Genomic DNA, 70,203 nt, shown 5'->3' with positions numbered 1-70,203 from the left:
TGTGACTCTAGGCGAAGACCCGGTCTTCTGAAAGAGTTTTCTCCCCTCCTCATTTCCATCTCTCTTCCATCACGGCCCCATTTCCTAGCTGGGAGACTGAGGCCCAGAGGAGACAGGATACCCACCCACCCATACCTACACACACCCCTCCACCTCATAGCCACGTGCAAAAGTCCCGAGGTGACCAAGTCAGAGAAGAGAGCAGACACCCGTGGAATGAATGGGTCGGGCAGGAGCTGGGAAGGGAGCCCCAGGGAGCAGAAAACCAGTTTGAGATCCTCTCTCTGCCCCAGCTGGCCTCACCACCAGCCTATGCCAACAGTAGGCTGCGTCTCTGGCTAACTGCTTGGAATTATGGCTGAGAGTAAGGCCTGAAATCTCACATTAGCAGTGCCTACCCTCCCATTGGTACATGTCACACAGCATCTTCTATCTCTTTTAATCCAAAAAATAACTCTAGAAGTTAGATATCATCGTCTCCATTGTCAGATGAATAAACCACGTCTGGGGAGAATGGAGGGGAGGGGCTGACATTTATCCAACACCCATCATGTGCTGAGCACTCTCGCGTTTACTTCTCATCCCCATTTCACAGATGAGCAAACTGAGGCTCGGCGAGACCAAGAGACCCAGCCGAGGTCACAACTCAACAGGAAGGGAATGTGGCTAGGATTCCAACCACCTGCTTTTAAGCCCATTTGAGTTCATCCCTTCAGGGTCTATGAAGCCCTCTCCCTGGGGTCATCCTTCTAAATGCCACGCCCCTTGGAAGTCACTGGGAAAGCCGGCTGGGCACAAAAAGACTTGGAGTTTCGATCGTGGCTTTGCCACTTAGTAGATGTGTGAGCCCAGGCAGATTATGTCAGCTCTCTGAGCCTCAGTTTCCTCATTTCTAAAAGCGGACTAATCACAGCACCCACTGCCGGGTTGCATGGTCATTGTGGGTGTCAGAGCCTCATAAAGTGCAGCCCCCAGTGATGGGACCGCGGACACAAGCTCCAGGAGGGCAGGCACCTCTTCTGTTCCAGTCACCACTGAGTCCCCAGTGCCTAGGACAGGGCCTGGCACATAGTATCTATCCACGATATAGTTGCTGAATGAATGAACAAACGAATGAACGAACGCAGGTATATAAGAAAGGAATCACAAACAGCTAAGTCATTCTCCTCAGGGAAGACAGATCTCCACAGCTGAACCTCTACCCAGCTAGCTAACTTCCTCCCTCCCATCCTTTAACATAATTTATTGAGCACCTACTGCGTGCTGGGCTCTCTGACCTATGATGTTCCATGTCCCCCCATGAGGGCGGCAGCTATCATGAGTCCACTTTGCAGATGAGGAAACTGAGGCTCAGAGAGGCCAGGACACTTGCCCAAACCCAAGTCTGAATCTGAGCAGGCAGGTTCTCCTGATGCCCCCGCCTTGCTGATTCATCTGTTCAATCACTCATTCCTTCCTTCCTTTACCATTTACTCTGTCCACAGGTATTCCTCAGCCCCTCCTCTCTGCCAAGGGACACAGGGACAGGAGTGAATCAGGCAAACCAGTCCCTGTCTGAGGTCAGTTGGCCCCTTGCCCACCGGGGTCCCCCCTGAGCCTGTGGAGCCCACTGGGGACACACGTTGGAAGTAGCCCCCCCCCCATATATACCCCTGACGAGCTGTCCCAGAAGGTGGTCAGCCCTCCAGGTCATCCGGGTGGAAGCCAGGCCACTCCACCCTCAGGGAAAAACAGACGTCCAGTGAGACTGAGGACGCTTTGTGCGGCGGCAGGCAAGGGCGGGGGCAGGAGGGGTGGCCGTTACTCACCACCCGAAGAAAAATAAGTGTGTTCCCGTTTGGTCAATGGCCCTCCTGTCTGCCCCGCCACACCACCACCTCCTTCCGTAGCCTTTCCCACCCTCTGACCTCACCTGGAGCAGACCTGTGGGGGCCTCCTATGCCCCTGGCGTGCTGCCTGTGACCATCCCTCACAATTGAGGAAACATGCTCAGAGACGTGGGGTGACTTGCTTGAGGTCACACAGCCTGCAGTGGGCAGAAAGGGGAAGCCGATGACCAGGAAGGGGCTCAGAGGTGGGAAGGAAGTCAGAGTCACAGTGAAAGTGAGGGCCTGGCCTCCCTTCCTCATTCCTGCTCGGCCAGTGTGACAGCTCAGGGAGACCCAAGGGCACCCAAGGCAGGGGGAGTCCAGGCCGGGGCAGCAGTGGAAGCCAGAATAACCCAAATCTCCCCAACTGGCAGAGCTCTGACCTCCAGCAAATCCCAGGTGGCAGCCCCAGGAACACCGCAGCAAGTGGCCAAGCTGGGATGTGAACAGAGGTGGGTCAGACTCCAAGAGGGGAGAGTCCAGTGGCCTTCCAGGAAGGAAGCTGAGCCACCCACTGGGTTTTCAGGGACCCAAGGCGTCCAGAGTCACTGGGATCTGGCTTTCAGGTCCAGCTCTTCCATAAGCCAGCGGGGCATCCCTAGGCAAATTACTTCTCTCTCTGAGCCTCTCTGAGCAAATTACTTCTTTCCTCTGCTGTAAAATGGGACTCAGTATTCCTGCCTTGCCCACCGCCAGTGCGGGTGATGCCGTGACACCATCAAGGTGACTGTCAGGCAATAGACACTGGTTACACATTGAACAGTCCGTGTTGCTCTGGAGACTGTCCACAACCACCCCACGAAGCAGGCACTAACATTATCCCATTTTACAGATGAGGAAACTGAGGCCCAAGAAGTAAGGGAACTTACTGAGAGCTGGGATCTGAACCAGGTAGCCAGGCTCTGGCCCTGTTTTTAAGCATTACATTAGGAAAGCAGGAAACTCTGACGGTCCTGGCGCTCAGTCAATGCCCGTAAATAGTTTGTAGCTGAAAAGGCAGCTTGCCCAAATGCAAGTCTAGCTCTGCCCCTGCTACCTTCCACCTGCTTTCCTGGCACAGAGGGGTTCCCAGAGAGATGAGCTGGAGGAAAATGCACCCTGGCACAGGCTGGGGGACAGGATGAGGAAGAAGATAATGCTCAGAGCCCCATCTGTGTGCCTTGGACTGTCCTTGCAAAGAGGGGGTTGACAGCCTCATTTGACAGATGAGGAAACTAAGGCTCAGAAAGATGAGGTGACTTGCCCGAGCTGCCCTGGTGAGAAGGCAGCAGGCCTTGGATTTAAACCCAGGCGTGTCTGAACAATTCAGGTTCTTATCTCTAAACTGCACACTATCTTCCCATGGCCCCAGATCCAGACAAATGGGGACAGGCCACTTTAGGAAGTTAAGGGCATGGATTTTTAGAATCAGATAAATGGAGTTCAGATCCCAGCTCCGGCCCTTCCCAGCTGGGCAAGTGACTTCACCACCTTGACCTCAGTTCCTCCCTCTCAAAAATGGGTATAATCCTAGCTTTGTATCCAAATGTACTGAGTGTTGGGCTCAGTGCCTGGCACACAGTAAGTGCTCAATAAATGTTCGCAACCATCGTAATGACCACTAATGCAGCCCACGCTTGGCTAAAGCCAGAAAGAACCTTGCACCCAGAGTTCAGAGCGGCAGCTGCGGGGCCCAGGACCATAAGCATCTCAAGAGATCTGAATTAATCTTTAACAGGTGAATTCTGCCCCAACTTGGTGACACAGAGCATTCCAGAGGGCTTGCTAGCATGAAATGTGCCCTTGGCTCCCCAGATCGTGTGTGTGACAAGAAGAGGAGCTAGTGCCTGGGTCCCCATGAATTGGGGAGGGGCCTGGAGTGTCTTTCCCGGAGTCAAATGGGAGAAACTGAGGCAGACAGCAGGCCGCGGGCCTGGGAGGGGTAGAGTCGCCTGCTCCATGTGGCCCCCTCCCTCCTGGGAACACACGAAGGACCTCAAAGGACTCTGGCCCTCTCAGAACGATGTTTTCAGTCACTCAACCGTGCAACAGTGATTTACTGAGCACCACGTGCCGGGTGCAGTGAGGCCAAGGCTTGCGTGGCTCTCTTCCTCCTACACCTTCCAGCCGCCCCTGACAGTCCCTCCCTACCTGGGGCCTCACACCTCTGGCCTGGATGACTTCCCCTGCCTGGGGACCGGCCTCCCTGCCTGGCCCCCACTCTGCGGACCTTTCAAGACCACACATCTGGCATGTCCTTCCCAGCCTGGACTTGTAGGGTTGCTGGGTCTGACCCAGTCCCTGCCTGTCTGATCCCGTCCTTCCTGTTCATGTCACACAGTCCAGACAAACAGGACGATGTCTCAGCTCTCCAAACCCTAGTTTTTTTTTTTGGTTTTTTTTTTTTTTTTTTTCTTTTTGCGGTATGCGGGCCTCTCACTGTTGTGGCCTCTCCCGTTGCGGAGCACAGGCTCCGGACGCGCAGGCCCAGCGGCCATGGCTCACGGGCCCAGCCGCTCCGCGGCATATGGGATCCTCCCAGACCGGGGCACGAACCCGTATCCCCTGCATCGGCAGGCGGACTCTTAACCACTGCGCCACCAGGGAGGCCCTCCAAACCCTAGTTTTACCACCTGGTGACAGGTAGAAGTCAGGTCTTTACCTAAAAACCCTTTGTCCAACATCTGCATGTAGTCCTCCAGGTGAGCCTCAAGTGCCACCTTGATCAAGCCGTCCCGGGTACTGGATTGTCACAGTGCCACCCCCAGAGCGCTCTCCTGGCCCCCATTCACGGGCAGCACACCCTTCCCGGCATCCAGCACAGTGCTCCCTTGCTGGGCGCCCTCAGGTCTGGTGTGGGTGCTCCTGCTGGAAGCCACAGCTGGCGTGAGCGGCAACCCCAGGGTCAGGGAGGCAGCCGTGGGACAGGGGCAGCCCTTCCTCCCATCTCACCGGCTCTCCTGGACAACTCAGTTCACGCCCCTCGGGCTGGGGCTAGGCTGGGTCTGAGGTGCCTCAGTGCCCAGGCCAGGGCTGGCACAGGATGGCTTTCCCGGAGGGTTCGGTGGACAAAGGAAATGGCTGAGGCCCAGCTCACACCTGAGGAGGTGGGAGGGGTGTCCACAGCCCCGGCCCGGATGTAAGGCATCTGGTCTGGATTTAGCTTGGGGAATCCCAGGCATCTCCACTGGCGCTCTCTTGCATGCTTTTTCCTCGGGTGCCCATTCCCTAGACCTCGGAAAACTCCACTTCAGAATGACCCCACCCTGCCTTCACAAATGTGAGCCTGACTGGCCCATGACCGCCATTTGCCATTTGTCTTGGGAGCCCCTCCCTGCTCCGATTGATCAATGAAGGTGGGGAAAGGGGCCCCCAGCCTTTCTGGTTCCCTCTGTTACTCAAACAGAATGATGCTGAGAAATGCAGAAATGGCCAATCACCTTTCTCACCCCCTTCCATTAGGAAGACGTTGGGGCAACGACAGCAGGAGCATAGTAACAGCTGGGGCTCCAGGCACGGCGTGGGGCCCCTCACAGGTCTGCTGTCCTCACCCCAGCCCCGGGGGTCACCCTCAGCCGACCCCCATTTTCCAGATGAGCTCTCTGTCCCTCAGGCAGCTGAGGGAGCAGCCCAGGGTCACACAGTAGAGGGGTGGCAGAGAGAGGGTTCGGGCCCACGCAAGCCCCACTTTTAACCTCACAGATGACCTGGGCCGACCCTCGTACCTGACCTCTCTTCACCCCGCTGAAGGCCACCTCTTCACCCCGCTGTCCCCGCCCAGAGATAAAGTGGCAAAGCTTAAACCCTCCAGTGGGTCTTAGCGTCCCAGACCAAAGCTCACACACGACATCAGGCCCCCACCCCCGCTCCCAGCAGAAGCCCTTGTTGCAGACACTCAGCAGCCATAAGCCCCCCCCCTTCCTGGGCAACTTCCAAGACACCCCCTGGGCACCAGGCAGGGAGGACATTGGAGCCAGACAGCCCTGGGTTTAAATTCCACTTGGCTACATCCCCGACCTGAGAGCCTCAGTTTCCTCATCTGCAAAATGGGGAAGACAGATGGAGAAACCCGCTGGGGCTGAGCCAGGCAGGGGTGCCTGTGGCTGGAACGGCCAGCCATGCGGGGAGGGTGGGAGGTCTCTCCCTGTCTTCAGAGACCTCCCAGGAGTCTCCAGGGCAGAGCTGGAGGGGAGGTTAAAGATTTTCCTGGCTCTTACTGGGAAAGAGCCATCTCTCTGGGACTCAGTAACTAAGAAGTGGCCTTTGGAAGTTCCAGGCTCCCACTTCCCTACCAGAGGTGGGGGACAAACCTCAGGACCCCAACTCCCTCTTCCAAGCCCTCCAAAAAGGAGATGACTCCTGGATGGGCTGCAGGGCCTTCTGTGTTTGCTTCCTGGGCTTGGATATTGGGGGACCTGGGCCTGCATCCACGGAGCCCACGTTGGCGCCTTCTTCGCAGGTAACAAACCCGAAGCCCAGAGAGGTGGTGCCCGGCCCAAGGGCCCCCCGCGGGTCCCGCGCCTCCCGCGCTCCAGGCCACCACTCCGCAGCTTCCAAGATGTGCCCGCGGGCGCGCGAGGTCCTCGGCTGGGCCGTCCCTCCCGGGGTCCCCGCCCCGAAGTTCCAGGCCCCACTCACCTCCGGGAGGGCTCGGCGCCGGCGGCCGGGAGCGCGGCGCTTCCTGAATCTCGGCAGCCGGCCCCACTCCCGCCCGCCCGCCGCCGCCCGCCGCCGCCCGCCGCCGCCGCGTCCCTCCTCCCCGGGCTCAGGTTCCACCTCGCGCGCCGCCCGCGGACTGCACCCCGCCCACCCTGCCCGCCCTGCAGCTGTGGCACCGAGCCTACCCCGCACCCGGGATCGGCTCCCCTGCGGGGGCAGAGGCGGGCCCTCAGTTTTCTCACCTGGAAAGTGGGCGTCATGATCCCTGGTAGAGGGGCAGGCGCTCCGTGGAGGCGGCTCTGGCTGGAATCCTGAGATCATGGGCTCCTGACCTCGCCAGCCTGGGACTCCTTCCTCATCTGTTAATGGGCATCTCGCTGATTCCTCCCCGCTTTCGCTCGTTCATTCATTCAGCAGACAATTCAGAGCCAGGTCTGCGGCAGGTCCCGGGCCTCAGGGAGCTCCACGTCCAGGAGGGGAGACACCTGTGTTACAGACAGTGCAGGTCCAGGACTGAATCAATGTGAGCTCCTCTTAACTTCACCTCTACCCAGCGCCTAGCACGGAGCCTGGCACTGAGTAGGAGATCAACGAGTGCTTTTTTTTTTTTATCAGATGGCGAAGGTAAGCCCCACCACCCAGACACACCTTCTACCCCAGACACTTGAATACCTCCATGGGACGGGCAGCTCACTTCTGCCGGGACTGGTTGGAAGCCTCGAGCCAGATTCCCTGAGCCCAAGCCCTAGCTCTGTGACTCACTAACTGAAGAGCTGGTCCCTTCTCTGTGCTTCAGTGTCCCCTCTGTAGAGCGCGGTGTAGATATGTCCCCACCTCACATCACAGTGAAGATGCTGGGAGCACCAGGTCTGTGCAGAGCCCAAGGAGCATTCTTAGCCCTTTTTATCGTTATTGTTTTTACTACACTGAGCTAACTCTCCCACTGGGAAGACAGTGGGGTACGTCCTTCCTCCTGAGCTTGCAAGTAGACATAGTTCCCATGGGGTGTCGGTTCGGCAGCTAGAAAGTGGAATTTGAGAATCGCTGGAGACAGAGAACCTTAATGGAAGTGATGTGTTCAAACCACCAGTTTGAGGATTTCCCTGGTGGTCCAGCGGTTAGGACCCCGTGCTTCCACTGCAGGGGGCATGGGTTCGGTCCCTGGTCGAGGAACTAAAATCCTGCATGCCTTATGGTCAAAACGAACAGACAAAAAATTAAAATAAAATTCAAACCACCAGTGTGAAACATTTACCAAAAAGAAACCTTAATAATGAACTGAGCAAGGGGTGGGGTGGGGGGGGGTGTCATGTAAACCTTCCTCCCACCAGGCTATGAGGTAGGGATTGCTGTGCCCATTTTACAGATGGGAAACTGAGGCTTGGAAGGTAGTGTGGCCTCTCCAAAGCTCCCTCCATGAGGGGATGGGGAAGAGAAACTTTTTACTCTGGGTTTCCAGGATCTTAAACAGAGCAGACAGGCAGCTATCTGGCAGTGAGGAATGTAAACAGGGGGCCCCTCATACTTCCCTGATGGAAAGCCCATCTGTTGGGGGCCTTCTGGGCTGGGGCTGGGGCTGGGGCTGGGCCAGGTGGGGAAGCAGAGGAGTCATGGGCATAACTAGTCTGGAGCCCATTTCTGCAGAAAGACCCTTCTCAAATGAAAAGAAAATGACATGGATAACTCAGGTTAGTAGGAAGGTGATGGAGGGGACGAGAGAAGATAGGGTCGGGGAGGGTGTCTACTCTTCTCCAAAGTTAGGGGGAAGAGGTATGCGCCCTCAGCATCCTTATGGTTAACCCAGCTCCCTCCTGAACCCAATTTCATGGACGGGGCAACTGAGGCCCCATGCAAAAAAGTGACTCATCTTGGGTCAAGAAGCTAGATCTTGGCCCCTATGCCAGCCGTGGGTTCAAACTCTGTTTTGCCACTGATGAGGTGGGAGCCGTGAGCAAGAGCGTCTCCCTCTCAGTGCCTCAGTCTTCTCATCTGAAAAATGGGTATCAGTTCCTATAAGGCAAGGATCCCGTCTGTCTCATTTGCAGCTGCAGGACCAGCCCCTTGGCACTTAGTAGGTGCTTTTAAAATACTGTTAATGATTGAGACTTCCCTGGTGGTCCAGTGGTTAAGACTCCGTGCTCTCAATGCAGGGGGCCCGGGCTCGATCCCTGGTCAGGGAACTAGATCCCACATGCATGCCGCAACTAAAGATACCACATGCTGCAACTAAAAGATCCTGCATGCTGCAACTAAATATCTGTCACGCCGCAACGAAGATCCTGCGTGCCACAACTAAGACCTGGCACAGCCAAATAAATTATAAAAAAAAATTATTAAAAAAAATACTGGTTGATTGAGCTGGAGGAAGGGGGGAATAGAGTTACAGTTTAATGGGTACAAACTTTCAGTTTTGCAAGATGACAAGAGTTCTGGAGATGGATGATGGTGATGGTTGCACAACAATGTGAGTGTTCTTTGAGCCACTGAACTGTACACTTACAAATGGCTTAAGATGGCAAATTTTGTTATGTGTATTTTACCAGAATAAAAGAAAAATTAGGGAAAAAATACTGGCTGATTGAAAGCATGCAGGCCTGCCTTGCAGGAAAGCGGGGAGTGGGAAGAGAAAGTGAGGTGCTCGGGGCACCCAGCAAACACTCGGTGGTTTGACTAAATATGAACAAGGGCCACTGCTAGGATGTGACTGCCATTGTTTCACTGTTTTTTGTCTCTGGTGAAACTCTCCAGCCTCTGCCTTGGAAGAACGAGAGACTCTCAACAGAAGGAACTTTTCCTCTTAGGGAAGGAAAAAATTTCAAAGCCCTTAAAACGGGCAGAGAGTCCTGTAGAGGCTATAGGCAGGCCCAGCACCTTGTCCCACATGGGTCCCAGAGTCCCTAGCAGGGGCACGGCCACTTCCACTAAGGGAGGTTCCTGGGCAGCATCGAGGGTCTACACTTAGCAAGCGCCTACTGTATGCCAGAATCAGTGCCAGGCACTGGGGAGAGATCGGGAGCCAGATGGGTCCACATCTCAGGGACTTTATACCTGGTACATCTGCCCCAACCCCTGGTTATAAAAACAAGATATATGCACCTCACTTTACAGTTAGCATAGCCCTTATGCTGCCAGTTCACCTCCTGACAGCCAGGAAGGGAGAGATTCCTATGCCATTTTCTATAAAAGGACACAGAGAGCCCACGTGCCTGAGATCCTACAGCTGGTAGCATTTGAACCCAAGCTGGGCAGACTCTGGTATAGCAAAGTCAATGAGAATATGGTCTCAAAAAGACAGATCATAGGGCTTTCCTGGTGGCAGTGGTTGAGAGTCCACCTGCCGATGCAGGGGATGCAGGTTCGTGCCCCAGTCCGGGAGGATCCCACATGCCGCGGAGCGGCTGGGCCCGTGAACCATGGCCGCTGAGCCTGCGCACCCAGAGCCTGTGCTCCGCAACGGGAGAGGCCACAACAGTGAGAGGCCCGCGTACCGCAAAAAAAAAAAAAAAAAAAAAAGTTGAGTCCTTGGTAGCAACCTCAAGGACTTGATTTAAAAAAAAAAAAAGACAGATCATAATACGTGTTAGCAAAGATGTGGAGAAGCTGGGACCCTCATACACTGCTGGTAGGAATGTAAAATGGTGCAGCCACTGTGGAAAAGTTTGGCAGTTCCTCAAAAAGTTAAATACAGAGTTACCATATGACCCAGCAATTCCACTCCTAGGGATTCAGCCAAGAGAAATGAAAACATATGAATACCAAAAAAACTTGTATACAAGTGTTCACAGCAGCACTATTCATACTAGCCAAAATAGAAACAACTCAAATGATGAACAGATAAATGAAATGTGGTATATCTATACTGTAGAATATTATTTGACAATAAAAAGAATGAAGTAATTCCCTGGCGGTGCAGTGGTTAGGACTCTGCACTTCCACTGCCGAGGGCCCAGGTTCGATCCCTGGTCGGGGAACTAAGATCCCACAAGCCACATGGTGCCGCAAAAAAAAAAAAAAAAAAAAGAATGAAGTGTTCATGCCTGATACAAAGTGGATGGACCTTGAAGACATGATACTGAGTGAAAAAAGCCAGACATCAAAGACCATATACTGTATGATTCCATTTATATGAAATGTCCAGGAGAGGCAAATCCATAGAGACAGAGTGTAAGTAGACTAGGGACTTCCCTGGTGGCACAGTGGTTGAGAATCCGCCTGCCAATGTAGGGGACACGGGTTCGAGCCCTGGTCTGGGAAGATCCCACATTCCGCGGAGCAACTAAGCCAACGTGCCGCAACTACTGAGCCTGCGCTCTAGAGCCCAAGTACTGCAACTACTGAAGCCCACACACCTAGAGCCCACACACCTCAACGAAGACCCAACGCATCCCAAACGAACAGAAAAAAGAAAGAACGTAGACTAGTATTTGAAAGGGGCTGGAGGGGCTTGGAGCGGTGATGGCTAAAGGGTATGGGGCTTCTTTATAGGATGATGAAAATGTTCTAAAATTGACTGTGGTAAGAATTGCATCTATCTGTGAATATACTAAAAACCATTGAATAGTTCAAGTGAGTGCATTGCATGGTATGTGAATTGTATTTCAAGAGAGCTGTTACAAAAGATTAAAAAGAAAAAGAAGAATGTGGTCTCTGGAGTCCAAAGTATCTGGGAGTGGCTGTACCATATTTCTAAGCTGTGTGACCTCAGGCAGGTGACCTTGCTTCTCTGAGCTTTACTTCTTTGTCTATAACATGGGAATAGCAACTGCCCCTACCCCTTCCCCTACCTGGGAAGATTAAACACGATCATGTTCGTGAGGGCCGGCAATGCCGGGACATAGTAACGCTCAGTAACTAGTCCTGTGAGGGCACCGTGCTTCCCCCACCAAGACCAACATCCCCTTCTGAGCGCTCCTATGTTTGCCCTACCCTCCCCCTTACACATCTTCCTTCCCGCATCTTGTGAGGGTGGCATTAGTGTCTCCATTTTACAGATGAGAACTACTGAGTCCAGCAGGCAGCAGGCATCCCTGGCATGGCTCTCCCCTACACTCCCAGCCAGGAACTTCCTTCCTCTCTGTTCCCACACCCCACGCTGTTCTGCCTCTGCCCTCTCCCCTCCTTCTCTCCCCTGGGCACCCCCTTAGCCCGCTGGTGTCCTCACAGCTCCAGAGCTTGGTTTAGGCCAAGAGTTGGTGTCTAGGCTCCTGGGGGCCTGAAGTTCTCCTCAGAGTTAGGGATGCAGCCAAAACCACCACGTGGGACTGGATTCCTGCAGACCCTGGCCATCTCATCCCCTCCTCCGAATACACCTCAGAGGGGTGGGTTTCTCCAGCCCTTTTCACAGATGGACAAACTGAGCCTCCATACAGTAGAAGCCCTTTGCCTGAGGTACCTGCTGGTGATGCAGTCAGGATCTGAACCCAGGGCCATCTGAATTCACACAACACGCTCCAGCCCCTCTAGCGGCCACTTGGCACTGCCCCCTATGCCTTAGTCCCCTCACCTCTGACAAGGGAAGCCCTGCTCACATCCACCTGGGTGAGATCGGGGAACATGGGGCTGTAGGGGTGAGAATTCTGGTTAGCCTTTTGGCTTTTTCTCTGAGCGCCAGGGAAGGGCTCAAGTCGTGATGTGGAGAAGAAACAACTGGGGACAAGGGTGGGGGAGTACCAGGGCTGGCCTATGTGCATTTATGCAGCACCTGCTGTGTGCCAGGCACTGCATAGGGCTTGATCCTCACCAATCCCTCCCAGCTACAGGAGAGGTGAAGGAACCTGCCCAAGGTCACAGAACCAGGAGGGTGTGGGGTCTGATGGTCTTCCTCTGGGGGGCTGCCCCAGTGGACAGCAGGCCCCCCATGAGATCACATCTCCCCACATTTACCTAGAAGCCGCAGAGACAGGAGACCAAGAGGCTGGGGACACTCAGCTGGTTTGTCCACCTCGGTCCTACAAAGAGCTGCCTTTGTCCCAGAGACCATGAGGCTCTTCTGGAATTCTCCCTGGGGCAGAAACCTGAGGCCAGGTGGGGAGGAAGCCCTTCCCCTCAGACATCCATTGCCATGGGAACAGCCACCCTCAGCCCTCAGCCACTGGCTGTGATTCCAGTCCGCTGCTGGGCAGCAGGCCTGGTGGCCTGTGGGTGTGGCCGAGCCACAGCTGGCCACGGGCATTTTGGAATTAGCCTTCATCTGGAGCTATGGCCTAGAGAGGGCGGGGAGCGTTGGCGCCAGTGGGGTTTGAGTAATTCCAGGCTTCCCAGCTGGGGCCCCTGGGTGGGCTACTGGGGATGCATGGAGGCCCTTGGGATGGTGACCGGAATTGTGAGGGGGGTGAATGAACAGGTTCCTGAGAGGTCCATGACTTTCACAGAGGCCTGGGAGCCCCTCCCCCGCCACTCCTCCACCCCTGCCCCCCAGCACATAGGTGATGAAGGCTCAATTCTCCCAGCCAGGAAGCGGCAGAGGTTGGGGCAGGGGAGGGAGCAGCCGGGACGGTTCAGATCCTAGCTAACAGCTTTTTGTTTGTTTGTTTTGGGGTTTTTTTTTGGCTTAAACTGAGAATTGTCTTTGTCACCCTCTACTCACAGAGGCTTATGACTTCCCTTGCTCTAAAATAAAAACCAAACTCCCACTAGCCTCAGCATCGCTAGGTTTCCTCCCTCACTGTCCTCCCCGCTTGATCACCAGGCTCCAGACACTTTGGCCCCTCTCTGTCCTTAGAACATGGCGCTTTCTCTCCTGCCTCAAGGCCTTTGCATCAGCTGCAGCCGGCTTCTTTTCTTGGTCTGCTCTTTCTCCCTCTTCAGATCTCAGCTCAAATGTCACCTCCTCAGAGGGGCTCTCCCTGCCCTCCCCCATCTAAATCTCTTCCCGTGGACCGTGAGCCCCTTGGTGGGTGCAGCCTTATCTGACTCGGGGCTCCCATATAGTAGGTGTTCAGCAAACAAGAGCTGAATGACTTGCCTTCCAGACACTCCTCTCTGGGCTAGGGGGAGAGCTGATTGTCATCATCATCATCATAGCTGCCCTTTATCAAGCACCCCCTAGGTGCCAGGCCCTGTGCTAAGCGCTTTGCACATGTGGTCCCATTAGATGTCACAAGGAGAAACTGAAGTGCCCACTTGTGGAGGGAGTGTTGATTTCCCTGGAATTAGGAATACAAACCAGGGACTGGATGCAGTGACCGTCCACTGTAGATTGACAGAGCTAGAAAGGAGCTTTGAACTGTCCAATCTCCTGACTTTATAGATGGGGAAACTGAGGCCCAGAGGGGAGAAGGCACTTGCTCAGAGTCACACAGCAGATTAGGGCAGAGCGAGGGATCCCAGCCATATTGCACGATGCTTTCTGGGGTGTTCCTGTGGATGTGTTGCCGTGCACCCTGCCGTATCGTTCAAAACAAGAAGTGAACATGCTACGGTTTAACTGCGTTAGGGGTCGGGTTGCCCCTCAGGAGCCCCTGGCAGGCCATAACATCATAATAAAAATATTAATAAATGCCCATTATTGAACATTTTCTGTGGCAGGCATTTTACACACATTATCTTATGTAATCCTGCAAGGTAGAGGTGTTCCTGTCCCATTTTAGAGATGCAGAAACTGAGGCTCAGAGGGGTGAATGGACTTCCCTGGATCACACAGCTACAAAGTTATAGAACCTGGACTTGAACCCAAAAATTGTGAGGTGATGATGGTGAGGGTGCTAGTGGTAGTAGCAGCAGCAGCAGCAGTAGTAGTAGTACTAGTAGTAGTAGCAGAAGTAATAGGACATACCTTCGACCCAGCGGCTGACATGAAGTCAGAATCCCAAAGCACCCACTTAAGAGGCTTCAAACTTTTCCAACAGTGTTCAAATAGGGCTCCTCACGTAGCCCTTGGAAACCATCCCTAACACGTTAGCGAGGCAAGGCACACACCCTGGACTAGGGCTGCAGCTCCGGGAGGTGCGGACAGGCGGGGACTCCCAGCTCTGTCGCAGCGGCTCGGTGCTAACAGCGCCACCTACCGGAACCCGTGGGACCTGCAGGAGGTCAGCGCGCAAGCGCAAGGGCGGTGGGGCGCGCAGCCAGAAGATGCAACAGCATGAACCAAAGGAACCCATCAACCAGACAACTAAACCCAGGGAATGAAATCCTCCTCCGTTCTCCTATTAAGCTTCTGTAAATGATGATCATTGGGTCAGCACTGAACGATTAGCAGCCAAGCGCCTGCCTGGGCAGTTTTCATTGACTCTCAGTGAGCTAGGAACTGTTAGTATCCCCATTGTACGGATGAGGAAACTGAGACTCAGAGAGGTGAAGCAATTTGTCCAAGGTCACTCAGCTGATAAATAACAGAGCCAGGACTCCAACACTCGATACATTGCCATATGCCCTTCATCACATACCAAAAATATCCATGCAGTTTTATTTAACATTTACGAAGACAGCTTACTACGTTGCAGACACTTCTAATTGCTTTACAAATAGTAACTTTTTTCCTTTTTTTTTTTTCTTTCTTGGCCATGCCACACAGCTTGTAGCATCTTAGTTCCCGGACCAGGATTGAACCTGGTTCCTCAGCAGTGAGAGCTTAGAGTCCTAAACACTGGACCACCAGGAAATTCCCTACAAATAGTAACATTTAATATAAGCCTCACAACCTGTGAGATGGGTGTTAGCAAGACCCCCATGGTACAGAAAAGGAAACGGAGGCCTTTTTATGGAGAAGTGAGCTTCAGTTCCTTGTCTGTAATAGAGATGTATTAAGACGGATTTGAACTATTGCTTATGAGGTTTAACTGAATGCAGCAACAACTGAGTAAAGAGTCAGCCGTTGTCAAACTTTTGGGCTCGCTCAGGTTTCTGTGCACATCATGTTAACCTGGGTCACATCCGGGGCTTCCCACAGTGGGCGTGTGCTGGCAGGACGTGTGCTGTCCGCTGGCACCGGAGTGGGCATGGCTGGGGGGAGATATGGAGTCAGATGTGAACTCCCAGTGCCCCCAGTCCTGGCAGGATCACCCTAGCCGAGTCCTCTTGAACCCCTGGGGGGTTCAGTTTCTTCATCTGATAAATGGTGCTCCTGATGCCCACATGTCAGGGCGCTTGTGAAATGATGCATATGAAGCAGTTGTGCAGGGCCTGGTATACAGCTGGTGCTCAATGTGTTCCTTCCTCACTGCCCCAGGCAGAACTCAGTCCCACTTTGACAAGGATGAAATGAGAAGGCATAGATGCACTGCTGGCTTTGTCTCTGGGGTCAAAAACCCAAAGGGCTCCTGGGGCCAGGCAGGTACCAGGATTGAAGGAGGCTCTCCTGGGAATATTCTGACCTTCCACAAAGAAACTGCCTTCCTAGTCTCACTGCAGTATGTTGAAAACACGAAGAAAAGCTCTTTTTTTTAAAAGGAATACACAGAATTTTACAATTTTGTTGGCAGAATTTTATATCCAAAGGGAAAAATCCTAAAAAGCAGTTAGAGTTTAGAAAGATCAGTGGCATTCCTACTATCAGCAACCTTAGAAAATATAATAAAATCAGAGACAGCAAAAAACTTAGTTCAGGCATCCAACCCTTGGCCACATCAGAGGGAGCCTTCCAAACTGGATATCCAACTGACTGTGCACAAGACCCTTGAAGGCGTTCCATAATTTTCAGGGTCAAATTCAAATCCCTCAGTGGCATAATGTCTCATATACACACAGCCTGCTCTGGGTCAAGCCACCAGGACATTGCCGATGATTGGCAGTGTCCCCTCCTTCTCCTCCTCTACCGGGATCCTCCCAACCCCAACCCTTCCATCGAGGTTCAGTGTCATCCCAGGATGTGCCCCCCCAACCTGTAGCCCCAGGCTCCCTCTGGGCACTGACCACTCTATATCATCACTGGTGATTTACTGGTCCATCTTGCCCACTAGACTATCAGTTCTGTAGGAGCAGGAATGAAGTAAAATATTTCCTTCTACATTTAACCCTAGTAACAGAAAAAGCATCAGCCCACGATAAAGCTCAAATAACCAATGGTCACAGGGTTGGCGAGGCAACAGGGATTGGTGGGGACTGAGGCAAAGTGGAAAATATATCCACCCACTCTCCCCATCTAGCCAAGGGGGCAGTCATCTCTCAGCTCCTGACAGGCAGTCTGATTTTTCAAAAGAAGCTAGAAATCAAGATTTTTCTGTGACATGTCCCCAGTTTCTCAATGTGGCAACCAGTTCTATTTTTTTAAACCAGAAATAGGACCTGGAGGCCAGAAAACAGGTCCTTGGCTTATCCCTAGTTGTAACCTCTGATCCAGAAAGAACGGAAAAAAAAAAAAAAAAAAAAAAGAATCAAGAACCAAAACAGCACACCAATGTGATTCCAAAATAGAGATTTATTTATTAAGGATTATTTAGTTTCCACATAAAAATCACCAATTGTTCCTCACTGGGTTTTTAACACATATCAGTTCTTTGGGGGTTGCTCTGTTCGCCCCAACACTTTCAAAAATACAGCTCTTTTTAGCGCCAGGAAGGACAGTTAAGGCAGCAAGGCGTGTTCTTGGGTTCATCCTCTCCCCCTTGAAAGAATACACATGGTAGGTAGTTTCTTAGGTTGGAAAAGCTGTCCCTGAAGAAGATAATTATGGAGAAGAATGCAAATACAGTCATCTATGGTCAATTATTTGTGCCTGATAGCTTTAAAATAACCCTCCCCTTGGTCATCAAAGGCTTGCTGGTTGGTTTCAGCTATAAAAACACTGTCTAGCAAGACAGTAAGAAAGGGCAGGCTCTAATGGCAGTGCTGTGAAGCTGGGCTGTGCAAACCACGGAGAACACACACCAGTTTGCTTTAAAAAAAATCCCACAACAGGGGCCCTGTATAATTTCAGATCAAACCCCCTCATGGTCCTTAAAATACCCCAAACGTCATTCAGCCAGATCCTCAGAAGGACACATGCCTATTTTTAAAGTGAGGAGTCTGACACCAGTTCCCCCAGAGTCATGCTCCACATGGGGTGGTGGTGGGAAACCAAAAAAACCCTAGGACTTGATTTATTAGAAACATTAATCAATTTTTATCACACTGAAATGAAGGCATAAAGTCAGTCTGTGCTGTCATGAGATTCGGAAGCGACATCGTTATTTATTGCTCCACGAGGATAGACCCCAGAAGTGACTTTTCAAAGAGGAGGGCCGGCCCCCTGCAGACCCTGGTCCGTCTCTGGGCTGCTCTGGGGCGCGCCTCAGGCTGGGGGTGGCCGGCAGGCTGGATTCACAGTGATTCAGGGTTGCCTGTTCCTGCGGCGGGCTGTGGTCAGGGGCATGCAGCCCGGGGTGCCCGCTGAGGGTCTGGCCTACACCTTGTAGTTGAGCTCGGCGTTCATCTTGGTGTACATCTCGTAGATGACATCGATGGTGGCCGTGTAGTTGACCAGGAAGAGGCGGATCTTCTCCAGGCATTCCTCTTCCGTTACGTTCTGGCCCTTGGAGAGTGCTTTGAGGAGGTCGGACTTATAGGGGGCCGCGTACAGTGCTGCCTTGAGACGGGTGAGAGGGGGGTGCGCAGTGTTAGCGGAGGGGGAGACCCTGAGCCACCGGGCCAGGCCCGTCGGGGTTCTGGGAGGGGACTCCCCAGAGGTCCGTGCTGGGCAGGGATCTGTGCTATTCGTGGTGCTGGACGGGAAAGGCCAAGGGGGATGTGTGTCCCCTTCTACCCCGGTGAGAGACAGCAGGAAGCTTTGGGGACAGACAGACCTGGGTTCAAATTCCAGCTTGTGCCGCTGACTAGCGGTGAGCCTCGAGCAAGTTACTTAGCCTCTCTGAGCCTCAGTTTCCTTATCTGTAAAATGGGGATAATAATGACACCCACCCAATCAGGCTGCTTCCCCCGGGGCTCCCTGCCCTGGAGAAAGTGAACAGCTTCTTCCTGAGACCCCACCTTTCTGAGCCGGGCAGAGGATGGCTGATCTGTGCTGTTCCTCTTTTGTCCTTCAGGGGGTGATACTTCCCTAAATTTCAGGGCTTCCCTGACAACTTGAAAAATCCAGAGAACCGGACATACACAGAATTTCAGAGCCAGAAGGAAAAGGATGCAACCGGATAAAAAGCTTAGGCTACAAGCCTTTTGAGAAGGTGAGGAAATTACAAATAATGTTATCATTAGGAATCAAAATAGAAATAGCTTCAATTTGCTGAGTGTAAACCACATGCCAAGCATTTTATACAGAGTAACACGGTGACTCTTCACAATGAGACTGTGAGGCAGGGACTATTTTATACCCATCTGCAAGATGAGGATACTGAGGCTCAGGAGGTAGAATCCCACCTGCCCATTTTTCTTACTGTGTGACCTCTAGCAAGATCCTAAACATCTCTGGGCGTCAGTTTCCTCATCTGTGAAATGGAGGCAAGGACAGTACCTCTCGGTGCATTTGTGACGATCACCCTCCACCGGCGGCCCACCAGGCCAGGCATCCAGGACACATGGTTATTACTGAGGTGGTGGTCGTGAGGCCTTCACGGGGGAGTGGGGGGGGCAACGGTCTGCCGGGGATGGTGGGGGACAGGGCTCTTGCGGCGCCCACCCAGGACGAGCACTGTCCCCAGCCCTGCCAGGGCAGATGGCCCAGATGTGGCCCTATTTCCTGCCTGGATCCAGCAGATTCCCGACCCAGCCTACCCTCGACCTGTGCCACGTGGGACAGAGACCAGCCCTCAGATGCTGGTTCTCACAGGAGTGAGGAAGAGCGGGTGGTGGGAGCTTCAGGAGGAAGGTCAGCCACGACAGTGTACAGGGCACCCCAAGGGCTCGCCACACGTCCCCAGTGGCGCTCTCCCAAAGCCGGGCTGCTGCTGAAGGCCAGTGGTCATCGTCACCCCAACACAAGTCACCAAGAGCCTCGTGGGCCAGTGTTCTTTCAGCAGACGCCTCCGTGGGCACAGGGGCCCTTCCTCCCCTCCCCACCCCAGTGTGAGGGTCCCAGCTGAATCCGAGGGGCCAGTGAGGCCAGCCCACCATCACCCTGACGGCCTCAGTCTCTGCCCTGCTTCCTCCCACGGCCTCCCAACCAGGCCCCTCATCAGAACCACCACGGAGCATCTAGGAAAATGCCCGCCATGCGGCAGGGGTCCCTCGGAGCACCAGCCTCACCCCAGATGGACAGGGGAGCGCTTCCTGAGCCGGGGTGGGAGGGGGGCGGGGCCCGCAGCCACAGGGTGCGGGGCAGAGGGCGGGCCCCGCAAGCCAGTGGTCCTTCCGGGCCTGCGGGGCGGCTCACCTGGAAGATCTTCTGCACGATCCAGCCGTGGTACTTCTTGAGGGCCATCTCGTAGGCCTTGGTGGCGTTGACGCGGACGAGGCTGGGGTGGTTCTCATCGCGCTCGCCGTCGCAGATGCTCTGGAGGAACACCTGGATGAAGCGCAGGCCTCTGCAGCCGGAAGGGAGACTGTGCTTCAGGGCCCTGCATGCCCCCCTCGGCACCACCCACCAGCGCCGCACGCGGAGACTCGGATGCGCTCTGTATTAACCTCCTACAGTGAGCCGGGGGCATGGACACCCCAAAGGGGGTGATGATTCCTCTGCTGTCATGTGTCTACAACAGCTTCCGTGTAACGTGACTCCCCGGCTCACGTCACATGTCCCAAGTACCTTGTCTATACCAGGCCTGGGGCCAGTCCCTGTTGGGCTGTAAGGTCTATGAGGGCAGGGTCTGGGCCTGTCTTGCCTATTTGCCACATGGCCATCAGTGCTTGAGGAATGAAGCCAGTCAGTGCAGGGTTGAAGCTACAGCTCTGGTCCTCAAAGGGCTCAGGGACCATAGACCAGGGACATGCTGAGAACACAGGCGAGTTTGACCCTGTGGGTTCCCCGCCTCCATCACTGCCTGAGCCACGGTCTGCATCCTCCAGTGGCCACTTGAGCCCTTCCTCTGGGGTAGGATGATGCTTCAAGAGCCAGAAGAAGGGTGTGGGTCACAGCAGGGTGACCAAGCTGAAAATCAGATCAGTACTAGCCCTTTAATCCACATCATTTCATCTGCTCCCCTCAGCCCTGTGAGACTAAGTTCAGCATGATCTGCCCACTTTACAGAAGGGAACACAGAGGTACCCCAAAAGCTCAATCAAAGGCCGGGATGTGAACCCAGCCTGTCTCACTCCCCAGCTGGGGTCCTCTGCTCCCTGCCTGCAGGGTGGTAGGATTCAGGTTGGGGGGTTCTTAGGGGCAAGAGTTCTGGGCCCGAGGACTAAAGGAATAAAAGTTAAGCTTTATCACCTATGAGGCGAAGGGAAATCCTCCATGCTTGGATCACAACCCTCAACCATTGGGGATCAGCCTGGGGTGTGGAAGCGAGCTCGGGGTCCAGTCCCAGCCCTGCCCTGGCTGACCACCTCTCCTGAGCCCCTGCCTCTCCCAGCCCAAATGATCCCCCTCTAACCAGCAGCTGGGACGATTCCTTCTCAAGCCCCATCTTACCCTGTTGCCAATGGGCTTCACGCCCCTCAGTGGCTCCCTAGCACCCCTGAGGAGGCTGGAACTCATCCGTGTCCAATCCCATCTCATCTTTCCCTGCTCCTGCCTTGCATCCCGGGCCCTGGCTAGACCGGATCTTCCTGGAGGGGCAGATATGCTGTGCCTCTCCTGCCCTCCCAAGGCCTCTGCAAGGCCTCTTCCTCTTGGAACCCTCCTGTTCAGTCTTGGAGACCCTGCTTGGCGATCCTCCTCCGGGAAGCCCTCTCTGATTTCTCTCTGCTCCAGGGTCTGATATCCAGCTGTCAGGATCTGCCCACCAGCCTGACCCCTTGCCCAGGCTGTGATACCCTAAGAGGGACCACACCTCTCCAAGCATCATCCCATGCACCCGGCACCATGCACAGCACACAGTAGGTGCTTATTATGTGCTCGATTTGTTGACATCCACTGGCATGTGCTCTCCCAGTCACCTGGCTCTGCCCACGTCTGATCTGGACACAAACAATCTAACTGATCTGAATGTCACTCTCTGGCTTGCTCTTCCTGAGAAACCTACGGAACCTGCCAATGGATAGACCCAGGGGCATTCCTTATTCCAGGTCTGTGAGTCTCTTGTTGACAGACAAGAGTAGGTAGCTCAGTGGGGACGAGTCACAAAATAGGCCATAAGGTTGTTAATTATAGTCCACTTACCCCCTGATGCCCACACAGGCCACACCCTCCAGGGAGCAGATTCTTCCTGCTCTGTTTCACCAAAGAAGTGCATGGGGGTGGGGGTGGGGTAGCTTCAGGGAATGGAGAGAGAGACAGGGGAAGAGCCCCTTTCCTGGCTTCTGACTCCAGGCCCCAGAGAAAGGGCAACATTGGGAACATCTGTGGGGCAGAGAATGGGTCCCTGGCTTCACAGCTGTTGCCAGGGACTGTGGAGTTTGCACAGCTAAAGGAGAATTCTGGAGCTGGTAGAGAGCAGCGTGATCTCAGCAAGCAAGCTGCCTCGGCTCTCTGAGCCTCAATGGCTTCATCTGTAAGATGGAACAATTGTATGCGGCTCCAAATATGTGCTATGAGGACAATATGTATCATGGTTACAAGCACCGTCAACTCTGGGGTAAGACTGTCTGAGTTCATATCCCATATCGGGGTACCCTGCCCCCAGGCCACAGGACGAATTTGTGCAAATTAGAGTTCTTTGTCCTCAAAATGCTGTATTTCTGTCAAGAAGCTCTCATAATATACAAATCTACCATGTGTGTGATGTGACCAGCCCTAGACGGAACATCTTTGTGCAGTGTACAACCTGAACAACTGTGCTCAGCCACTCAGTCCCAGCACTGCCCCTGTGCCCTGGGCATGTGATTTGGCCTCCAGAAGCCCCAGCGGCCTCCTCTGGGAGATGGGGATAACCACACCTAACTCACAGCACATGAAATGCGATTGGGTGTCTAAACAGCTTAGCACAACAGCCAGAGTACCCACCGGCTTGCTATGCCTCTGGTGGGGCTGGAACAAGCAAGGAAGCCTCACCATCAGGCTGGCCTTGGCCCTCCAGGGTGCTTTTTCTCTGTCACTAACTAGCTTTGCACAAGAAGAGCGCCTATGTGAAAGACAGGAAGTGCCCGTCCTGCCCCATCAGAGGAGACACCGTGGGGCAGTGGCGGGGTTGGCCGTCCCTCCTCTGCAGAGCAGGCCTCCAGGCCCACCAGCCACACACACCCAGCCACCCAAGCCCATCACCTCTTCAGCCACATCAGCGCCAGCGTGGCCCCCACTTTGGGCCACTCCGCTCCATACATTTCCTTCTCCACCTCCAGGATGTTCTGCAGGGTCCGGAACTTGGCCGGGTTGGTGTCATACACAGCTTTGATTTTCTGAAACGGAGCACACAGGGTCTCCCCCTTAGGAAGGCTGCCTCCATAGACGGCTGCCCGCGTGCTGGGTGGAGGAGCACCCCGCCAGAGCCTTGCTCTCCTGCCCCCCAGCACCAGGACCTGCAGTGGGGCTTGTCAGCGGGGCTTGTCATAACAATAACCATGACTGTTCGCATTTACAGGACTTGCGAAGTACTTTCTGGGCACAGCCTCATTTGATCCTCACGGCAACCCTGATGCTGCTGTCAGAATTCCAATTTGCAGATGAGGAAACTGAGGCTCAGAGAGGGGAAATGACGTGCTCAAGGTCACACAGCTGGTGCAGGTGTGAGCGGGTTCCAGCACTGGTCAGGCCCCAGAGTCCACATTCTCCAACCACTACTGACAGCGCCTCAAACCCCAAGCATCTGAAGTTTCGCTTTGGTGGACAAATGGAAATAGGTTCTTAGAATTCTGAGATGTCCAGGAAGAAGGCTCCTGAGTTGGAGCCAGGCAGTTTGGATGTGAATTCCACCTCTGCCACTTCCGTGCTATGAGCCCCTCGACAGCTCTGAGCCTCAGCTTCCTCGTCTATAAAATGGGGATAATGACACAGAACCAGCCTCAGAGTGGATCCTCATGGGGGGGAGGGTCAGTGGCTAGGGGATGCCATCTGGAACTCTCAGGACTGGGGAAGGGAAGGGCAGGGTCAGTGCACCTGTGGACCTTGGAGTTTATTTTTTGTTTGGTAGAGTGACTACAAGAACCAGTAGGTTCCTTCTCAGGTCAACCCTCCAGACTGTGGTCCTAGCTTGGCTATGACTGGATGGCATGACCGCAAAGAGAACCAAGAACCTGGAGCTCCAAGTCAGAGAAGCTGGGGCCCAGGCCCATTTCCACATCTCCTTCCTGTTCCTCGGCCTGGGGAACTTGCGGCAGGGAGCAGGGCACTGGTGACGGGACGGGATCTGGGTACCTGATCTGGGTACCAGGGCTGCAGGGCCAAGTACGTACTGTGATGTTGCCACTTATGTCCACCTTGATGGGAGTAAACACTGCGGAGCCGAGGCAATCTGGGGACAAAACAAGAAGAGAGATTTAGATTCCCAACGAGGGTGATATTCAGGACCGCCATGGGCCATGGGGACCGGAGGGGAGGTCACTTGGTGTGTTTAAGGAAAGGCAGAGCTGTTTGTTAAGTGTTAAAATGGTTCATGGGCAATCTGGAGTTCTGGGCTCTGAGTGAGACCAGTTTCTTACTGCAGGACTTGTCAGAGCCTTTAAAATACACCTGGACTAGGACTTCCCTGGTGGTCCAGTGGTTAAGACTCCACAGTCCCAATGCAGGGAGCCCGGGTTTGATCCCTGGTCGGGGAACTAGATCCCGTATGCTGCAACTAAGAACCCACATGCCGCAACTAAAAGAGGCCGCATGCCGCAACTAAGACCTGGTGCAGCCAAATAAATAAATAAATACTAAAAAAAAAAAATACAACTGGACTATCTAGGGGGCAAACCGTTTTGTCCACAGCACCCTCTCTTCCTAAGACAAAATGTTCTATATTTGCACTGTCTAACGTGGGCCACATGTGGCTATTGAGCACTTGAAATGTGGTGAGTGTGATCGAGGAACTGAATTTGTAATTTGATTTAACTTTCATTCATTTAAATTTAAATAGCCACATGTGGCCAGTGGCTACCAAATTGGACAGCACAGTGTAGAGTATCTTGCAGAACTAATACTCTAAGAAACCATCTTGGCTGACAAGGCGGAGGCCACTAATGAACCAGCTGGCCAGGAGGCAGCTCGAGGAATCTTACGAGCTGGAAGAAGAGCTCGTTCACCAGCTTCTTCTTTTTTTTTTTTTTTTTTAAATTTTTATTGGCGTATAGCTGCTTTACAATGTTGTGTTAGTTTCTACTGTACAGCAAAGTGAATCAGCTATACATATACACATATCCCCTCTTTTTCGGATTTCCTTCCCATTTAGGTCACCACAGAGCACTGAGTAGAGTTCCCTGTGCTATACAGGAGGTTCTCATTAGTTATCTATTTTATACATAGTACCCATAGTGTATATATGTCAATTCCAATCTCCCAATTCATCCTACCCGCCTCATTCACCAGCTTCTAAGAAGGAAGTGAGCTGGCGACCCAGAGGCCCCACCGTTCTGAGACTCTGCATAAGAGCCCAGGAGAACCCACCAGGAGTGGGACTATGGTCACTTAACAGAGCTCAATGAACTGGGGCTCCATACCCGCTCTGCGCACACTGGCAGTGTGGGCTTGGTCATGTCCCTTCTGCTCTGAGCCTCAGCTTTCCCACCTAGCAAATGGGCTAACAGAACCGATCAGAGCTGCTCTGAGGATGACGTGAAACAACCCACTTCCAAGACACATATTTTGTTCACCTCTGGAATCGGAATGTTCTTAATTGGAGGCGTTTTTCCTGTCTTGGTGGTTCATAAAACAACAGACCATTTTAAAATAGGCGGCACCTTTGAGTTGATGAAATGTGGACCTAGAAACTGGCAGTGCCTGGAACTCAGGACTCCATGGGAAATGTGAGCTGACTGTGGACTGTCTCTCCTCCTTTCCCTCCTCTGTGATCCCACAGCAGTCTGTCACAGGGACCAGAGACAGCCCACAGGTCAGAGCTCCCTGCTAAGGGCTGGGCACGGAGGAAACACATGGGGAAGGGCCAGTTCTCTCCTGAGCAGACTCAACAAGGACTTCACCTCAGAGCCTGAAGACAGCTGTGCTTCCTCAACATGTCTCATTGTCCTCGATACAGAGCCCAGGGGGCAAAGGTGCCCAAGCAGGCCACAAGTGGGTACCAAACCCACGGCGGGGAAACACTGGCGCCAGCTTCCCCTTGTCCGCTGGCCAGGCTGGGGCCTCGGTGCGCGTGCCAACTGACCGCATAGGGGCGGAGGACTGGGGGAGGGACACCTGTGGGCTGAATTCCACCCAAGGTGACCCAGCACACCTGGCCGGCCATCTGGAACGTTCTAATCGCAGCTGTTACAAAAAAGGTGCATTGGGGAAACAGCATTGGACGTTATAAATGAAATACCCCAAAACCCAATGGAAAGAAGGTCAGGTAGATATCCAGACACCCTGGGTTTGAATCCAGTTGAGCAAGTCTCCTGTGCCTCAGTTTCCTCACATGTCAAATGGGGCAGCAGTGGTTACCTGTTTCATAGGGTTGACGTGGGGATTAAAATGCACGCACTGAACGCATTTAGCAGAGTGGCCAGCACAGGAACCCTCAGTACATGAACTGTGACCATCTTTATGACTTTGTAGCATGACCAGGGCCAGGGTCCACGGTCCAGCAAATGTCACCCAGGTTCGGAAGGCACCAGGTCCTTCAGGACCTCCGCTGAGTGGGAACACTGGGCCTGTGCCCCCTGCCACCTCTACTCTCCTATGTCCCGACTGAGGCCCTCATGGGGCCCGGGGTGGCTGCCCTGCCCTGCTGCAGGCTCCCGGGCACAGAATCCTCGGGCCGAGATGTGAGCCCACTGCTCTCAGCTACCGGCCTCTCTCTCACGCCTGTGGGAGCACATCTCCCACCACAGGGCTAGGCTGGACCTCCCCCGTGGTGGCCACAGGAGCTGCTCCGAGGTGCTGGGTGGGGGGATGCAGGCTGCCTGTCCCACCTGATCCTGGGCGCTCTGGACTCCCAGGTGGACCTGCCAAGGGCATTAATAAGGTAATGATTCCACCCACCCTTTCATCTTCCCTGATGTATCGCTGACCTCATCCTGCAAGGCCAATCTGGGAGGCTGTACAATTTGCTAGCCCTGCAACGTGTTCTCTCCTGGGACATTTACCACCGACTCCCCCAAAGGACAAGGCATTCCAGACTTAAAGTAAGAGTGCAGGGAATTCCTGGCGGTCCAGTGGTTAGGACTCAGCGCTTTCCCTGCTCAGGGTAAGGGTTCAATCCCTGGTCGGGGAACAAAGATCCCGCAAGCCAAGCAGCGTGGCCAAAAAACAAATAAATAAAAAGAAATCTCCTTTAAAAAAAAATAATAATGTAAGACAGCCAGGACTCTCCACCACTGGAGACTCTTCCCCTCCTGACTGTGCAACCAAGGGTCACCAATTCCGAGCCTCACAGGAGCCGGGCAGGTGCCACGGATGGGCAGCATAGGGACTGGCAAAACCCTCCCAAAGGGGGACTTCCCTGATGGTGCAGTGGTTAAGAATCCACCTGCCAATGCAGGGGACACGGGTTCGAACCCTGGCCTGGGAAGATCCCAGATGCTGCAGAGCAGCTAAGTCCGTGCACCACAACTACTGAGGCTGCACTCTAGAGCCCACACGCCACAACTACTAAAGCCAGCGCACCTAGAGCCCGTGCTGTGCAACAAGAGAAGCCACCACAATGAGAAGCCCACGCACCGCAACGAAGAGTAGCCCCCGCTCGCCGCAACTAGAGAAAGCCCGCGGGCAGCAACGAAGACCTAGCGCAGTCAAAAAACAAACAAACAAACACAATTCCAAAGGGATAGCCAATGGCTTCACCTCCACATCTTTCAAAATGTATGTTGTCCAAAGACATGAGGTGGATTGATGGATGGATGGAGAGGTGGATAGACAAGTATGGTCAGGTATTAATGGTAGGCTCTAGGTGGCAGATTCATGAATATTCACCATAAAATTCTTTCAATTTTGCTATACATTTTATTTTTATTTATTTATTTTTTTATGGGTATACTATTTTATTAACATTTACATTTCACCAAGAGTTCGCTAGCCATTTGTTCAGAGTTTTAAAGACAAAACAGGCAAACAGCTTTAAGGCTGCGATGTATTTAACACTGCACCATATATTCACCAACTAGACAATCGAAGGGGTATGACTATACCCTTAGGAGCACCAAGTATAGGAACAAGCCCTGGAATTGGAAGACAAACCTGCCAAGCCATTCAGGACTGAACAGAGGTCTTTGGTTGCTGAAAGAATCTCCCCTTGACTTCAGACTTGAGACAAACCGAGGGAGTCTGTCAGTATACACAAACCACTGCCTTCAGTAACAGGATGGACTGGCCAGAACCAATTCAGATCGTGGGGGCCAGTCTGAAGTGAGCAGGGTTGGCTGGAGGCGGGAAATGTCGCAGCTAAAGGCCAGCACCGGCAGATGACAGCAGCCATCTTCTAAAAATCGCTGATTTCTACACAAGTTCCTAAGATGCTTTTCCCAAACAGGGTTGCTGTATGTTTTAAATTTTTCATATATAAAGTTGGAAAAGAATGTCAGACTTGGGACTTCCCTGGTGGTCCAGCAGTTAAGACTCGGCGCTTCCACTGCAGGGGCACGGGTTCAATCCCTGGTGGGGGAACTAAAATCCCACATGCCGTGCGGCACAGCCAAAAAAAAAAAAAAAAAAGAACAAGAATGTCAGACACTTTTTTCTGCTCATAAAAGTCATACTTCTTCCTTCCACTTTTTCTCCAAGTCCACTGCACTGCTACCGTGATTGTGGTTCCACGTGTAACTCTGTTTTCCACCCATCCCTGCCATGGGCTTGAGCTCAGAGAAGGCAGAGACCAGGGGGCCTCAGTCCGCCTCTGTGCCCCCAGCCCCTGGCACGGAGCTGGACCCCAGCATGAACGAGGGGGCAGATAATAGGAAACGTGAATCTAGAGGCACATTTCCTGCCAGGTTCTTTTTCTAGCCACTTTCTTATAGTGAAGATTGACCCAATGCACCGGGTCTAAGGACCCACGCGACTAACATGGCAGAGGCTATGGGAAGGGGCTTTGGCCTCAGTTTCCCCGCCTGGAAAGGGACCACCCCTGTAGAGTTGCTGTGATGGGGCAGGCGCCATATGTGCCAAGTGAGGGCCCTGAGCCTGGCCGTGATTTGATTCCCACCACCGGCTGATGTTCGAGTAAAGCCATCCCACGTTGGAGATGCGGAAGCAGGGCTTGGTGACAGATCATCATCAACCACGCGTGGGTGGCTTCCTAGCTTTTCCCAGTGACTCAGGTCACTGGGCATGCATTTTAGACATGCACAGAATGTTATTCAGCTGCCCTGGCTCTAGAAACGGCTCTTGTGTGGTTCTGAGTGCCCGCCCCACCCCGCGATGGCGGGGAGAAAGGCTTTTTGTTTCGCCTTCTCCCGACAGCATGTCACTCGGGTCATGAGGCCGCCGTGGTCGGCAGGAGCCGGGCCCCAAGGCAGCTGTTCTTGTGCGTCGTGGCTACCACGCAGGGACAGAGCTTCTGCTCTACTGTAGGGTAGGATGTGGGGTCTGGATGGACTTCTGGAGCCAATCGTAGAGCAGAAGCAAGAGAGGGGAGAGTCGAGGGCTGGGAGATGGACCCCAGCAGAGGGAGGTGGTGAGGCCGACCGACCTCAGAATCCACTTCCTCGCTGCATGGGGCCGGGGCGAGGGGGCGACTGCCGGCAGGAAAGGCATCACTGTGTACACGTAGATGGGCACACAGGAGTCGGGCTGGCAGCATCTGGGGGTGGGCCGCCTGTGATTAGGGCAGGAGCACGGTTGTGCTCCAGAGCCCCGGTCCTGGGTTCGGCTCTCAGCTCTGGTGTCTGGACAAGTGCCTGAACCACGCTGGGCTCAGGCCCCTCCCTTTCCAGAGCCCTGAAGTGCGGGGCAAACAGGAGGCGCTCCAGGTAAGCTGAAGCCAGCTTCAACACGCCTCATGGAAGGCCCTGGGCTTATGTTTGCTTTGGCGCAGCCCGAGGCCGCCAGGCCCAGAAGAGCCAAGTGACTGGCCCAGGGTCACACAGCAAGAGTCAGGCACACAGACACAATTAGCCAAGGCTGGTGCCACCACTCCCTCTAGCCTTTCTTTCTAGGACATTTCTACCTGTGTGTGTGAACTCAACAAAAGCGAAAGGACTCTGACGGGAAAACCCTGAAATGATTTTAACCCCCAAGCACACCGTGGCCTAAGCCTTGAAACTCAAACTGGCCGCTGCTCTGGATACAACGCGACATGCTTCTGGAGGGTTATCCAGCTTTACCTTTCCTACAGAATGCAGGCCTGCCTCAAAATTATTACCTTTCTTGTTTTACCTGTTTTGCAGTTAACCCGAACTTGTTTTTCATTGTTGTCAGCCAACAGGCTCTTTAGAATGACACCCAGAACCTGCCAGAAGGGAAGGGCAGGGGGCGGGGTGGTCAGGTGCTTTTCTCATTCATCAAAGGAAGTTGTCTCAAAAACAAAAGAAAAATCAGATACAATTTCACCATCTCACTTCATGGAACCAACTCTAATGGGCACGGATTCCAAACACAGTCAAGCCTTGGTTACCTGGAACATGTTGGCAAATGGCCCCTTCTATTTAGAAGACTTTTCTAACCATGTTACTCAACCCAAAAGGCATAAGGAAAAGACCAATAAGTCTGATTACAAAACCCAGAAACCTTCTATATGGGATGGGATTGGGGTGGGGGGAAATCCCATCACCAATCCAAGCCAAAGAGCAAACTGATTGGGGGAGGGGATGACTTGTGTAACAAATATCATAGACCAAAGACTATCATCCCTAATATGTAAAGAGCTCGAACAAATCAGTAAGAAGAAAACAACCACCACCTTACAGAAAAATGGATAATTAAAAGAAGAAAGGAAAAGACATTTAATCTCAATAATAAAAAGAAAATAAAGCAGTGAAATATTTTCCATCTACCAAATTTTATGAATGTACTTTCACATTCAGCCATTCTGGATGGAACGTCTCAAAATGTAACTCAAACGTCCCTGCTTTTGTACAGCAAGCCATTTGCAGTTTTCTAAACAGGGCCATCATCAAGAACAGGAATTACGATAAAGGTGTGACCCAGTGATGTCACAGGCCCCCTCAACTCTTCTCTAAATGGCTCTACATGGTATGTTTTCAGGGATTTAGGACAGCTTTGTGTAGTTTTTTTAAAAACTCCTCTTGTTTTCTCTGCAGTGCTTTGATTCTGCTAGATACTTGGAAAACAAATAGCCAACTTTGTCACCATTGCCTGCAAAATAAGAGGAAACAGGCACCAAGCAAGCATTCTGTGCATGACCTCTGTGACAGTTCTGCCTGGGTCTCTGTCATAGTTCAGATGGTTGAGATTGCCCAGACAGCAGAATTCCCCGTAAGCCAGCAGTCACCATATGCCACACAGAATCACATTCACTTCCTCTTTTTCTGGCCTCAGTGTAGTTGGAAAGCACCTGCCATCATGCTCTGAGCAAGCCTCCAGCACATATCTGGAAATTTCCATCCAAGCTGCCCCTCAATGCCTACCTCTTCAGACAACCATATCTTCCAACAGGTGATGTTCCCAACATCAGGCAAGAGGGTGAGAGAATCGCCCCCGCCCTGGCCCCGCCCTCTCATTTCATCTCAGGAATAATTTTCCTTCAAGAACAAAAAGCATTCCATTTTTAAGACGCACAGCTTCACTTTCAGCCTGTGTGATTCAGTGTGGGAATACCAGACCCAACCCATAAATATTTATTTGAAAAAGGAAGAAGAGGGTACCTGTGTCATGACTCTAGGAGCCTGGTTTGGGGAGGTTCTATTTCAAATTCAATTTTTTTTTCAATAGCTAGATAATAAGGTTTCGTTGTTAAACACATGGGGCAGATTAACTTCACAGATCCTGGGTTACAAGGATCATAATGGGAGGCACTCAAATTACAGCTGATGGAGATGAATCATTTATTAATCCAGAGTGTGTGTGTGTGTGTGTGTGTGTGTGTGTGTGTGTCTGTGTGTAGATGGCTCAGTCTGCAATAAGGCCTATTTTGAAGCATAAGAGCCCTGAGAATGCCCACCTTCCTAAAACTAGTTCCCATTCTAAATTCCACTATCCTAATATCTAAGAGAAAAGAATGTTTACAAAATGATGCTTTTAAAAATCACCCCCATGGTGGCTTCCCTGGTGGCGCAGTGGTTGAGAGTCCGCCTGCCGATGCAGGGGACACAGGTTCGTATCCCGGTCCGGGAAGATCCCACATGCCGCAGAGCGGCTGGGCCTGAGCCATGGCCGCTGAGCCTGCATGTCCGGAGCCTGTGCTCTGTGGCGGGAGAGGCCACAACAGTGAGAGGTCTGCGTACCGCAAAAAAAAAAAAAAAAAAAAAATCACCCCCATGACATGCCAACTCTCTTTATCCAAAATTGACCCCTTTGGCAAAAACCAGCCTTCAATCGGGAATGCAGATGGGAAAATGATTTCTCTTACTTGCCGTGTGGCCTGGGAGAATTTAGTTAAACTCTCTGAGCCGCAGTTTCTGCATTTGTAAAATGAGGCTAATAACAGGTCTCACCTCATAGTTTCTGGCTAAATTTTTTAAAAAGTATTCTTTATGATTATAACTATTATTAAACATCATATCATCATTCTTTAGAGAAGAAATCCAGAAAAGAGTGATTCCAATGATTAAGAAATCAAAAGAGAAAGAGAGGAAGGGAGGGAGGAGAGAGAGGTAGGGAAAGAAGGTGTTATCAGTTGATGTATACGGGTAAAATTAACAGGAGCCCTTCAGTTATAAATAAGGACCATGTATTCCTGACCATTAATGTCTGAGATCTCAGAAGGGAGTGGAGAAAGGAACTCGGGGGAACAGCAGTGCAGAAAAGGAATCATTTCTGAGCCAGGGGAAGTGTGAGCTGACTGCGGAACTGCGGGGACAGAAAGCAGAGGTCTTACAGGACCCTGGAGAGGGCCAATCCGTTGTAATGACTTTTTTAAAAAATTTATTTATTTATTCATTTAATTTTTGGTTGCATTGGGTCTTCGCTGCTGCACGTGGGCTTTCTCTAGTTGCAGTGAGCAGGGGCTACTCTTTGTTGCAGGGCGCAGTCTTCTCATTGTGGTGGCTTCTCTTGTTGCAGAGCACAGGCTCTAGGCACGCGGGCTTCAGTAGTTGTGGCTCACGGGCTCTAGAGCGCAGGCTCAGTAGTTGTGGTGCACAGGCTTAGTTGCTCCGCGGCATGTGGGAATCTTCCCGGACCAGGGCTCGAACCCATGTCCCCTGCATTGGCAGGCGGATTCTTAACCACTGTGCCACCAGGGAAGCCCCCGTTTTAATGACTTCTAAAAGCTCAGATACAGTTAACACTGTAACAATTTTTAAAAAAAACCTGTTACAAGTAACTCTGTAAGAATGTAACACAAGGAGTTAACATCCATCCAGGCCATTTTAAAACTGAAACAATGCAACCTACATTTCCATTCTAATAAGCTCATTGAAATAAGCACACTGCCAGATGGGAACTTACTTCCTATCATTTCTCCTCCCCGACAAACAGCTCAAAAAGGCCCTTGCTGCTCTGGAAGACCTGTGGCAGGGCTGGCCCCCTACAAAGCCCTTACTAGCTGTGTGACCTGGTTAAATCCCTCCACCACTCTGAACCTTGGTCTCCTCTTCTGTAAAATGACACCAATTCCTCCTAATTCATAAGGTCATGATAAGGGCTGGAAATGAGATATCGGCTAGTTCGATGCTTGGCACATGGGAGTCACTCAAAACAGGGGTTATGCTAGCTATGATGGGGTCACGCATTATACTTTACAAAGCCCTTTGGCACGCATTCTTTTCATTCCCTTTCAAGTCCCATGTTGGCTGGGCACCTACGCTCTGCCAGGCACATTGCTGGGGCCTGGGAGGCGATTCACAATGGGGCACTGTTCCTCCAAGAAGCCCTATGTGACAGACACCCCACAGATGAGGAATGAAACGGGGGCTGGATGAGCCAGCAGGTGACAGAGTGGACGTTCGGGTCTTTTCCCTCTTTCTTCTCCATCCTCTTCCCTCCAGGAGCAGAGGCCAGACCTCAGTCCCTGACCTCAGGGCCGGACTTTTCTGAACCCAGAGGATCAAGAGGATTTCAACCTTATCACTGGGGGAACAGAGCAGGTGGGCACCTTTTGTCCATGCTCTGCACTGGCCTTTGGATGTTATAAGTGAGAATTGCTTCAGTAGCCAGGCAGCTCAGCTGGCCCCAAGCCCTGGCAGCTGGTCACCAAGAGCCAGAGGCAGCTTGTTTTTGCAAGAACCTTGTTTCCCAAGGGCTGTGTGGCAAGAAGTGCAGATTCTAAAGGACTGAGGATGTCTGTCCCACCTGTGCAAAAAGATGGGAGTGATTCTGGGCATTGGGTGCCAACATCATCTGGGGGAGGCCGCCTCCATCGGCCCTCCTGGGAGGCCCGCCTTCCCCCTTGTACAGTTGGGGCTGCAGGCTCAGAGAGGGGAAGCACTAGGGCATGGACACACAGCTGGGGCACCATGGAAGCAGCACTCAAGCTCAGGCTGGCTGCTTGATGCCAATATCCATCTATCTAGAGACTTCGATTCATGGACTTCAGTGGACAATAGACCCAGGTTCAAAGCAACTTCTTCCCTCTAAGCCTCTAAAGCAGCCAGCTCATGGGCTGTTACACAGACAGACGGGATAAGACAACAGGGCCAGCGGCAGCCCTCTATACAGGTGTTAACTTGGCTCTAACTTGGGCCAGGTGAGCTCATGAGTCTGTCTCACCAGCACGCAGTAGGTACTCCTCAAGGCTAATGAATCCTCATTCACTACTTGCAAACACACTTCCAATGGATGAGAGGAGTCTGCAGGCCGGTTCACACTTGCAAAACCCATTGCTGAAAGTGACTTATCCACTGCCCTCCGCAAAGTACATTGTTTCCTCCTCCTAGAAGCGGTCTACTTCCGGTTCCTACAGCATCCAGCTCTCAACAGACACTCAACCAAAATGATAACTAACCTGCTATTGGACGAGGGTTAACACAGTTTCTTGTTTCTCTTTCTTGGGATATTCTATACAAAACCAAAAATAAACATATATTTGTATCAACTTAAAAAACAAAAACCAAAAAAATTGTGGTCCCAAGTCCTGAAAGGTGCTTGTTGCAATGGTAGGAACAACTACTTAGAGGCCAAGGGGCTGTGGGTGGGGCTGGTCCCCAGGCGGTTAACTCAATGTCCCAATTAAAGGAAAAACTGAGCTGTCTGGGGCCTCCCCACTGGATGACTTCCATGCCCCAGCTATCAAATCTGCGTTCAAATAGGCAAGAGATATGGTCCCAGCTTGGCAAGATGACTATGAGGCACCCGGCTCCAAGGAAACCTGCATAGCTGGTCTGGGGTTCCCAGCGTCTTGGATAAGCCACAGTGGAGCCAGCAGAGCTCCTGGACTTCGGTGGCCAAACAGGCTGGCTCCACTGACCAGATAGGAAGCCAGGAAAGCAGGCAGGCACAATAGCAAAAGCACTGCATAAGGAGTCCAGAGGCCTGAGTTCTAGTCTGGCTCTGTGGTCAATTGCTGGCTGTGTGACCTTGGGCAAGTCACCTAACCTTTCTGGCCTTTGTTTCTTTGGCTGTAAAACAAGATAATTCTGTGCCTCTGGGCCTGCCATTCCCCCACCCCCACCCCCCCGCCAAATAGAACTAGCATTGAACCAAAGTGATGCAAAACCACTCTTTCTGGGGCTACTCTAGGACTGTTTCATGAGTGTCAGATATCTGTAAGGCTCAATTCTATGGACATCCATTTAATTAAGCTAAGAAGCCTGAAAGAAGTAAAATCACCCCCGGAATCTGGATCTCAAGAACCAAGAGGTAGAAATCATTACTTTCAGCTCCTGCATCTCTGGTTGCTCCCTAAACAGTGAGAGCAAACAGGTGTCACCTCATGCATCAATTCTAATGGACCTCGGAGTGGCTGAGGCTGTGTTTAGACTTAAAAGGGAAAAAACCAGTATCATGATTGATTATTAATGTCTGCCATGGGTACAGGATATGAGTTATGTATCTTAATTGGATTCTGTATTTTAACTTAGAAAGAGAGAAGAAAGCAAAACACTTTTAGAAGAACCCAGAAGAATGGGAATGGAACCAAAAGCATTCACTCGACAAACATCACTAGCTCACCAAGTGCACTGAAATAACTCAAAGTGTCAGAATGGGGTAGATTCCATGGGAGTCAGCAAAGATTTTCCAGATGAGGTGACCCCTAAGCTGATTCCTTAAGGATAAGTGGAACCCAGCCAGGTGAAAGGAAGGTGGTGGGCCAGAGAGGAGTGGTACCCCAGGCAGAGAAACTGACGCGGGTAAAGTGCCAGAGGCAGATGATGGCATGGTACCCTCTGTGGGGCTGCAAGCCGTTCAGAAAGGTTACAGCACAGATATCAAGGCAGCGTAACAGGGAGCCACTGAGGCTTCTAGGCAGGGAGTGACAAGACTAAATGATTAAGCCTCTCCCTCCCCCTCCCTCCACTCCCCCCCCCATCCTCCAATTGCAAATGCTCTAGAACAGCTGCATAATTGACCATAAAAGATTAGAGAGCAGGGCCTCACAGTCAGCTGCAAACTGATCAGTCAGAGGTGAGATCCAATTACTGGGTCAAGGTAGAGAAAGAAGATGCACAAAGGGCTGACCTCTAAGTGGACATAGCATAGACCTATACAGCTCGGGAGACTCAGGCTGGAGATATGGAAGAGTTAGTCCAGGATGCAGATGTTCTGAGCTACATCTGACCTGCAGCCCGAAGAATCAACATTCGTCAAGCCCAACCAATTCTGTCCCAAACCACCACCGATGATGGTTTAAGAAATGGAGTTGTGCTAACAGGTTAAAAGCCTTCACACCCTTCGACCCAGCAATTTCCCTTCTTTTTTTTTTTTTTTTTTTTTTTTTTTTGCGGTATGCGGGCCTCTCACTGTTGTGGCCTCCCCCGTTGCGGAGCACAGGCTCCGGACGCGCAGGCTCCGGACGCGCAGGCTCAGCGGCCATGGCTCACGGGCCCAGCCGCTCCGCGGCATATGGGATCCTCCCAGACCGGGGCACGAACCCGTATCCCCTGCATCGGCAGGCGGACTCTCAACCACTTGCGCCACCAGGGAGGCCCAATTTCCCTTCTAAAAATTAGAAATAACCAAAGAAGTATGCAAAGAAATATATACAAGAATGTTCACTGTAGCACAGTTTACGAGAGCAAAAAAACAAAAAGGAAGCAATGTAAATGTCCAACAGCAGGGGATTGGTTAAATAAATTATGTCCACATTCAAACAATGAAGTTCTAGGCAGCTATGAAAAATGCTGATTGATGGGTAAAGGTGGTTATGCTATATTGTTGGGTGTAAAAAAGCAGCTTATACATTTCCCCTTAAACATAGATAAAGATATAAATGGGTCTGGAATGAAAATACTCTGAAATGTCAGCATTGATTCTCTCTCAAATAACAATAACAACAACAACAAACTCTGCCTCAGAAGGTTGTGAGAGGATTAAGTGAATTAGTCTACACAGAATGCTTAGCACACAGTAAATGCTCAATAAATGGCAGGGAGATTTTTAATTTATCATTTCTTCTTGCTCAATTTTCCTTGGAGAAACAGATCTTCCTTGCAGAATTAAAATACTTTTTAAAAACACAGCTTTCAGCCCTCTGCCCTATTTATACCAAGAGCGGTAGCTCTCAAACAAGGGTAACTCGGTCTCCCTGCAGATATTTTTGGTTGTTACAACTTGGGGAGATGGGGTGCTACTGGCATCTGGGAGAGAGAGGCCAGAGATGCCACTAAATGTCTTACAAAGCACAGGACAGACCCCCCACACCCCAAAGAATGGCCCAGCCCCAAATGTCAGCAGTATCACGGTGGAGAAACCCTGATTTGGAGGAAACCGGCACCGAATGCCTTTCAGACTTCTTGTGTCCATAATCCCAGGCCTGCTCCATTCCAGAAACACACCACCCAGATCATCCAGGGGACCAGACGTTCCCAAGAGCTAGACAAAGCCCGTGTGTCAGAGCTGACGGCGGATCTCCATCGACCCTTGAGTGCCAGAGAAAAGCCACTGGTGGGGGCATCCTCCTAAACCTTAAACCCTCAGGAGGAACTCTCCCCCAGGAAGAGCCTCATGCTTCAAAATGGATCATCATGTTTTTTTGAATAGTGCTAAGAATTATCCTCTGTGGGCCAACCCACTGAGGCCTCTGTATAAATGGTGCTTCTGTCAACAGATGTGACGGCCCACAGCAGCCGGCTCGCAGCAAAGACAAGGGTCTTTTGAAATCAGGGAAAGGAGGAGGGGGTGCTCTCCAGCAGGGGCACCACATCACCGCCAGCTCCAGCCGCCACCACCCCCCTTTCCTCTAAAACCGGCACGATAATCGCATCAAAGGAAGGAGCCCCCAAATGCAGAACTGATGGGCAACCTTGCTGAAGATGAGGGAGGAAAGGGCCACAGAGCTTAACTCAGGGTCTCTCCACCTTGAGATCCAGCTAACATTTGGGGTTGCATCAGTTCTTTGTGGTGAGGGCTGTGTGTGCACTGGAGGATGTTTTGCCCACTAGGTGCCAGTAGCATCTCCCCGTGCCCCTCACCATCCCGCCCGCCCCCCGCCCCCAGGTTGTGACAACCAAAAATGTCTCTAGATATTGCCAGATGTCCCCTGAGGAGGCGAAACCACCCTCAGTTGAGAACGACTAGCTTAAACAGATTCTGAATCCTTGTTCAGGGCAAATGCTCATAGAACCAAGGAGGGGGGAAAAACCTGTCACAAAAATCAACAACTCCTCAATGCTCAAACCAGATAGCTCCCAAGCTCCTGCCTGGAGAGTCAGTGTTATCTCAACACTGAGATACAGAAAATAAGAATGTTTTATACATTTAACAAGTTCTGACTGAGCACCTACTGTGTGCCAGGCACTGTTCTGGGTACCAGGGATGTAACAGTGGATGTAAAAGAGCCAGGTCTGAGAATCGTACAAACCAGCCAATGGCACTCAAATACCACTCATTAATCAATCATCCACTCTATGAAGGAACCAAAACTGAATCCAGGAACTTGTATAACAACCACACACCTCCCCCTGCCAACAGCTAAGATCTATTTGGCACTTAAGGCCTCAGAACTTTACACACACCACCTCATTTACTCTTTGCCGCTAGCCTAGGAGATCAGCACGCCCATTTCACAGACGGGGATGCTGAGGCTCAAGAGGTGGAGGAGGAGAGCGGGCACACGACTCCACGTAGTCACAACCACCCCAGAGCCCACGGCACTTCAGGGACTACTGCCCACCGTGAGCTCTGGTCACCCACTGGGGGGAAAGGGAGTGACTGCCCCGGGTGCCACTTCCCTTCAGTCCAAGTCAGTGTCAAGGTTCTGTCAGTTTGCGGGTTTCAGCTAGACTCTGCCCGCCGGACTGCTCTCTTCCTGCAAGGCCACCAAATGAAACAGCAGGGCGGGGCGCTGGGCAAGCCCACATAGAAGAGGAAAAAGCAGAGCTCAGGTTGCACCCTTTACTCAGGACCAGCAAAGCAAAGGGCAGGGGCCGATGGTACTGTCTTCTGTTTCCCATTTTCCATCCAGGGTGTGGGCTGGGCTGAGGGGTGGGAGAAAGGAAGGTCTGCAACCAGCTCAGTGCTCCTATGACCTCCCAGGGCATGACATATGGAGGAGGGGTCTTTTCCTTTTGGACCCCATCCCAAGCACTCCATGTCTGATGTCACCCCACATAGCAGCCCCCCTGTCCTGACCCCTGTCCTAAATGGAGGGAAAGCTTTAGGTGGTTCTCCCTAGGAAGGGGCCCCAGAGTTTTGCGACTCCCTCCAAAAGGCCCCTCCTCACCCTGCCAGGCTTCCTGCCCTTGGAGTGGGGGTGGTGGGTGGTGTCTCTGATCTGGAATGAGGGAATTCTAAGGAAAGAAGTGTTCACAAGGTCCCATGAGGAAGAGGCTGGGAGAATTTACAGAAAAGGGGGTTTATGAAATGGGGGGGATTCATTTTAAGGGGAGGGAGTTGAGAGCCACTCTGAAAGGGAAGAGGGGGATGACAGGGTGAGAGATGTTTTCGGGGAGATGGAGGATTGGGGATTTGGAAGAGTAGGGGTGTTTGTGGGGAGATGGCAGACTGGGGTGCACAAGGGGGCGGAGAACTGCGAGCATCTGAAGGACATGTTGGCATGTGAGGTGTCTGGGGAGACAGAAGGTTGGGAGAGTCTGAGGGAGATGGAGGATTTGGGGATGTCTGGGAAGAGATGAAGGATGTGGGGATGTCTGGGAAGAGATGAAGGATGTGACATGTTCGGGGGAAAGAGGATTTGGGAGCGGGCCGGGATAGGGAAAATTTGGGGTGCTTGGAGAAAAAGGGGATCTCGGGTGCGTGGGGAATTAGGATTTGCGGTGTCTAGTTGAGGGATGGTTGGGGGTGCTCGGGAGAAGGAGGATGCGGGTGCGCTCTGGGTCAGGGCTGCGGGCCATCTCCCCTCTTCACCCCGGCTCACCGAAGAAGGGCGGCAGGTGGGACACCGCCTCCAGGAAGGGCCCCGTCTCGATCTGCTTGTCCGCGGGCAGCGGCTTCAGCAGGTGCTCCGCCAGCAGCGCCATTTCGGGGTCGAGGCCCTTGGTGATGCCCCAGCCGGCGCCGCGGGCGTCCACGCCGCCCCCCGGGCCGCCGCCGTCAGCTCCGGGGCCGTCACTGCCGCCCGCCGCAGGCTCGAGGGACGCCAGCGTCGCCACTTCCGCCCGCGCCGCGCCCGCGTACACGAGCGCTCAGCGCCGCCCGCCGGCAGAGCGCCTAAGCTGCCGGACGCCCCGCCCCGCCCGTCCGCCCGTCCGCCCGCGCCCAATCGTCGCCCACGGCCGCGGGCCTCCGCGTCACCATTGGCCGAGGGGCGGGGCTAGCGCGCCCGGCGCGAAAGCGCTCCGACTCGTGGATCTAGGTACGCCCAGGTGAGCCGCTCCCAGGTGACACGTCCTCAGGTGTGTTACCTGCCGCCCCCGGCAAGGCACCCCCCACAACCAGGCGGGCTGGCTCGGGCCGGGTCCTCGCCTCATGGGCGAGGTCACAACTCACAACCCATCCACCAGCCCAGGTTACAGCCCAATCCAGCCAGCGTCCCTGAGGACATCTGTTTCCCCGCAAACAGCCCCCAGTGACCAACAGCCCCCAGTGACTTTTTGGACACTGCTGTGGTAACAGTTCTCTTTGGCTACACCCACTGGGGACACATGATTCTTCTCTGTGAGTAATCCTATGCCTGTTGGACACTCACTGCTCAAGTTAACTCAGCCATGCCTAACTAGGACTCCTGTTACCTGAAATCTGGGGTCGAGTCTGACTTCAACAGTCTGATATTACCTGATGGATTCAGCCCAGTTTACAATCCAACTCAATCAACACCTGACTGGTGCTTGTTTCTTCAAACCTGACCTCAGCCCAATAGCTCAGAGTACATGCCTGTCACAACGTGGAGCACAGTTCACCTCAGCCACAACCCACCTAGATGCTTGTGTCCTAAAATCTAGCACACAGTTGTTGAGAGCTTCTCATTCATTCCAGAATAAATAATTAACTGTGCCCCCACTATGTGCCATGCACGGTGCTAGGCATTGAGGATAAAGTGATGAAAAGTACAGCAAAATCCCTGCTCCTGTGAGGCTGACATTCTAGTTGGGGAGACAATACAACCCAACACAATACAATACATTATAACACAATACACAAATAAGACAACTTCAAATACTAAGTGTAAATGAAGAAAATAAAACAAGGTGGAGTGCCAGGGGATGACTGAGGACATGACTGGGATAGGATGTAGGGAGTTAGGGGCAGTAAGTACCTATGAAGTGGTGACATTTGATCCAAGACCTGAGGGAGAAGTAGGAGACAGCCAGAGTGGCTGGGACATGTGCAAAAGCCTTAAGGTGGCAAAAAACTTGGTGTGTGCAAGCAGCCAGGGGGAACGGGGGAGGGAATGGGAGGGGAGCAAGTGAGAGGAAGAGGGAGAGGAGTGGAGGGATAGGAATTGAACTCAGGGAGGTGAGCAGGGGCTTGTTGGGTTAGGTAGAGGGTGGTATAGTTTGGATTTTATCCTAAGGGCAATGAGAAATCACCGGTGTCAGAAAAATAATTGCCAGACCTTATTCAATATTTTCAATTTAATCTTTTAGGGGGCAAATGGGAGAAGAGGCTGTTCCAAACCAAGGACACGACCCATGTACAGTCAGGAAATGAGAGGTTCTGGGGGAGACAAGGCTATCATCACTTTTCACCCATGACCCAAACCCTGACATGTCCCATAAAGTCAGCTCACCCACTAATAGGAAGCCCAAGCCATCAACTTTGGCTTGTTCCCAGCCCACCCAACCTCACCCCCTCAGGCATCCTAAGATACCATCTCCTTGAAGCCTCCCTCACCAGCCCTCCCAGCACTTTGACCCAGTGCCAGAACCCCACCTACATTTCAGACACTGCCATTAATTCCACAGAAAGATCACAACCCACATGGGGACCTCCAGCCTCAGACAACGCCCTGATTTCTCAACTTGCTCCATCGCAGGCAAACCACCAGAGATTATGGCTGATATAAAAAATTCAAGTCTGGAAGAATTGTCTTGCCATGGAACATGGGTTTAAGGTGCTGCGATAGGTTGTTGCTCTGGGTTAATGCGATGTCTTGAAAGTTCGTCCATCCACCCGTCTACCCACCCATCCATCCAACAAATGTTTTAAGTACCTGCTCTATGGATTCCCATAGCTTATGACAGGGGTTGGGCTGGTCCTAGGGGCCAGGCTGGAAGCATAGATGGATGCTGTGGGCTGAGGGTTACACAATAAGGAGTGAAGGGGACTGTGGAGAACTGGGGATCACACAGACCATCTAAATGGCACTGTGGCACAACTCATTCCCGGAGTTGCTAGCTTTTCAGATTTCTCAAGGGAAGTCAGAAACCTAGAGCTGAGGGCAAAATCTCTTGATTTTTAGATGTTGGCAACTAATTTTAAAACACTTTTTTAATGCTATGTATTAGCATTAAAAACACAAAACTTGGGCTTCCCTGGTGGCGCAGTGGTTGAGAGTCCGCCTGCCGATGCAGGGGACACGGGTTCGTGCCCCGGTCCGGGAAGATCCCACATACCACGGAGCGGCTGGGCCCGTGAGCCATGGCCCCTGGGCCTGCACATCTGGAGCCTGTGCTCCACAAAAGGAGAGACCACAAAAAAGTGAGAGGCCCGCATACCACAAAAAAAAACAAAAAAACAAAAAAACACAAAACTTTTTTTTTCTTTTGACACGATCTCAAACTTACATAGAAGTTAAGTGTACAATTCAAATAGCTTTTTGTTCCTGAATCATTTGAGCCTAAGTTGCTGACACAATGCCCCATCACCCTAAATACTTTAACGTGTATTTCCTCCAAAAAAGGATATTCTCCTACAGAATCGCAATACATCCATCAATGCAGAAAACTAACACTGATACATTTTTAATGTGTCTAATACTCAGAGCTCATCAACTTTTGCCACTTGTCCAAAGGATGTCCTTTGTAGCAAAAGGGTCCAGTTCAGGATCTCATGTTGCATGTAATGGTCCTGTCTCTTGAGTCTCCTTCAGTCTGGAACATTCCCCAGTCTTTGTTTGGCTCTCGTGACCTGGACTGTTTTGAAGAGTCAGGACAGGTGCTTTGGGGAATGTCCCTCAGTTTAGGTTTGTCCGATGTTTCCTCTCAATTAGGTTCAGACCATGCATCATAGATTAGATGCAAGTTGTGGATTCTGTATATCATGAAATATCACAGAAGTGATGCTGTGTCCTTATTGCATCATAACAGATGATAGGTGACTTCAATTTGTCCAATTATGGATGATGTTAATTGTAATCACTTGAATAAGATGGTGTCTTCCAGGCTTCCCACTCTGAATTTCTTCTTTTCCTCTTTGAAATTAATAAATATTTCATAGGGAGGTACTCTGAGACTAGGTAAATATTCCATCTCTCTTCATACTTTCCATTTATTTATTTCCATCAGTACAGACTCTCGATTCCATGGGTTACAATCCATTACTGTCATTATTTATTTGGGTGCCCAGTGTATCCTAGATTTGGCCCATGATAGCCCCTTTAATCTGGCTTCTGTGTCCTTCTGACATGTCTCCATCATTCTTTAAACACTTCCTTACTGTTTGACACAAGATATTCCAGGCTCATCTTGTACTTTCTCTGCCCTAGCTCTGAAATCAGCCATTTCTCCGTAGAACCCAGGTTCCTTTTAGTAGAGAATGGTATTTAGAAACCAAGATCTAGATGTGCTTATGGTTTGGGGGGTGTCACTGCCCCTAGATCCTATCAGTGGACTGAGTTATACACACACGTGTGCACACACATTTATATCTATATTGATCTATATTTATTTCTATAGTCTTTTATCGATACTGAAAACCATGAGTTCTCCCTAATAGATCCAGTTCCAGGCTAACTCCACAGGGTTAATTCTAGTCTTTCCATACTGGTAACTCCCTGCTCAGACAGTGAGAAACCTAGTATCCTCACTGTTTTCAGTGTGTCCACTTATTGGACCAACTCCCCTTGTGTAACAATTTCTTATTGTTGATGCTGCCCTCCCCCCAACAAGGATACCCTCCACACCCCACTCAAGTTCTGACACCACATACCAAGCTGCCTTTCCAGGAGGATGACCTTCTCACTCACGCAAGCTCTGGCCCCCTGTGCTGGGCCACCCTCACCCCATGCAGACACTCTTCTTATCCCTTTTGGGCTATGACACCCCTCTTTGGACTGACATGTACCCTCTCCCCCTCCCCCCATTGCTGATGTTTACCTTGCTGGGACCCACCTAATGGATCAAATTGTTAAAGAACAGAAGGGAAGGGAAGGGAAGGAAAGGGAAGGGGAGGGGAGGGGACGGGAGGAAAAGGGGAGGAACCACATAGGCCTTTAGTCAGCTGGCTTTAGCTATAGGCCATCAATCCCTATGTTTAGCTTACTGTAATGGGGCAGACTTCACACACTCAATACATATGTGTTGAGTGTTTACTCTGAACCAAAGAGGACAGAGGTTGTAATCAACAACAAATAAAGTGTCCTTGGGGAAATACTGCCAGACACAGAGGAGCCACCTCTGTGGGCCATCACACTTGCTCCATTGGCTGCACACCTGCTCTCAAATCGATTTGTGGGACCAGCTTGGCCAGTGGAGTTAATCCTAGTGCTTGGCATTGACTCAGTGGACGTGAGGTGTTCATGCTACAAAGTTGCATCATTTTCGTGAACCCGCTCCACCCAGTGTTAATAGCTTCTTCCCAAACTGAATCATCAAATCCGGGTTACTCAGACTGTTCCTTCCCAACAGAGTCTGTTGGGATGGATAAAGTAGACCATGTTCATGGTCTTTTGGACATTTCATCCTATAAATCAGCCTCCCCACGTGCACCTGGTCATAATAATAATAACAGGTAACATTTATTGAGCACTTACTATGTTTCAAGCCCAACACCTCCACTTTATAGCTATTTGGCCGTGGACAAGTCATTTTCTGTATGAGTTTCCTGTGGCTGCTGTAACAAATGATCACAAACCTGGTGGTTTAAAACAACCTAAATTTATGCTCCCACAGTCTGGAGGCTGAAACCTGTATCACTGGGGCAAAATCAAGGTGTCAGTAGCACTGCACCCCCTCGGAGGGCTCTAGAGGAGAATCTGTCTCAGGCCTCATCCAGCTTCTGGTGCCTCCAGGTTCCCTTGGCTTGTGACTGCAACACTCCAGTCTCTGCCTCTAGCTTCACATGGCCTTCTCCTCTGTGTGAAGTCTCTCTCTGTCTCTCTCTCTTTTTTTCCTTTTCTTTCTTTTTTCTTCTTTTGGCCGTGCCACAAGGCTTGCGGGATCTTAGTTCCCTGACCAGGGATTGAACCCATGCCCCCTGCAGTGGCAGTGTGGAGTCTTAACCTCTGGACCGCCAGGGAAGTCCCCCGTCTCTCTCTTATGACACCTGTGATGGCATTTAGGGCCCACTCAGATAATCCAGGATGATCTCTCCATCTCAAGGTCCTTAATCACATCTGCAAAGACCCCTCTTCCAAATCAGGTCACACTGAGGGCCTCCAGGGATTAGCGCCTGATCTCTTTGAGAGCCATTACTGAGCCTACCACACTTCCCCTCTCTGAGCCTCAGTTATCCCACCTGTAAAACGAGGATAGTAATAATGGAAACTACCTCTCAGGGCTGATGTGGGGTTTAACGGGTTAATGTAAATCAGGCAGCTGGTGACTTGGCAGGCAGGCAGCCCTCGATGAATGGCGTGGTTATTACGAATCGATTTCTTGAGTTATTTCTACCCAGGCCTGGCAATTGTGGGGGTAATTGATTCCAGTGATGTCACCTCCCCAACTGCCAGGTTTTCAGCAGGATTAAGTGTGCCAAATTGGCTTTGTTGAGCCAACTCCCCTGGGTGTGAAGAGCTGCCATGCCAACCCGCCTTGCTGTTTCGCGGGGCCCGTCTGCCGCTTCTCCCTAATTAACGCAAAGGCGACACACACCAGCAGGCGTACTCCCTGCCATCCCAGGAAAACAGCACCGCATACTACAGCTAAATATTTGAACTTTTTTTTCAGTTGCTGCATGAACATAGTATTTGGGGCATGTAAACAGCACAGAGTAAAGGGAGAAATGCCACCTCATCGTCTACCTATAGGGGCAGCCTCAGGGGAAAAAATGCTATAAGGAAACCCAACCATGTCACTGACCAAAGACAGTGTCACAACAAAGTACCATTGCTATTAGTAGCTCTACCACATCCAGCTGTGTGACCGTGTGCAAAGAACATAATCTCTCTGAGCCTCGGTTTCCTCATCTGTAAAATGGGTACCTAATAGCCCCTCCTTCAAAGTACTGAGAATATTCAAGGAGATGGCACCTAAGAATTTAAGGATCCACCTGGGACACAGGTTGGCACTCGGTATATGTCACATGGGGATGCTGAAGGTGAGGATGTTGATGGTTCTAGAAATGCCCTCCCCAGCTCTCAGTAATTCTGGGTGGAAGTAGAGTGAAAGCACCCATGCCCGCCTCTCAGGGTACCCAGGATCTGGCCCTGAATCTTGTTGACTGGTTTCCAGACTCTACTTCCCTTTGTAAGCCTCAGTTTCCCCATGTGCTGAGTGAATGGGTCCAGCATGATGATTTCAAAAGCCCCCTCTGGTTGGGGGGAGGGATAAATTGGAAGATTGGGATTGACATACACACACTGCTATATATAAAATAGATAACTATAAGAACCTGCTGTATAGCACAGGGAACTCTACTCAGTACTCTGTAATGGCCTATATGGGAATAGAATCTAAAAAAGAGTGGATATATCTATATGTATAACTGATTCATTTTGCTGTACACCTGAAACTAACACAATGTTGTAAATCAACTATACCCCAATAAAAAATTTAAAAAAATAAAATAAATAAGCTAAGCTGAGGCCATAAAAACAAAGTCCCTTCTACCTTCTAATTCCACTAGTGGTTCTCGGGGTGTGTCCCTCACTCCTTCTGCCCCCTGGCAGCTGGCTTTGCTGCAGGACCCAGGCCAGTAACTTTACTGTCCCAATGAGTGTGGAGTGGAGGCACACCTCGGTGGACAGGACGAGTGGCAAAGCTTTTCTCGGGGACAAAGACTCCTGAAACTCAATAGAGGAGTCTGGAAACATCCCAGGTGCCTGCTCAACAGAGGTCGCACTGAATTTTTAGGAACCAGTCGTGCACACTGTCCAGGTTCTGCGGCAAACCTCTCCAGCAGAGGTGTGGCCCTCTAGCCCATGTCCCCACTCCCCCCCAACTATGAGGACATAGTGCCCCACTTGCCATAGTTTCATTCACCCACTCTCTAGGTATTTATTAAGCACCCACTGTGTACCAAGCAGTAGAGCAGAGGCTGGGACACACAGCAGGAACCAGATAGCCAGGTCCCTGGCTTTCATGAAGTTCACAGTCTAGTGTGGGCAGAATGTTAATTTTTAAAATTATTTCTTTAACACTGCAGTGAACACTATGGAGGAAAAATCCAGTGTGTTCTGAGGCCAGGCAACCTGACCCAGTCAGAGGGGCTGGGGGAGGGCTTCTCATAGGAAGGGGCATTTACACCAAGACCTGAAGGATGAGGAGGAGTTAGAAGGGGAAACAGCCTTCTGGCAGAGGTAGAAGGGGAAACAGCCTTCTGGCAGAGGGAACAGCACAGCAGAAACACTGGCCGTGAGACTTAAAGAAAAGGCTAGTGTGCTTGGTGGAATTGGCCAGGGCCCAGACCGTGCCAGGTCCAGTGGCTTGTTCACAGTGTGGCTTCATGTGGAAGGAGAGGGGGAGCCGAGGAAGGCCCAAGGTTAAGCAGAGAAGGGAGTTGCCCGACACCACCCACCAGTCACCTTGAACTTAGGAAGTGGAGGCTCTCTGCCATCCAGGCATGGCCAGTGGATGCCCATGTTTGGGAAAGGCATGGAAAACACAGGACTGGCTTGAGGCCCCATCTCGGTGGACTGTGCCCAGATCTGACAGTCCAGCAGAATGGAACCGGCATGGGCTCTGGGGTGGTGAGATCTGACTTACACCATACAGGCCAACCACGCTAAGCCTCAGTTTCCCCATCTGAAAAGTGGAGTTGCGATAACCCGTAATTCCTAGAGACACTGAGGACAAGGGGAAGTCACACAGGACAGTAGATGTTCAGTAAGCGCTAAGCAGGTGCTGGCCAAGTCTTCTCTTCTTTGCAGCTTCTGTTTCCACCTCCACATGCTGAGGCCACCAGCTGCTCTCACTAGAGACACTGGCTCTGCCACTTACCTCATTTGGGCGTGACCTCTCCATCTCTGGGCCTCAGCCCTCCATATAAACGGAGGAATTTGGATGGGGTGAGCTCCACCACACTGGCCCAGGTGGTTTTCCAGCTGTGGTGACGTCAGATCCAGCAGGGGGAACTTGTCACAGAGATGTGTTTTGGGGCCTCACCCCCCAGAGGGAGCTAGGGAAGAACCTCTGACATCCCTTCCCCAGCTGTTGTCATGGTCCAAGAATTACATTTTGATCCTAAAAGCAAGGGTCTCATACACCACCTGTTTTCTAGAAAGTGTGCCATTTGCACGTGGTGAGGCCTGTCTTCAGAAGTTCAGCCGTGGGAAAGGAAACCAGCCCGAGTGCTGAAAGATCAGAGTTAAAACAACCACGTTAATCCATGCCCCTGCTGTACTGCCCGGAACAGCATTCTTTTGGAATTCTCTTGTGAATGTGGGCCACAGCTGACTGCCAACCTGCCTGGGGAAAGGAGTGTTTGAATAGTTATTTTGTTCTCTTGTGGTTTCTCTTGCCAATAATACATGGAAATATCCATACCCACAGTGTAATGTGTGCTGCAGAATGATGATGATGATGATTTATATTTCCATGACCTGATTTTTTACATTAAAAAGTTGAAACAGGGCCTCCCTGGTGGCGCAGTGGTTGAGAGTCCGCCTGCCGATGCAGGGGATACGGGTTCGTGCCCCGGTCTGGGGGGATCCCATGTGCCGCGGAGCGGCTGGGCCCGTGAGCCATGGCCGCTGGGCCTGCGCGTCCGGAGCCTGTGCTCCGCAACGGGAGAGGCCACAACAGTGAGAGGCCCGCATACAGCAAAAAAAGAAAAAAAAAAAAAAAAAAAAAAAAAAGTTGAAACAGAAAAAAAAATCACACTTTGAGATGGTTGTACAATATTATGAATATACTTGATGCCACTGAATTGTGCACTTAAAAATGGTTAAAATGTTGATTTTTATGTGTATTTTATCCCCCAAAAAGTCATGTATTAAAACAAGAAGAATTGTACTTTGAGCAATGCTGCTCTAGAAAAGTCTGTGTATGGGAGTACTTCCTGCTGACTGAAAAATTATTTAAGCAACAAGACTCTATTTTACCTTCTAAAAAGGAATCCCATTGTATGTATAGATCACGTTTTCTGTATCTATTAACAACTCTGTACTGTACACATAAAGGTTTTTTTTTTTTGTTTTTTGTTTTTTCTTTTTGCGGTATGCGGGCCTCTCACTGCTGTGGCCTCTCCCGTTGCGGAGCACAGGCTCCGGATGCGCAGGCCCAGAGGCCATGGCTCACGGGCCCAGCCGCTCCGCGGCACATGGGATCCTCCCAGATCGGGGCACGAACCCGTATCCCCTGCATCGGCAGGCGGACTCTCAACCACTGCGCCACCAGGGAGGCCCCACATAAAGGTTTTTTAAGAGGGTAGATCTCAGGTTGTATGCTGCTTTACCATAAAAAATAGTAAAAAGAAAAATCTTAAAAGAAAAAAAAAGGAATCCCAAGCTATGGGGTGGGCGCCCCTTGGTGGGTTAATTCCGTATTTGACATCACCATCAAGGACCAGATTCTTCTGTTCCTGCCCTGCGAAGGTCATGGTCAGCTGTGTCAGGGGCTTCCTCCTGGAGAGGAGGGCCGCAGCAGTACCACAGGCCTCCCACAGACCCAGCAAAACCATCCCTACCCCCAGGAGATGTGCCCTTAAATGTAATTGGGCAGGACTGGGCCCCAAGCCCACCGCCAGCCCAGTCAAGGGCATGGTTCCATCATAGCTGACTTAGACAAATCAGGATTTACTCCTGAACCACACGCAGAGTAGACATCCCACCCCAATCAGTGTGCAGCTCAAGCAGGGAAACTGGGAGAATGGCTATGTGTTTATCAACTGGTGGTGAGCAAATTAGTACAGGCAGATCTCGCTCTATTGTGCTTCACAGATACTGTGTTCTTTACAAATGGAAGGTTTGTGGCAACCCTGCGTCAAGCGAGCCTGTCGGTGTCATTTTTCCAACAGACTTTGCTCACTTCATGTCTCTGTGTCACCAAGACACTGGTAATTCTCACAATATTTCAAACTTTTCCATTATTATTATATTTGATATGGTCATCTGTGACCGGTGATCTGTTTTTTGTTTCTCGGGGTTTCATTTTTTGGCTGCACTTCGGCGAAGCATGTGGGATCTTAGTTCCCAACTAGGGATCGAACCTGCGCCCCCTGCATTGGAAGTGCAATCTTAACCACTGGACTGCCAGGGAAGTCCTCGATCGGTGATCTTTGATGTGAGTATTGCAAAAAGATCATGACATGCTGAGGCTCAGATGATGGTTGGCATTTTTTATCAATAAAGTTTTTATTTTATTTTATTTTATTTATTTTTTGGCTGTGTTGGGTTTCTTTGCTGCACGCCAGCTTTAGTTACGGCAAGCAGGGGCTACACTTCGTCGCAGTGCGTGGGCTCCTCATGGCGGTGGCTTCTCTTGTTGCGGAGCACGGGCTCTAGGCGCGTGGGCTTCAGTAGTTGTGGCTCGCGGGCTCAGCAGTTGTGGCTCTCGGGCTCTAGAGCGCAGGCTCAGTAGTTGTGGCACAAGGGCTTACTTTCTCCATGGCACATGGGATCTTCCCAGACCAGGGCTCGAACCTGTGTCCCCTGCGTTGGCAGGAGGATTCTTAACCACTGCGACACCACGGAAGTCCCAATAAAGTTTTTTTGTTTGTTTGTTTTGCGGTACGTGGGTCTCTCACTGTTGTGGCCTCTCCCATTGCGGAGCACAGGCTCCGGACAAGCAGGCTCAGCAGCCATGGCTGCTCCGCGGCATGTGGGATCTTCCCGGACAGGGGCACGAACCTGTGTCCCCTGCATCGGCAGGCGGACTCTCAACCACTGCGCCACCAGGGAAGCCCAATAAAGTATTTTTTAATTAAAGTGTGTGTATTGTTTGTTTAGACATAATGCTGTTGCACAATTAATAAACTACTGTATAGTATAAATGTAACTTACATATGCATGGAAACTAAGAAATCTGTGTGACTCATTTTATTGTGGTATTTGCTTTATTGTGGGGGTCTGGAACTGAACCTGCAATATCTCCAAGGTCTGCCTGTAACAGTTTCTCAGCTCCTTCCCTTAGGAGAAAGGGAACTAAACCCAGCACTTGAGCAGGCGCTATGCAGAAAACTGTAGGCATTGGGGCAATTATAACACGAACAGGTATCACTTATCAAGTGCTAATCATGTGCCCAGCACTGGGTTGAGGCAGCTGTTAAACAAACCATCACTACTATCCCCATTTTACAGGTGAGAAAACTGAAGCTCAGAGATATGAAATAATTCAGTGCTAGTCAAACAGTCAAACAATTCAGTGCTAATAAAACACAAAGCTGGGGCTCTGAGAGGCAGCCCCATAGCCCCAGGGTCTTTCAGCTCACCTGTCTGCTTCTGCATCCTTGTCTTAGGGAGGGTGGGGAGCCCAGCTCAGGTATGAAGAGAGAAACCAGGATGGTTGATGTTGAAACGCTGTGAAAACCCAGTGTAGGTAAATGTGCCTTGGCATCGCCACCTGCTGATTAAGTGAGGGCATTGCATGGCCTCCAGCACTGTCACGTTTCAGCTAATAGGGAGCTGCTCCCATGTCATCATGCCACCTCCCCATTCCTGTTTTCTCCTCCCATACCAGGACACCCAAAGACAAGTCCAAGAACAGCCCCAAGGAATGGTGCACTGGCCCAGGGCCCAGTGTGTGCAGCGTCCACCTCGATGGTTGCCTGCCAAGGCTTTCCCTCCTAGTCCCCTGTGGGCCGTAGTCATCAAACTGTCACTAAATATTTAATATTGCTGAACTCTTTATATGGCCCAGCTGGCCCATATCTGCTGGTCTCTTTTAAGAGCTACATCTGCAAGTCACAAGCTGCTGGAAAAGCAGACTGAAGAGAGATTTACAAGCTCTGGAGTTTGGGTGTAAATCCTGACTCTTGTCGCCCTTGCCATGTGACCTCAAGAGAGTTGCTTGAGATCTCAGAGTCTCAGTTTCCTCATCTGCAAAATGCAGGCAGGAACCTCACATGTTAGAGGGAAGCTTAAACAAGAAACTACATCTAAAAGCAACTGACACATGGTAGGTATCCAAACAGTGTTAGTCCCTTTATATCTTTCTTTTTGTTGTCTTTCAATACCATCTTTCCCTTTTTCTTTTGGAGAAAAAGAAGGGACTCAAGTTGGGGGGAATCTACTCATTCATTCTAGACGAATATTTAAGTGCCTACATTGTGCCAGGCACTGGAGCCACAGCAGGGAAGGTAATGATCCCTACCCTCTTGGTGCTTCAGAGAGTGTTCAGGACCTGGAATCAGACAGAGCTGGGTTCAAGTCCTGGCTCTACCACCTACAAGCTGTGGTTCCTTGGGCAAGTGCCATCCCAGAAGAAGAGGCCCAGAGGCTATGGCCTGGGGCCTCAGGCTTCCAAGACCAGGCCAGTCAAGCCCTAGGCCCTAGATCCCAGTAGTGGAGCTTGTTTGGTCCTTTAAGGCCATTATACACATGAGGCAACTGAGGCCCAGAGAGTGGAAGGCCCTTGCCCAAGAGGCACAAAATCAGGACCTGAAGGCAAGTCTCCCACAACACAATTCACATGTTTCTAAAGTTCCTACCACACTCAAGGAGGCCCATCAACAAGTATTTATTTATTGGGCTCTTTTGTTGTGTGGGCAGCTCTGGCTGGGTTGATCAGAGTGGCTGGCTGCTTCCCTTCTCCACTGGGGACACAATATGGAAGAGTGGCCATGACCTTGGCCAAAAGGGTTGGGACCAATCGGAGGCTAACCCTGGGGAATCTCATGCATGAGGCAGGGCAGATGCTGAGTAAACATGTGTCAAGTAAAGGGGGATGTGAGAGACAGTGCTCACCTAAGATGCTCACCTGAGCTCACCTGAGGTGCTCTGCTGCTGGGCCCTCTCCATTTAAACCTTCATTTCCTCTCACAAGGGCAACCCTAGAAAGCAGCCCTGATGGTATTCTTTTCAAAAGCTAAACTGAGGCACAGTAAAATTTTCAAGACTTACTGATTTGAATCAGGCAGCACCGAAGAAAAGGTGGTCAGGAGCGCTCTACCGGCAGAATCTAGGAGAGAGGTTTTTAGAAAGAAGATGTGAAGGCAAGGAAATCACTTGATTGGCTATCGCTTAAGGGGTTGCCTTGTTTGGGAATGCCTAGCTGGCTGTTGGTGATTGGTAAGTTTCATTTTCTCGGATTCGAGTGCATTGGCTCTGGCCTCGGTTTAGGTTGGCTTGCATAGGCTACGGAGGCATCAGAGCCTCCCCAGTCTCACGGCCTCCTTTTTCAATTACTTTAACATTCTCATTTCACAAACGAAGACACTGAGGCACAGAGTGATGAAGTGACCTGTCCAAGACCACATGACTAGCGTGGTGGAGGGTGCAACAGAGGCCACACTGTTCAACCGGACATTATGCTGCATCCGGGAAAACAGAGAACGGAATAAAGGGAGGAAGGAATGAAGGAGAGAGTAAATGAAGACAAGAATGGGAAAATGAAAAGAGCATGAATCAAAGAGCGGGTGTTTTTATTTTTTTAACGGAATAGTTGATACATAATACACGTAACATCTGCGAGTTATAAAACACACTAAGAGAATGAACAGACTTGAACCCACCACTAAGACAATAGAAAGTTACCAATAACTCGTCCCTACCGACGCCAGCGGTTCTGCGAGCTGGCTGCACGTCGAAAGCACCTGGGGGGCTTAGACAACCACTGATACCCTCAGGGAGCTTGATGGGATTTGTCTGGAGTTTGGTTTGGACATCTGGATTTTTAAGAGCTCCCGAGATGATTCTCACGCGCAGCCAGGTTTGAAAATCACTGGCTTATAATCACCTCCCCTATCATATCCCTCTGATTTCCCCCCATCCCCACCTTCATCCTGAATTTGGTGTAGTGAATGGATTATTTTCCTCTTTCCTTGCCTGTTTCCAGGACTAGCGACGTTTGCGATTGAGCTCCCGCCCATCACGCGGGGGCACCAGAGAAAAACACAGCCTTCTTTTTCCTCTCCGCGCGTCTAGTAATCGCGCTGCAGGAGGCTTGGCCCTCGCGGCGCTCCGTCGCCGACCCGTTGCCCCGGCAACAAGCGGGGAAACGGCCGGCGTAGGTGCAGCTCTGCCCGGGAGGGTCGCCGCGGGCCGGGCCGGGCTCGGTTGGGACATGCTGCAGCTTGGGCCGGGACAGCCTTCGAAAATCCCGGGGCGCAGAGAAACGTAAGTCGGGGGTTTGGGCTCGGCCGGGGGCCGGCTTTGGGGCCGGAACCCTCAGAGCCCCGCTGCAGTCGGCCCCGCGCTGGCGGGAAGCGCGCCCGCCATCGCGGGACGCGATCGCAGGGAGCCCGGGGGTTCGGCTTCCCGTTCTCACTCTGCTCCCCGCGCGCTCTGGGTCCGACACTTTCCTCTGTAACCGCTTTTGTTACAGGGATGCGACTTTTTCAGGGAGCAGCCCAGCTTGTTGGTGGCAGACCCGAGACCGGAATCTTAAGTTTTCTGACTCCTGGTGCAAAGATTTATCCGCGGGCGGCTCACAGGGCAAGGAAGAAAGTTTGTCAAGCCTGCCACAGTCGGAAGACAGATCATAAACTGGCAGCCTCAGGCTAAACTCGGCCCATACACGCAGATCATTTTCCTTCGGGATCGGAGGACTCTGAGTTTGCTTATTCAACAGAAGCTCCTTAAGCATTGTCACAGCCAAGCACTGTGTAGACCCTGTACATAGGGCAGCTTTTGGACCAGGGGAAAAGGTGTCCGGAGTGAGACTGGTTCTGCTTTCAAGTCTCCAGCTGTGTCCCCAGATTGCTCCTTGACCCATGCAAATTGATTCCTCTCTCTGGGTGGTGGTTTCTCCATCCGTAAGATGAGGGATCTCCATCCATGCTAATCCAGAACACTTCCAGATGTGACACCTGGATTGGGCCACTCTCTGTGGGTTGCCGAAGCCAGGGCATGTTGGTCGCAACAGGCAGTCTCTTGCAGTCTACAGAGCCCGGGCCCTCATCTCAGACTAACATAAATTAGGATCCCAGCTCTTTTATAAATTTCCTCCACTTCCTGGTTTTGTGATCTTGAGCAAGTCATTTTACCTCTTTGAACTTAAGTTTTCTCACCTGCCAAAAAATGGGGCCATAGTAGCAATGAAAAAGATCGTATATGTCAAGGGCTTGGCACACACAAGTATTCCTTAAATTATTATCTATGTTACCTTAGGCAGAGCATAGAAGTCCCCAGTGTGCTTGTCCAGCGTTGCCAGGACTGGTTCTCTGTCTCTGTCTGCAGTGCCCTTCATGATGTCTGGCTCACAGCCCGGTGCAGTCCACGCTTATTTAAGTAGATGATTTGCAGCCCTGATGACAAGTCATTTTTAAAATGCTGGTGCCTGGGGGCCTACACTAAGACTTTTTGATTTAACTGGTCTGGAGTGGGGCCCAGGCTCTACCAGGCGATTCCAGTGTTCAGCCAAGGGGTGAGGATCACGCATTAAAGGGATGAGGGGTTGCAGCAGGCCCATATTCTTACCACTGCTGTTCTCCTCAGATGGCACTCCCCACGCTGCCCTCCTCCTGGTGCAGCCGGAGGCTCCCAGATCAGCAGGCTGCACGACAGCGACACCAGGAGCAGGAGGCCCAGCTCCGGCAGCAGTGGGATCAGAACAGCCGCTACTTCAAGGTGTCTGACATCTGCAGCTCCAAACAGGCAGAATGGAGCTCCAAGGCCTCCTACCAGAGGAGGTAATTGTGTGGTGACCACCATCGGTTAGGGTTGAGGGCCACTTGCTGTCAGGAGATGTGACCTTAAAGACCTGGGGGAGTGTGGCTGGACAGCATGGATTACCTGCACAGTGATGTCTTCCCAACTGTAAATTGAAAAAAAATCATCAGTGAAGTGACACATTTGCACTGAAAAAGATAAAATGATGAGAAATGTATGTAGAATGTGGAAGTCTCCTTTGTAACCCCATACCCCCAGGAGAGAACCACAGTGAACTGTCTGGTGCATATCCTCCCATACTCTTTTCCATTTGTGTTTGTGTGTAAATATATATACACACATACACCCATTTTCTGTAGAAATACATGTAAAAACATTGAAGTTAAAATTTAAAAGCATAGGTTTTGGAGTCAGACAGACCTAGATAGAAACCCTGTGTCACCTGCTGTATGAATGAGCTCAGTTTCCTCATCAGTGATGTGGGGCTAAAACAGAACCTACTTTATAGGATTTATGTGATGATTAAAATAAAACCGTCCAGGTATGTAGTACCTGGTACACGGTAACTGCTCAAATAATATTAGCTGGTACTGTTAACACGTGCATATATAATCCCATTATACATTTTCTTCTTGCAAAAACAAGATTCTATTATGCGTAGTGGTTCTGTCACCTCTGTTCACTTTGGCTGGAAGAAACCTTCCCGGGTCACCACATTCTGTCTGCCTCAGCCTCTGTCACCCACACAACCAGCCACGTGTTCCCTGTGCGGCTGTAGCACATCTGGTTGATGGTGGCTCCTTCTTACCCAGCATGCACGCCTACCAGCGGGAGAAGATGAAGGAGGAGGGGAGGAAGTGTCTGGAGGCCCGACGGCAGAGACTCAGGCAGCTTCTGGTGGAGGAGCAGGACCTGCTGGCCAGAGAACTGGAGGAGCTGAGGCTGAGCATGAACTTGAGGGAAAGAAGAATCCGGGAGCAGCACGGCAATCTGAAGTCAGCCCGAGAGGAGCAAAGGAAACTGGTAAGTAGCTTTTTAGGAGGCTGCAGAGTGGGAGTCCCCAGCCTGTCAGTGATGCCACATGGGGTCCCCTCGGGGGCTCTGACCTGTTGAGACGGCAGTCCACTCCAGAGCCAGTCGGGAAAAGTGCTTACTGTGAGTTGTTCTTTATGTGTGTTTTCTATGAGTCATCTCTATTCTCTTTGGCCCCTTAATCATTACATCTGAGTCCTTTTTCTTTATTCTAGTTCTCTGGTCCCACAAAAGGCTGGGAGTGGTATATTTTATCTTCCAAAGTAGTTGTGTGCAATGGTGATCCCCAAAACTCTGTTTTAAAGCCTGTTGTATATTTTGAAACAGATCTTTAATATCTAGGACCCATCTGTAGCATCAGATTTGGGCCCCCTTTTGTCACCATTATAAGAGTCATTTGTCAGCACTGCGTGTTTCCAGTCAGGTGTCTGGCTCCCAGCGCCGTGGGTGTGAGGCATGTGGGAGGTCTGAAGGGCAGGCACAGGGCTGGCGTGCCAGTGGAGGAGCTCTTAGCCTGAGCTGACTTCTATTGTGGGTTATCCAAAATGTGGACAGATTGGAAAAGTGACGTCAGGCTTCCCTCTTTGTGTTTTCTTGACAGCTTGCTGAACAGCTTTTGTATGAACACTGGAAAAAGAACCACCCCAAACTTCGAGAGGTGAAAACCAAGGAGATCCTTCTGTTGGTTTGCCTAAGTAGATGAAGTCATGTTTCCCGTCTTGTTTTTAAGCTTGCATCTTGTGCTGGGGTGAAACAGAGATCACTCCAGCCACCTTGAAAAGAAGCCCCACACAGAAGACCTGGTTCATTTGGTTAACAGCTACAAGTGGCTGTGAGGTTGGGACGTCTGATAGGGAGGGGGGACCCCAAGGGCAGAGGCTGGGTAGGCAGAAGGGGCCACCTTGGACGGCCTCATACGGTCTTCCCCTGGAAGTGCTGGGGAGCGCCTGCGTGATTTTAAGCAGGGGTGCAACAGGGTCCCAGCTGCATTTTGGGGAGCAGCAGCTTTGGCAGTAATGTCGAGGTGGGCGGGAAGGGGTGATGTCAATTGAGGTGTTGCTGCCGCAGCCCAGGCAAGTGATGGTGAAGGTCAGAACTGGGGTGGCAGGAGAAAGGGGGACAAATCCACAGGCTTTGGGGCAAGGAGAGAGCGGGGCGTCTTGGCTGGGGTGACATTATTCAGCAGAGATTGGGCTAGAGGGAGAGAATCCCATGAAGGATATAATTAATTAATTTCAGTTTATAGTTTGTGTATACACTTGGTGTGTTAATTTGTGTACTCATAACTTCATGTAGAAATTGCCAGTCACAAGTAATAGAGCATCTGGCTGCTCTGGAGTGTTGTGCGGTTAGCTCTAAACCTGGGAGGACTCCTCTCCCCAGCCATTTGTAGATTTCAGTGGCTCCTCCAAAGTCATGTACTCAGATGTTTATTCAGAACATTCAAGTTAGTTGCAAATGTTTACATGTGTGAGTTGAGGAAGAAATTGAAAACTTTTATAAACAATTTCCCAAACAAAAGCTTTTGGACAGTGGTACAATTCATTTTCTGATCCAAAAGATTGCTTAAACCCAAATCTCTTATTAATTACCCCAATTTGTTGCATCTATTGATACAGGTAGTGCATGTTTTTACAGCTGCTCTTTCACAGAAGGAGTACTGGGGAGCCAGGCCAAAGGTTGAGTCTGTTCCTCATCCAGCTTCTGCCCTGGGGCCTGGCAGGCTTTAGACCTACCAGGGTGGCCTTTGAGATTAGATTTCCATTTCAGTGTCTGCTGACCTGTTCCCGCTCAGCCCCAAGGGTACTGGAAGAAAAGTTTGTTACTTTTTTCCAATTCTTGACATGGTTTAGAACTGATTGGTCCTTTGGTTTTCTAATTGACTTGCATTCAGACTGTATATGTTGGGGTCACCATGCACTTCCTTATAAGACACCTGGCCACATTCCAGGCAATGACACTGTACTCGGCAGTGAATGTGTGTCCAATGAATCAGTGAGGAAGTTTATTCTCTGCCTTCTCGTCCTCAGATTGAATTGGAACTTCACAAGAAACATGTGATAAACTCTTGGGAAACACAGAAAGAGGAAAAAAAACAGGTGTGGTATGTGTTGGGAGACTGTCTCCATGTCTTTAAATTTGTTTCTTGTTTCCAATGTTAATGACTCCAATACAGGAATAGACTTTTTCTCGGTTTACTTAACACGTTAAAACTGAATGTTTGCTGCTCTTATGCAGACAAGAATCCTATGTGATCACTCCCAGGGGCAGAATAAGACAAGGCGTCCAGGGCTGGTTGATGGTAGATGCAACATGCATCCTTAAAGGTTGTTTCTGTTGCAGCACCCTCTTTTGATCTAATTTACGTCATAAACTCTCAACCTTGGTTTATAGCAGCAACTCTGGGGATAAAAGTCCACACCTCCGTGGACCCATTGCTTCACCTCTGGGTTCATTTTGGAAAGTGTTTTGTTGACTTGTGGAAGGGAAGGAACCCTGGTGTTCTTGAGCCCCTCCTCTGTACCAGGCACTGTGCTGAGAGCCTCCCCAGCTTCGTCTCTGAGGGCAGCACCACTCCCATGGTTCCCACAGTGAGAATCGAGCCCAGGAAGATGCACCTTTGCCTGGGCCACACAGCTGATAAGTGCGTGGCCTCCTCGGGTACAGACATGTTGGAATGAGGAACGGGGCTCTGAGGCCTGCTGACCGGTGGTGGGGAGCTGGGTCTTTGCCAGCTCCATGCTACAGACACTGACCCCCGGGTCCATTTGGCTCCATGCAGCAAGAAGCCGCCGAAGAGGAAAAGGAAAAACGGTATGAAAATGAATATGAAACGGCCCGACGGGAAGCGCTGGAACGGATGAAAGCAGAAGAGGAGAGGAGGCAACTGGAGGGTAAACTGCAGGCAGACGCCCTGCGCCAGCAGATGGAGGAGCTGAAGGTGAAGGAGATGGAGGTGAGGGCGAGCCCTGGCTCCAGGGCCTCCTCGCTTGCAGCTCCTTGTTGCTAGGAAACGGGCGTTTAAAAAGCTGCACTAAACAGAGACCATATGGGGTGGGGGGGCGATTCTAAGAAGGGAAACAATGCTGGGCTCTCCTTCTGACACGTGCTCCCACCTGTGGTTCTTTCTGTGCCCAGATTCTAGAGTGTCAACCGTCAGGAGATAACACGCGTCCCCTCCGACGTGTGTAGAGAGGCCTGCTGTCCGAGAGCCTCCCGAGAACTAGGATTTCAAGTGCTCTTAGTAGACGTGACTTAGTCTGATGATCCAGCACACAGCTCTCGCGGGAGACTAGCAGTTTGGGGGTCTCAAGGCACAAACCATGAGGATCTTTGGTCCAGGAAGCTGTTTTGAGAATACTGTGCACTGTCGCTCTGAGGGGCTGGATCTTCTCATTCAGGCGAGGGGAGCACTCCCCCCCTTCCCCAGGCCAGAATGATTCAAGAACTAGATCCTTTGTGCCCACTATGTATTCTAAGTGCCGAGCACTGGGCTGGCTGCTAGGGATACAGCTGGGAGCTGTGTCAGGTCAGAGAGACAGATGTTTAGTTACAATAGGCTTGGACAGTGCAGGGCCCTGTGGGAGCACGGGGCAGGGGTTCATCCTTGTTGGCAGGGTTGGGTAGGCCCAGAAGATGAATGAGTGAGCTGGGCCAAGGGGCTCAGAGCCCCGGAGGTGGAAGGGGATCCTGGCACCAGGTGGCCAGGCCACCCTTGTTGCGTCCTGTCTGCTGAGGGATGAAGGAACTCTGATTCTCACACGCTTACCTGGGTTTACCGTCTTGTACCCATAGGCCACCAAACTAAAGAAGGAGCAGGAGAATCTGCTGAACCAGCGCTGGGAGCTGGAGAGGCTGGAGGAAGAGCGGAAGCAGATGGCAGCCTCGTGGCAGAAGGCAGAGCTGGGGTGCGTGTGAGAAGGACCCCCAACCCCTCGCCTGCCTTCCCCAAGCGGGCGAGCCTCTCACTTTCTCAGACGTGCACTGGTAACCCTGAAACCGAACGGGATACAATCTGCAGAAAGCAGCTGTCTAACCTCTGTTTAATTCTTTAGGAAACACTGAAGGCAACCCATATTTTCTCATTTCTAGACGCTTTTTGAGACATCAGTATAACGTGCAGCTCAACAGACGTACACAGCAGATCCAAGAGGAACTGGTAAATCTGAAGGGACAGCCTGGCGTTTCTTTCACTTTCTTTTGAAAAGCATGTTTTCCATTGCTTAGTAATGGGTGCGTTCTCATAAGAAAACACCAAGTGAGATCCCCCCTTGACCAGCAGCCCCTGCAATCCCTGCCCCTCCCAGAGGTGTCTGTTTGGGTGTACATCTTTCTAGATATGCAGTTGACCCCTGAACCACGTGGGGGTTGGGGTGCTGACCCCCACGGAGTTGAAAACCCGTGTACTGCTCTCTCTGCCTCAAAAACAAAGGAATTGATAAATGACCCACTGAAGGGCAGGAAGCTAAAACAGTTTGGTTAGAATCAGGACTCAAACCCTAGTTCCTTTCAGTCTATGTACTGTACTCTCTAGTCAAACACTTTTCCCACACTTAGTTAATTTAAAGATCTGTAAAATAAAAATACAAGTAGTATATTTATTGAAAAAAATCTGTGTGTAAGTGGACTCACACAGTTCAAACCCATGTTGTTCAGGAATCAACTGTATTTACATACACACACATACAGGGAAGTGGTGAGTTTGGGGGGCTTTCAGTTTCATTTTAAAATGTACTTGAAGTGGCATTGCACAGCACAAAGAGTACACCTCAGGCTTCCAGACCAGTGTTCTTAGACTGAGCCTGTTCTTTCTGACTAGCTGCTCGGTATTCCTGGCAAGTATTTTGATGGGCTCCCTCACTGAGACCGGACAGGAGAGTTGCTCTCCCACCCCAGTCGGCTTTCCTCTTACGGAACAGCTGCAGTGAGCACTTTGTGCATATATCTCTGCGCATTTGTGTCTCTGTAGCTTATATCCCGTGAAGTGGAATTGCTGGTGAATTGTGTTTTAAAAAGCTGTGCTACCAGATGTGTCCGAGGGCAGAGATGTGGATGTGGTGGCAGAGGGTCTCTCCCTGTGGGCAGAGAAAAGCTCCTGGGCCTCTGTGGCGTCTAAACCATCCCTACGTGATCACACCCTGCCTGCTCTGGAAACAGCCCATGTCTTCCCAGAACGCCTGCTTTCAGGGCTGAGGGGCTGGCTGGCGGAGCTGAGGCTGTTGCTACTGCAGGGCTGTGCACCGCGCCCACTGCGCTTCCTCGTCCTTCCTCTAGGAGGCAGACAGGCGCATCCTGCAGGCGCTGCTGGAGGAGGAGGACGAGAACCAGCGCGTGCACCTGGCCCGGAGGGAGCAGGCCCAGGCCGACGTGGCCTGGATGAAGCAGGTCATCGAGGAGCAGCTGCAAGTGGAGAGGGCGCGGGAGGCGGAGCTGCAGATGCTGTTGAGGTGAGAGGTGGCATCCCGGCCTCTACCTGGGCCTCGATCCCCACAGGTCAGCAGGTCACCATGAGGGTTGTCTGCTGCTGCTGAAACTCCCATCCTTGTCCCTCTGTCCATCGTTCGTGAGGAGCACATCTTTGCTAACGGACCGGCTTGTGGGGTGTTTCCCTCGGGTTATTTAAGGTGGAAGCCTTTAGGGTTTAGAGTAAGGATCTGTTCAGCTGAGATCTTAGAAACTTGAAAGGAAATGGTTATAAATTATGGAGACGTTGAATGCTTCTTAGGTCTATATGAATGGGTCTGGATCTTAAAACTTAATCTGGTAGATTGAAGTACTGGAGTAACAGGTAACGCTCACTGAGCACTTACCGTGCGCCAGACACTGCGCTAAGTGCTCTACGGTCCTCCTCCTGTTTAATCCTGACATCCAGCCCAGTGCTGGGGTCACAGAGTACTTGGGTCACGGGGAGTCGAGGCAGTCACTCACTTGGCCCAGGCCACAGGGTGAGCTAGAGTGACCGCAGGAACATGGTGACAGAGCTCAGGCACCGGCGTGCCCCTCCTCTTCTCCAGCCCTGATGGTTTCATTCACTTCAGTGTTTAAATGTCCTGGATGCATGTCTTCACCAGTGCTTTCTGTAAGGAGATGGAGTGTTAAAAAAGGGAACTTAAAGTACTTACGATAGTAATACTTTCTGTGGTTGTCCTTCCCTGTAATCTGCTGAAAGTTTATTTGGAGGTCGGCTGCACAGAAGGTGTGTGCTACCTGGTGCCTTGGAGCGCTGTTGTTTCTTTGGTTCTCTTCTACCACTGGTGGTGGTAAGGATCCAGCTGTCATCCTCTCTGTGTCTCCCTAGGGAGGAGGCTAAGGAAATGTGGGAAAAGAGAGAGGCAGAGTGGGCCCGCGAGAGGAGTGCTCGAGACCGGCTGATGAGCGAGGTAATCTGGGAATGGGCGCAGGTGGCCGGGCGGGTGTCTGGGGTTGGTGACCACGTGCTGACCCTGCCAAATGTTCTGGGAACAGAGTCCCCTCTGGGCATTTTCAGTGGACTTTCAATATCATTATAAAAGTAATATACGCTTACTAGGAAAAAATTCAGTACAGAAAAGTAAAAAAACAGTCACCATCTACATCATCTACACAGCCACTATTTATTTCCTTCTACGCTTCTGTTTCTATGGATAATGTTTTCTCTACATATTATACTGAGCTATTTGATTTCGATCATTTTATTATACTATTATATCTTCTTTGTAAATGTCATTTTGATGGCTGTGTAATGTATCTTGTGGGTATACAGTAGTTTGTTTTTCCGTTTCCTTTTGTGGATCCATTTTTTTTCTGAATTTGAGCTGTTATATATTACTGCAGTGAACATCTTGGTGCAGAAGCCTTTTCCACATTTAGGATTTTTTTCTTGGAGTGCAAAACCACAAGTAGACTAAGGAACATGACTGTTTTATTTGTCATATATAAGTAGTGCATTATAAGACACACCCCAATTTAAGGAAATCTTTTGGGGGAAAAAAGGTCTTTATTATCCATGTATTGGAAGTTATCTTAAAGTGGTTTAAAATGGAAATTATATTCTGTGCATGCCAGCATGCTACATTTTAGAACCCATGGGAAATCCGGTCTCAACTGGTGCTTTTTTACTTTTGTGAACACCAGATATTCTCCAGCATCTTTTTATTTTTTTCCCCCACTTAAAATGTTCCTCCTCTTTGTGGCCACTTTACATGTCCCCCCCAGAGAGCATGACTGCTGGGTATGGCAGGTGGCTTCCTGCTGTTCCTGGTTCCCAAGTCCTGACCATCATCTGGACATAATCCTGCTCTGGCCAAGAATCAAACACAGCAGGTTTCTGCTGCTTTGAGCAGTAAATTTACATCCACAAGGTTGGTGGGATGACCCAGACTCTGCCTCTGGCCATCTATGTGGCTTGTGATTTCTTACTTTTTCTAGAACTCACTGATAGGGAGTGAGAGTCACCTTGTTGCTATGTGTCTGTGTCCTGGGGACGGAGCTCCATCCCTGCCTGCTTTATCTCTTTGGTGCTCAGCTGTCTCCATACGCACAGTCCACGTGCACTCTGTGTGCGATGGGGACGCGTGGGAAACATGGCCGATTGTTTGGACTGATCCCGTAGTCTGGGCTTGCCTTCATCCTGGTGTATTTGGGCCTGAGGCTGAGGATTAGGCTGGGTCTCCATGTAGCTGCAGCTGCAGACTGTCCATGGCTGATAGAACAGGCATCTGTTAAAGTCTAACCAAAATCTTCCCTCTTCCTTTCCACTGAGGTTAGGTTCTGACAGGGAGACAACAACAAATACAGGAAAAGATTGAACAAAACCGACGGGAGCAAGAGGAATCCCTGAGACACAGAGAGCAACTTATTCGAGATCTTGAGGAGGCAAGGGAGTCAGCCCATCGTGAGAAAGAGGAGAGTGAAGAACTGAAATCGGCCAGGAAGCAGGAGCTGGAAGCCCAGGTGGGGCTGAGCCCTGGGATGAACGCACGGGCAGCAGGCCCTGCTGAGGTTCCTGCGCCATCATGGCACAGGGTTCAGGGACCCTTGACTTATTTCCACAGCCTGGCCTGGACCTTGTCCAGGAAGCCCACATTTGGGAGCTCAGAGCATCCCTTTTCATTTCCCGCTGGAACCCTGACCCTCCTGGTTGTAGCTCCAGCCCCGCTCTGGGTCCTCCGTCTCCTGTGGGAACAAGGCTGCTGTTACCGTTCCTTGCTTCTTTCCTGGCTGCATCTGCAAGCACCTGGCTCACTGGCCACAAGTCTCTTTTTATTCGATTCAGTACCTAATAGTTAACACAGAAGGATCTTCCCAACACGTGGCTACATCCAGAGCTTTTTACAAGGTGCATTTTACCACACACGTAACCTCTCCAGTAGCACCACGGTACTGTTCAGTACCATGAACGTCCTTCCCACGAGGGCACTTGCACCAGTAGTGCTGAGCGCTGATGCTCCAGCGGGGGGACCTGAGCCAGTCCCTCTGGATCAGAGGCAGGGTTCTGCCCTGTAGCCTGTCCCGGGTGACTTTGCTCTTGGTGCCCAGGTTGCAGAGCGCCAGCTGCAGGCGTGGGAAGCGGACCAGCAGGAAGAGGAGGAGGAAGAAGAGGCGAGGCAGGCAGAGCAGCTCACAGATGCCCTGCTGCGGCAGGAGGCGAAGATGATGGCCGAGCAGGGCTACCGGCCCAAGGTAGGGAGCCGCAGGGGACGGCGCTACTGCTGTGCTGCTCAGCCTGGCCCTGCTCCCCCAGGCTTGCTCACAGCCCAGGGCGCAGGGCTGCTTCCCAGCAGCTCAGATTCTTCCCTGCGCCTCTTTTTGTGTGTTTCTTCCTTTCTCGACTGGTAGGGAACCTTGACACAGCGTCTGTTTCAGTCCTTCATTGGGCCTCAAACAGCCCTTGTGGCGACTTTGCTCTGGCTCCTGCCACTGCAGCCCAAGGACTGAGGTCCTGACTGCTAAGCTGCATGCCTGGCCACCCTGTTCCGGATAGAGTACAATCCAAGAAGAGCTTTGGCGTGGCTGGTGAGAGGTGAAGGCACAGTGGTGCTGGGTCCTAACTGTCCAGACAGCAGAGCCCAGCTGACCGGGGTGACCAGGGGCTTGTTTCCCTTCCTCTCCTGCCCTCGGCACCTGCGGTTGCCCCCTCCCTGTCATCTGATCCTCTCCTTCCTTCTTTTCCCTGCCTCACGAACTACTTGAGTGACCCCCGATGCGGGGCATCGGGGGATCACAGAGAAGCAGAGGCTGTCACCCCTGCTTCAAGGGAGCTGATGACTAAAGCACCCAGGAACTGACTGAGGGCTCAGCAGGCGTGTCGCCTTTGTCCCTCCTTTAGCAGGGCCACTCTGGCGCTCTAACAGAGAGGCCAGCTCCTCTGTGGTCAGAAACTCTGGGAAGCTGATGAAACAGAGCAGGTGCCACACCTGCTGCAGAACGTCAGTGTCCTAACTGGCCGGGGATCTCAAGGTGCAGGGAATAGCATTTTCTAAACTTACTCCATCATGGATCAGTGAGTGTCTCAGATCGAGGTCTCAAAGAGCCATGTGAAACGTTACTTAGGGCTGGTACCTAAAAAAACAGAGGGCCTCATTTAGGCCTAAGGTCAGAGACTTTCCAGCTGTAAATGAAAACAGCCATTTATCCTGTGCTTGTAGCTCTTTCTTAAAATGAGATTAATTTCCAGCGCCCCAGAGACTGCTGACCTAATCAGTCTTATGTTTTCTTTCTCTTCTCAGCCTTACGGACATCCCAGAATCGCTTGGAACTGACTCTGTTGGTACTGTAAGCACAGAGAGCAAGGCTGGTGAGGCCTCTGACATGCAGCCGCCAGACCGTTTTACGTGTTCTGTTCCAGCGATCGGGTCACTGTAAAATAGTTCAGTGGGCCTGTTCAGTTCCACAGTTAAACAGAGAGAGCGTCTGGTCAGACGTTAAGCTGTGATGGATTTGCAGCGTGCAGCAGGAGGCCCTTTGCTGCCTTTCTTATCCTAGAAAAGGGGCTTCGTAGTGAACACGATGACAGTGCTGTCACAGTCTTGTAATAAATACGCTGATACATAATGTAGATTCTAAACCAGTGCTAGGAGTTACACGTTGTGTTCCATGACAGGATACATGGTTTCCTGTTGTCTCACCCCTGATTGTCAACCTCCAGTGAGGACTCCAACTAGACATAGAGAAGTTTTTCAGTTTTTAAAATTGCCATTTAAATTTAACTATTCTATTGAAAACAAATTTGTGGGTCTTGGTACAGTTTGTTAATTTCACGATTTATTAATTTAGTTGTCCCCAAAGGATCACGTCTTGTTTTATGGAAGAAAAGAACTATGAACCCTGAGACAGTCTGATGTCATCCATGGATGCTTTCTAAAAAGGTGGTGATAAATGAGTCTTTCCTCCTTGAAGAAGCATTTTGGTAGAATTTCCATAGAGCATTGCATGGGGGCAGGGGGCGATGATCCCAATGTGTATGTAACTGAGCCTCAAAAAGGGACCTCAGAGGGGCTTCCCTGGTGGTGCAGTGGTTGAGAGTCCGCCTGCCGATGCAGGGGACACGGGTTCATGCCCCGATCTGGGAAGATCCCACATGCCGCGGAGCAGCTGGGCCCGTGAGCCATGGCCGCTGAGCCTGCGCGTCCGGAGCCTGTGCTCCGCAACGGGAGAGGCCACAACAGTGAGAGGCCCGCGTACCGCAAAAAAAAAAAAAAGGGGGACCTCAGAAGGTCACCTGGTTGGCTAACCTTTTGGCATGACACCTTGGACCTCTAGTGTCTTGGGAAGGGCTCAGCTATATGCAGCCTTCTGGGATTTATGTGCCCAGAGGAAGGGGCACTGAACCTGAAAAAACAAAATCAGACTCAACCACAGATCGGCCAAAAATCTGTCTTCCCACTGTTCTATCAATGTGACATAGTCCTAGATTTATCTCTAAATAGCTGTAAGTTCCTTGCAGCAATAATCGTATCTTTATGACTTGTATTTTTTTCATGTTCCTCCTCTGAGGTTTCAGTTTTCATTATATTGTGTTCAAGATTCCATATCTCAGTAAATTACAGCTAATTACAGGGCTGGGTTCCAGGTTATTAAAACAGAGTTTATTAAAAAATCCCGAGTCTAAGGGCTGCATTGCCTTTCACTTCCATTGTGCTGTAAAAACAAATTGAGCTGCGAACTGCATCCTTAATCTGTTTTTCACTTCCTTGTCTTACATTTCTTTGGCTATGATCCCCTGAGCACCACTTTCATTATGTGTGCTCATATTTACTTCCCTTCTTTCCGATGTTCATTAATTGTGAAATAAAGTTCTGGTTTGACAGCATTGCTTCCAAGCTTTGTCATTGTTGCTTTTATTAATTGCTGAAAAGTGGGTTGTACAGAATGATAGGTTTTTACTGATTTAATCCACATCTCTTACAGGTTTGAGTATTTTCTATGGTCACATTTTCTAGGTTATATTCATTTTTCTTGTGAAAGTGGTATTGTCTCTCATTTCCATTGGAGCCTCTTCTAAGTAGACTACAGGGAATTATCAGCAGTCATACATTGTCCAAGCTCCAGGACAGAATCGATGTGGACAGAATTTTTTTTTTTTCCGCCACGCCACGCGCGGCTTGTGGGATCTTAGTTCCCCGACCAGGGATTGAACCCGGGCCCTCAGCAGTGAAAGCATAGACTCCTAATCACTGGACCACCAGGGAATTCCCCCAGATTATCTGTCTTTTTGTTTTTTTGGCCACTCTGCATGGCTTGCAGGTTTACCGAATATTTTTTATTTCTTTGAGTTTTTTGTTTTTGAAGCCTGGCAGGAATCTTATTAGCATTAAAAATTACATTATACTGGTTCTACACCTAATATATTTAAATGTTTCCTCTCTAAACTGGGCCTCAATCTTTGTTTCCAGATTTAGAGATTCCACTGTCTTACTGTTTCTGGCATAGCACATACTCTTCTTAGCTCTTATCTATTGATTGTGTTGTAGCTATATACATACACATATATTGGTTTTGTTTTAAGCACCTTTTTCTACTTACTGTAAAATTAATGATTTATAGATCATTCTATAGCAGATTCTTCTACAAGGTTCAATTCCTTTAGAACAACAGATGGTGTTGAAGCCATTCCTAACATGTTCTGTGTGTAAACGATTCTCACTCTTTTTGCTCCCTCAGCACATATCCTATTTAGGGTGGATGCTCTGCGAGGCCTGGGGAAGTTAAAAAGCTGAACAAGAACAGGCACAGGAATCAAACAAGTGCATGGATAAGCAGGAGTCACTGGCGGGCACAGAGCCAGTTGTAACTCGTGGGACTGAAGGAACCATGTGTGCCATAAATATATTCAGTATATCCACGTTTCCTTATGAATATAATGAATATTTTTTCACAATCTGGGTTTTTAGGTAGTTTTCAGTCTTCATAAAATATAAAGCATCATTATAATGCCTTCAAAAGCATTAACGTTAGCAGTGCCTGCTGACCTTGCCAAACTTCAGCCGTGAAGCCACATGGAATTTTATTTTAGGGAGTTTGACATTGTCATGTCTTCATTTTAGAGGGTTATTTACTTTCTGACTTAATGTTATGATCACTCAGAAGTTCTAAAAGGTAGAAAAAAAATCTACCTCAAAGGATATAAGCATGTGATTTTTTAATTTTTTTTTTTTTTTTTGCAGTACGCAGGCCTCTCACTGCTGTGGCCTCTCCCGTTGTGGAGCACAGGCTCCGGACGCGCAGGCTCAGCAGCCATGGCTCACGGGCCCAGCCGCTCTGCAGCATGTGGGATCTTCCCAGACCGGGGCACGAACCCGTGTCGCCTGCATTGGCCGGCGGACTCTCAACCACTGTGCCACCAGGGAAGCCCTAAGTTAATTTTTTATTAAGACTTTATACATAAGTATTTCATTTTTGGGGTGCTAATATAAATGGTATTAATGATGGTATTATTATTTATTCATTCTCATTTGGCTTCTAATTTTTTTCTTTTAGAAATGGTGTTTCTTGGACTTCCCTGGCAGTCCAGT

General features: G+C 50.9%; 2 protein-coding genes across 7 annotated transcripts; one reads left to right on the top strand and one right to left on the bottom strand.

The window, feature by feature from the left end:
- Positions 1–16,845: 16,845 nt before the first annotated feature.
- Positions 16,846–40,298, bottom strand: GLTP (glycolipid transfer protein). Its single transcript, XM_060118740.1, has 5 exons — positions 40,070–40,298; positions 23,805–23,863; positions 22,678–22,811; positions 19,750–19,900; positions 16,846–18,009 (listed from the first exon to the last, which is right to left on the bottom strand). Exons 1-5 carry the CDS (start codon positions 40,170–40,172, stop codon positions 17,827–17,829), a joined length of 630 nt encoding a protein of 209 aa, XP_059974723.1. The 5' UTR covers positions 40,173–40,298; the 3' UTR covers positions 16,846–17,826.
- Positions 40,299–54,509: 14,211 nt separating this feature from the next.
- Positions 54,510–68,501, top strand: TCHP (trichoplein keratin filament binding). 6 transcript variants are annotated; one of them, XM_060119420.1, is made up of 14 exons: positions 54,510–54,685; positions 54,894–55,215; positions 56,006–56,199; positions 56,992–57,202; positions 57,813–57,869; positions 59,242–59,310; positions 59,994–60,167; positions 61,007–61,119; positions 61,304–61,370; positions 62,486–62,658; positions 63,510–63,591; positions 64,958–65,143; positions 65,729–65,872; positions 66,919–68,501. In XM_060119420.1, exons 3-14 carry the CDS (start codon positions 56,006–56,008, stop codon positions 66,949–66,951), a joined length of 1,503 nt encoding a protein of 500 aa, XP_059975403.1. In that variant the 5' UTR covers positions 54,510–54,685; positions 54,894–55,215; the 3' UTR covers positions 66,952–68,501. The 6 variants fall into 6 exon arrangements, with proteins under 6 accessions (XP_059975403.1, XP_059975402.1, XP_059975401.1 ...); XM_060119419.1 differs by having other exon boundaries at positions 54,894–55,224; XM_060119418.1 differs by lacking the exon at positions 54,894–55,215 and having other exon boundaries at positions 54,512–54,685.
- Positions 68,502–70,203: the final 1,702 nt, after the last annotated feature.

The sequence above is a fragment of the Mesoplodon densirostris genome, chromosome 15 (assembly GCF_025265405.1).
Source record: "Mesoplodon densirostris isolate mMesDen1 chromosome 15, mMesDen1 primary haplotype, whole genome shotgun sequence".
Classification (NCBI taxonomy): Eukaryota; Metazoa; Chordata; class Mammalia; order Artiodactyla; family Ziphiidae; genus Mesoplodon; species Mesoplodon densirostris.
Note: the sequence above shows the minus strand (reverse complement) of the source record. Positions and strands in the feature narration are given on the sequence as shown.

Coding starts and splice junctions, on each gene's coding strand:
- TCHP (XM_060119416.1), top strand. CDS start 55,346: ATGCTAATCCAGAACACTTCCAGATGTGACACCTGGATTGGGCCACTC. Junction 57,870..59,241: donor ACCACCCCAAACTTCGAGAG/GTGAAAACCAAG, acceptor TCTCGTCCTCAG/ATTGAATTGGAACTTCACAA. Junction 62,659..63,509: donor GAGCTGCAGATGCTGTTGAG/GTGAGAGGTGGC, acceptor GTGTCTCCCTAG/GGAGGAGGCTAAGGAAATGT.
- GLTP (XM_060118740.1), bottom strand. CDS start 40,172: ATGGCGCTGCTGGCGGAGCACCTGCTGAAGCCGCTGCCCGCGGACAAG. Junction 23,864..40,069: donor CCACCTGCCGCCCTTCTTCG/GTGAGCCGGGGT, acceptor TTTTGTCCCCAG/ATTGCCTCGGCTCCGCAGTG. Junction 18,010..19,749: donor TCGTGCAGAAGATCTTCCAG/GTGAGCCGCCCC, acceptor ACCCGTCTCAAG/GCAGCACTGTACGCGGCCCC.